Raw genomic sequence first — 72,089 nt, forward strand, 5'->3', positions numbered from 1 at the left:
AATCACAAAAAGACCTCATTTTCAAGTTGAAAGAAAAACTGATTTATTAGAATTAGTTCTTACTGATATTTGTGAACGTGGAGAAATTTTAACTCGTGGAGGAAATAGATATTTTATCACTTTCATTGATGATTTTTTTAAGTTTTCATATGTTTACTTAATGAAAAATAAAAGTGATGCTTTTGAGAACTTTAAAACTTTTCTCCATGAAGTTGAAAATCAATTTGGTAGAAAAATAAAAAGAATTAGAAGTGATAGAGGCCATGAACATGAGCCACATGAATTCAATTCTTTTGTTAGATCATTGGGTATTGATACGCTCAAATTACACTTCTCTTATGAGAGAGTAAGCGCTCGTCATCAAATATATAACCCAACTAGGTTGGGGTCGAATTCCACAGGAAATATGGTGTTAATCAAGCCTATTTGTGATTCAACCGACTAATAGCTAACAGCTTCCTATAAATGGGGGGTTTTTAGAGTTTAAACAAATATCACTGTTCACTTCGTTTTAGTAACTCACAACCAAGATTTTAAAGTTTCAAATTAATGATATGGAAAATCAGAGTTGTGTTCACTATGAGTATTGACACTTGATGTACATTAGTTGTTACCTAAGATTCTCATGACATGTAGGATCTACCGATTATCATTATCAATGGTCTATCTATATGTCTTTCGACCTATTTAGATATTAGATTACCTAATTTACTCAAACTTAGGAAATCTTTATACTTAACCTGATCTTATCTCGAGTTAATTAACCTTGTTAAAACATTAATCATTAGATGAAAATTTAATATTTCCAAATACCCGTTGATATTCACTTCCTACTAAATTGATTTCTTAATGCAAGAAAACCAATCGTAAAGTTTAATCTATTGTTTGCAACCAATAGATAATATACATAACAGAAGAATTATCAAGAAGTTTCTACTGTCCTTCGAATCTTAATCAACTAACGACTTCACAAGGTCAAACTCATAGATCCCACCACTCGGGTTATGGGAATTAGTTCCTCATGATATAAAAAGAAACAATATATATTGGATTCATAATTCAGAAATATTTAACTTACAAACGGTGAAGATATAAGATTGTTCTTCCTTCCAAATCACCAAAGAATTCCCAAAACCAAGATAATAATTCCAAAAACTTAATTCAAAAATTCGGAGAAAAAGTATGACAAAACGGCTGCTTAGAATAAGTTCAAGATGCTAGTAGAAACCTAAGATGTTTCTTTAAATACTCAAGATAATTTCGGATTTGAATTTCAAATTCCAATCTTTCTGCTCCATAGCCGACAACCAAATCTAACGGCTTATCAAAGAGTTGACGACTTATCAGATCAATTCATCAACTGCTTTTCCAAATCTTTGTTCACTGCTCATAGGTGATGACCTGGGTTGACGGCTTATCAAAGAATTTACGACTCATCAGATCAAGTCGTCAACATTTTATTCCGGTTCTTTGCACACTGTCTTCAGCTGACAACTCCATCTGACGACCTATCACTAAGTTGACAACTTATCGGACAAGTCGTTAACTTCACTTGTTTAGCATCTACTTTATATCCATGAGTTATGGCCTCCTGTGATGACCCTTCAGATGGTTGACGACTTATCAGACAAGTCGTCAACTAAAATCTTCCTATCTACTTTATCAAAATTTATCCTTCTTGATATAGTTATCATAGGTTTCCAATGCATCTCGACTTCTCTACAATATCACATAAAATATAATAAAAAACGACAATAGTTACTTATGAACTTACAATTATTCCGAGTTAAAAGCCTTAAATGTGATAACACAAAGCTAGCACATCAACACCCTCAACTTAAAATACTTGCTTGTCCTCAAGCAACTAATACAATCTTATGCACACAATCAAAACAACAACGTAACTAGTAGCATTTTTTCCCTTTGTTTTCTGCCCATAAGAAAAAAATGTGATCTTTTCCTGCCAAGCAACATCAAGATTCCATAAGATCTTCAAAGTTCAAACAACAAACTACTACTTTAAACTTAGAGTATCCAATTAAGTGGTTAGCAAGTTCCACAACAATTCATATGCCCTCACACAGAAGAAGAGAAGTTCACGACTTGACATATTTCTTTATACTTACAGAAACCATGCATTACAACTCTCACACTCAGAATAAAGGTTCAACTTGTGCATCTACAATACCATAAGCTTGCCTTTACTGTTTTGCTCAATTCATCTAATAGTCAGGTTGAAATCACTATAGGAATTTCTCAGCTTTAAACATAGGTCCAAGTGTTAGGAAAGTCGATATAGGATTAGTGACTAAGCCTCTCTCGGATCACTTACGCACTGGGCTATAATCACTTACATCTTCAAATTCACCCGCACTAACTTTTCACATTATTCTCAGAAATCCCACTTGGCATCATTTATTCACTATATAAGTATACATATCTATATAATATAATTTTTTTTAACTAATTTCACACTTTCCTATCAATTTTCACAACGTCTTTTGCATCTTATTAGCTCTTCTAGTGCAACCACCCTCAACTTAGGTGATTTGCTTGAGTTGATATATAATATGTCCAAAGAGAGAACTGGCTAAAACAAGGCTTAAAGGTTGTCAAGTTGTTGAAACAAAGAAAGTATTTTATTGACTCAAAAAGGGATCAAAAAGGGATCAAAATGGAATATACTCCTACAGGTTGATTAATTTGGCTAGTTGGTTCACTATTCAACAATGGCTTGTGATCACTTCTCAGTTGACTATTGTGAGACCCTCACAGAATTCTTTAGGTAAGTTCTAGATGTACACACATAATAAGAACATATTCATGGCGAAATCTCACTCTCTCATGGCATGGAATTGTGTGGAAATTACTAAATACTCAATCAACACCCAGGCTCAAACAGGGAATGTCATTATTGCATACTTTCATAGACAGAAATGGTTTCTCGTGCACTTAACAATCAATCTCACAGTAAAAATTTTGGTGGGCACACCATTTTCATAATCATTAACTCAAAATCAAACACTTTACTTTCCACTCAGTTACTCGTTACTCTTCATGCATGCACAATACGTAGACACAACAAACAAACACAAGCAGCCAATCCTAAACATGTTGGTTCACTAAGTAGTATTCAAGGGTATAGAACCCAGACAATATACCCTTGAGGTTTCAAGTACCCCCACCCCCACAATAAAAAAAATTGCCTTGTCCTCAATGCAGAATAACAATGTAAAATAATATGAGAGATGAGAAACCTACTGCGCTTCAAGCGCGTAAATCATGAACCGCTGACTATGCTGCTGCATCATCAGCTGGTGTAGTCTTATCAGTATCATTTGACTGAGCCGATGCATATACAACAGTCATTGGTGGAGTGAAGAACTCCCCAACAGCCTCACCAACAGTCAACGAAGGCCCACTAGCTGAAGTTCCCACAACTCTAGCTCTCAGCACTTTCTCAAGTGGTTCACCCTCTGCCTTCAATTCTCTTAAAGCTTCTTTTAGCTTATTTTTTTCTACCTTTCTCTTTACTCTTCTCTCAGCTCTTCTTTCTTCATCACTGTCACTTCTTTTCTGCTTGCCTTTGTCTTTTTTATCTACCTTTTCTTTTTCTTTATCTACTGGTTTCCAGTTATGTCAATCAATGGAGGTTCATCCTCAGATTCTTCAACTACAGGATCTAAAAATGTCACAATTTGATGGCTCTGTAATGCCACAATGTCAGCTTTAGCCTTGTCCAAGGCTGCCTGGAATAATGCAAGATCAGGGACTGACATCTCTCTTAACCTTCCATTAACATGGTTCTGTATCTTATCAATGCATCCGTGCAGAGTTTAGAAAGGTTCAATGGAAACTTGGATTTTCTTATCAACAGCTAACTCAAACTGATTAGCAAATAACTTCAACTGAGCTTTAAACCTCTTTCCATGATTTACCATATTCCTAAAATTATGCGGTGTCAATGCATACTCTGGCATTGGTGCAACAACTACAGGATTTTCTTCACCTTCAGGAACTGAAGCAACCCCTTAGGAGAGGTTGCTTGTACAGACTCAAGAATTGATAGCGATATATTTTATGTGGAGCCAATTGCAGTAACAGCTGTTTAAACTCCATCAGACATGATCATATCACTCTCTACCTTTACTACTTTGCCTATAACTAGCATAGGCTGATTCTCATCAAACTTGATAGGGTTGTGAGTTTTCCTGGCGAAGACCTCCTTATCTAAGCCTGTAATTTCTAGTACATGAGCTTCTTCACACAACCTCATAACTAGACAAGGAAATGGGTATGCAGTATCGGGTCGTGTTGCCCGAATCTTCATTTCATCAGTAATAATTTCCCCAAAGTTCAAAGGGAAGTTGGACATTAAGCTTGCTACCAGAACTGCTCTATCTTCACCTATGATATTGTCTCCTGCTGTTGGCACAAGTCTAGACTGTACCACGCCCTACCAAAATCTTGGCTCTTGAGTCATTAAAGGCTTAAAGATTCATGCATTTCTGTTATTCAAGGCTCTCTCTCAGCTATCACGTATGCTAACCAAGGGCGTTGGTTTGCCTGATCCGTCATTCTGTGATAGAACTCCTGTTAGGTGAATGGAGGGGTGAAGTTTGGGCCATGCAAAAATCAGTTGATAGTTATGTCAGATAGATTTACCATCACACCCCTCATTGGTATTTGATTCATATTTAGCATATCTGCATACAGAAATCAATTGATAGTTATGTCAAATAGATTCACCATCATACCCCTAACTAGTATTTGATTCATATTTGGCATGTCTGTAGCTTTCTCTCCCTTTTTACACATGTTTTCCAATGTCACTTCGTAGTTAGCATAAAACTCCCTCACCAAGGTTGGGCATAATAAGTCACCTCCCTTTGTAGTCTATGCTAAGTCATATTCTTTGAATGCCCTCTTTATCTGTGGGTACCTGTTCAGTCCAAAAATGATGATCTTTATTTCTTCACATATAGGCCTCTTGAGACTCCTTCTTTTTGTTGATATCAACCCATCATAATAGATTCTTTTTGCTCTAGCAACTTGCCATGTCACACTATCTCGGATGCCTGGATTCTTGTATTTTATTACATCCCCTCTTATCTGTGTGTCTTCCTCCGTTCATTTCTTGGAAGATGGTTATTCTGAAGAAGGTTGCTCAGGAATAGGTTGCTCTAAAGAGGGTTGTTCAGATGAAGAGAAGTCTTCTTCTCTAGGGCTCACTTCCTCAATCACCTTCTCTTCAGGTTGAACAAGAGGTTCAGCTATCTTCAAACTTTGCCTTGTATTACGTCTCTGAAGTTATGGCTCTTTTTATTTAATTTCAAACTCATTGAAGAGTCTTCGGGTCAAGTTCTCTTTAGTTACCTTCTTGGTTTCTTTCTTTGACTTCCCTTTAGGTGGAAAGATTGATTCTACATTAAGGGAAAAGAATTATTTGATACACAAGAATGAATAAGCACACAAGAGTAAATCATTTTCAGTAACACCTTTTAAAGGTTTTATCCAAATAGTTGAGCACGTGTGTGACAACTTGGTCTGATAAGTCATCACTTAAGTGATGGCTCGTTAGCCAAATTGATAGCCACAGACAAAATGAATCATTTCAAAGCAATAAGTGACAACTTGGTTTGATAAGTCGTCACTTAAGTGTCGGCTCATCAGCCATATCATCAGCACTAGATAGAATGTAATGGCTTTTCAACTCAGCTGACAACTTGGGCTGATAAGTCATCACTTAAATGATGGCTTATCAGCCTTATCGTCAGCCTAAAACAGAATGCAGTACTTTTTTTAGCTTATGTGACGACTTGTTCTGATAAGTCATCACTTATGTGATGGCTTATCAGTCTGGTCCTCAAATTACAACAGAATTCTCAGCCCCTTTTCACTTTGCTTGATGACTTATCAACTTCATTGACATCATAATTCATTTTCACAAAGTCATTCTTTTCAATTCTTAGGCTGGAATTTTAAATTTTGTTGTTCAATTCCTTACTTACTAACCCTAATTTTCAATTTCAATAAGATAATGCACCCATTTTGATGTAATCAAGCTTGAACACATGGGTGCAATTTTATTTTCATTCAATTGAGGTTTCAATCTATTACCCCAAAACATAAATTTCAAAACTTAGTGAGAAGTGTGTTCATGGACACTTTGAATCAATGCAAAATTTGATTGATTTGGGTAACCTATTGTAACACCCCAAAAATATATCCCGAGACGTCACACGGTACTCATGACTACGAGTAGCCCCAAGCTAACCCTTTGAGCCTTTTAAAAATTCTAAAACTCATAATAAAGGTAATATAGGCCTGTGAATCAATTGAAATACTGAAATACTACATTTACTGTCATAACTGATTTGAGTTTTGATGAATATAAAGTCTGAAAGTGCTCAACTTAACAGTCTGGACAACCCATACTGGCAATCTAAAATATTACTAACAGTCTAACAAGCCTCTACTTCTAATAACTAGAGAGTCGCTGGGATAGACCCCTAGCAGACTCGAACTGAACTGAAAACAACTAATCAAATACTACGAAAGCTGAAAATCTAAATAAATGGGTCCTCAAACCATGAGGACTCACCAACTGTCGGGATGTAGATAGAGTACCCACGGTCAATTAAGCTGTTGGAAATAAGCACCTGAACTTACATTATTAAACAATGTAGCACATAGATGTATAAGTGGGTCAGTACTTTTGGAATGTACTAAGCACGTGGGGGTTAATGTATAAGTAAAACAATAGATGCAATGATTCAGATAAACTTTCAAAATAGCATGCTAAATGTGAGTGACTCACCTTGGCTTGAATTAAAATAAAAACTTACAAATCATAAATCGAGAGTAATGAAGCGTAAAAGAAACTCTTGTGAGACACCACACTTAGTTCTAATAAACTGTACTCTTATTCTATCCTTCAAATCATGCAGGCTAAGTGAAAAGAGCTTACTTTTATCAATCTTAAAACTTAAAGCTGAAATCTAATAACTAAAGTAAAATATTATTTGATGTACATTTGTGACCCCTTACACTTAGTTTTCTAAATACTATTATGACATTTGGATTTAAGACTTAGGGACTTTGGGAGGTTCTTCTAACCTACATAAATCATGTGAGCCGTCATGGAGTCCAACATCTCGTTCCTCTAAGGGAAAAACCTCACGTTGGGGAGAGGTGTCATACTCTTTGAAATGAGTGTAACCTTCTCTTAGTGATAACTATCCTAGCCCACTATGGGCTCTCAATCTTATTCCTACGATGGCACGTAGTTTTGGGGCATGAGACCTTGGAAACATACCCAACTTGGTGCTAAATACTACTTCTATTGTTTTGCTCAGAACTTTAGGAAATCCACATTAAAATAGCATAAGTGTTTGTAATGAAAATCAATTATTCTTCTCTTTACTTTAAATCATAAGCAGTTTGATTATTGTGGATTTCATAATCTTAGCTTGGGATCAAAAGATCCATTTTTTCTTTTAAAGCACTTTTCAAAACTTGTCAATAGACTTGAGATCATAATCTCCACATAAACTCATCTTTTGCAATTGGGACTCAAAATATAAAGCTTTAATGCATCAATAATCATATTTAAATTTCGTGCTCAACGATTATCTTAAAAGCTTTCAACAATCTGAATCAAGATAGTGCAATATAACTCATAATATAGATCTCATGATTTCAAACATGGATATATATAAATCTTTTGCAATTGAAGCCATAATTAACATGATAATTTCGTACTAAAAATACTAAGAATTGGGTATCAACCCTATCTTCAATTTATACAAAATTTAGCTTAAAATCAAGATTTGGGCACAAGGGTGGAAGAAAACCCTCGCTCATACCCCACATACCTTATTTGGCTTGATTCGATGGAACAAGTTGACTTTTGAAGCCTTGAGAACGTTCTTAGAGGCTTTTCTTGAATTTATTGGCTTAGGAATCTCAAGTTCTTGATTGTCTTGAAGAGAACGTAATGGAATCTTGAAGCTTTTGGGAGATGATTTCAAGGAGAAACCCTAATCTTGTTCTTAAGGATGAAGAGGATTAAGGGTTTTTAAAACTGATTTATGAAGGCCATATACGTATTTTTGATGATTTAAGTCATGGAAGGTGAGGGAAAAAAACAAAATACCCCTCCAAAACTTTTTAAGGGTCATGGATGATGACTTGGGTTGATAATTTATCACTTAGGTGATGGCCTGTCACCCCCGGTCATCACTTTGAGGCTGAAATTGTCACTTAAAGCTTAGGGGTGACGACTTGGTGAGATAAGTCATCACTTAGGTGCTGGCCCGTCTCTCCAGGTTGTCACTAGGAAGTTGTAATTGGTGTTTTTCTACCTAAGGCTGACAACTTGGGCTGATAAGTCATCACTAGGGTGATGGCCCGTTAGCTCAGGTCGTCACTTTGTTGACAGTGCTAATATGCTGGAATAAAATGAGCATAACTTTTCGTTCCGCTATCAAATTAAGGTGAAACCAAATGCGTTGGAAAGAAGATTCAAATATATTTCATTTGATATAAGGTAGGGCACGCAAATCATTATTTATGAGGAGTAATGATCATTTAACTTTGACCCAAACTAAAATGTTCTCTTAAAACTTAATCAATAGAAGCGTCCACAACTCGTCTTTGAGTTGGGAGATCTTTATGACCTCCACTGATATCAAAGGACATTTTCACAATATATAACTGATCATTACCCATATATAGACATAGAATCATTGGGTTACGGTCTGTATACTTAATAGCAATGGTTTGAAATCTAATCTAAAAATGGGGGGTGTTACATTATCTCCCCCTTGGGAACATTTGTCCTCGAATGAGGGTAGTTAGCTGAGAAAACTAGGAGATTTGAGAGTATATACAGAACATGACTACATAACTAAAATTGAGAACTGAAGAGAATTAATTTGAGGAGAATTGTTACCTTAGGCTGAAGCTGAACTTGCAGAGAAAACATGGGGGTACCTGGATCGCATATCTGTTTTTTCTTCTACTTCCCAAATGGTACTCTCAATGGACTGATTCCGCCAAAGGACTTTGACCAAGGGAACTTCTTTGTTCCTTAGCCTACGAATTCTCTGATCAAATATCTCGACCGGGACTTCTTCATAAGTGAGACTATCCTGAATTTCAATGTTTTCTAAAGGAACTACTACGGCTGGGTCACCAATACACTTCTTTAACACAGAGATATGAAATACTGGGTGAACGGCTGATAATTCTGCACGCAACTCAAGTTCATATGCTACCTTTCCAGCCCGACTCAATATTCTATAAGGGCCGACATATCGGGGGATAAGCTTCCTTTTTTGCCAAATCTTTTCACCCCTTTCATGGGTGAAACCTTTAAATAAACTAAGTCATTAACTTCAAACTCAAGATCTCTTCTCCTCACATCTGCATAAGATTTCTGATAACTCTGAGCTATTTTTAACCTTTCTCGAATTAATTGGACCTTCTCCGTAGCTTCTAACACCACCTATGGCCCTATCAACGCGGCCTCACCTACTTCAAACCAACCAATGGGTGACCTATATCTCCTCCCATAAAGAGCCTCAAACAGGGCCATCTGAATGCCAGAATGATAACTTTTATTGTAGACAAACTCTATCAACGGTAAGTGCTCATCCCAACTACCCTTGAAGTCAAGAACATATGCCCTCAACATATCTTCTAGATCCTGAATGGTCCTCTTTGCCTGACCATCTGTCTGAGGATGAAAGCTGAACTAAGAAGAACTTAGGTACCAAGACCCTTCTGAAAGGCTTTCCAAAATTGAGAGGTAAACTGAGTACCCCTATCTAAAATGATAGACACAGGAATTCCATGCAATTTAACCAACTCTTTAATTACATCTTAGCATAATCTTCAGCTGAGTAGGACGTATGAGCTGGCAGGAAATGGGCTGATTTAGTCAACCTGTCTACAATAATCCAAATCAAATCATGCTGACGACGCAGATAGGGTAACCCTGTTATAAAATATATGTTTACCTCTTCCCACTTGCAGGTGGGAATACTAAACTCCTGCAAGGTGCCACCAGGCCTTTGGTGCTCCACCTTAACCTGTTGACAAATAGCACACCTAGCCACAAACTCCATAATATCTTTCTTCATACCATTCCACCAATAGATTTCCTGCAGATCTCGGTACATCTTAGTGGCACCAGGGTGAATGAAGTAATGTGTACCATGTACTTTATCCATAATCCATTGTCTCAAACCATCAATACACGACACACATAAGCTACTCTGTATCTCAACATACCATCTCCCCTTTGGAAGAAAATCTCTACCTTCTAATCTCTGACTGACTTCTTCAACTTAATTACAATGGGGTCCTTATTTTCTTTCTCCTGTACCTCGGAAACTAAAGAAGATTCTTCACTACTCTGGACCCAAACATTACCCTCAGCTAAATCAACTAAACAAAAACCCAATCTAGCCAACTGATGAACTTCTCAAACTAGGTGCTTCTTATCATCCTCTACATGAGCAACACTACCCATAGACAGTCTACTAAGGGCGTCTGCCACTACATTGGCCTTGCCCGAATGATACAAAACACTCATGTTGTAATCTTTCAACAATTCTAACCACCTTCTATGACAGAGATTTAATCCTCTCTGCATAAATACAGACTGTAAGCTTTTGTAATCCGTAAACACATCAACATGCACCCCATAAAGATAGTGCCTCTAGATTTTCAAAGCAAACACAACAACAGCTAATTCAAGGTCATGAGTAGGATAGTTCTCTTTGTGAGGCTTAAGCTATCTAGAGGCATAGGCTATGACCTTACCTTTCTGACCAACTCTAGAAGCATCACAATAAATAACAAATCCATTTATACCATCAGGTAATATCAAATCTGAGGCTGAAGTGAGTCGAGCCTTCAACTCCTGAAAACTCTTCTCATAAGAATCTGACTGCTGAAACTTAACTTTTTTGGTTCAATCTAGTTATGGGGGATGCAATAGATGAAACCCCTCAATAAATCATCGTTAATAGCCAGCTAAGCCCAAGAAACTCCTGATGTATGATAGAGAAATGGGTCTAGGCTAGTTTCTTACTACTTCGTTCTTTTGAGGATCAACTCTAATACCATCACCAGAAAAAATATGACTGAGGAAAGCTACTGACCCTAGCTAAAATTCACACTTGCTAAATTTAGCAAACAACCGATGATCTCTAAGAGTTTGCACCACAATTCTAAGATGGTACTGCTTGAACACTCTGTTCATCAAGTCCATGAAGGCTGCTGGACATTTGTTAGCCCGAAGGACATAACTAGAAACTCAAAGTGACCGTAATGTGTCCTGAAAGTTGTTTTTAGAACATCACATTCCCTTACTTTAAGCTGGTGATAGCCAGATCTAAGGTCTATCTTAGAGAAGTAACTTGCACCTTGGAGTTGGTCAAATAGGTCATCAATCCTAGGAAGAGGATATTTGTTTCTAATTGTGACTTTATTCAACTAACGGTAGTCGATGCACATTCGGAGAGTGCCATTTTTCTTATGCATGAATAGGATGGGAGCACCCCATGGAGAAACACTGGGCCTTATGAAGCCTTTATCTAAGAGGTCCTTAAGCTGCTCTTTCAACTCTTTAAGCTCACCTGGAGCCATACGATAAGGAGGAATAGAGATGAGCGGAGTATTAGAAAGAAGGTCAATACCAAATTCTCTTTCTCTATCAGGTGGTACCCCTGGAAGATCTTCGGGAAAGACTTCAGGAAACTCATTGACTACACGAACTGACTGAATAGTTGGAGTCTCGGACTTAGTGTCTTTGACTCAAACTAAATGATAAACACACCCTTTTGATATCAACTTTCTGGCCTTAAGATTGGAAATGAAATGACTCTTGGGAGATACTGAATTACCTTCCCACTCAAAAACTGGCTCATCGAGAAACTGAAACTTTACCACTCGGGTACGACAATCTATAGACGTATAACAGAAATGAAGCCAATCCATATCCAGAAAAGGTCAAATTAGACCATATCTAATTTAATTAAATCTGCTAACATAATCCTATGAAGGATAGTGATAGGACACTTTCTATAGATCTTTTTGGCAATAACTGACTCACCTATTGGGGTAGAAACTGAGAAGGGCTTAGAAAGCTTTTTAGGATCTATTCCAAAGTTTACTGTAAATAATGGAGTCACATAAAAGAAATTTAACCTTGGTTTTAACAACACAAAACATAAAAATGACAGACACAAAGCATACCAGTAACTACATCTGATGAAATCTCCTGCTCTTTGAGGGATGGTAAAGCATAGAACAAATTTTGGTGCAAACCGCCAGCGGTACTGGATGATGCTCCTTAAGAAGGGACTGGGTGACCTAGTAAAGCTGGTGCACTAGCTGCCTGAGTCTAGGGATGAACATCCCTATTTACTTGCTTAGCATATGGGTACTCTTTGATTTTATGGCCCAACTTACCACATCCATAACATCCTTTTTGCCCACACAAACACTCACCAGGATGACTTTTACCATACTTAGCACATGTTGCATAATTAGGCCTTCCACCGCTAGACATAGAAGTTCTATCCCACTGCTCTTGCCTGGTTCTAGGGGAAGGAGCACTAGCTAAAGATCGTGTTGGCATAGATGAGCGACCTTGAAACTGTGAACACTTTCCCCCTCTAAACTTTGATTGACCGCAGTCAAACTACATGGTCCTAGCCTTCTTACTTACCTCTCTCTCCCCTTCAACTTCTCCTCTTTAATCTGTTGAGCATGAATCATCAGCCTAGCAAGATCCATGTCCCTAATAAGCATGGCAGTCCTACATTCCTTGATGACCAATCCAGATACTCCAGTAACAAACTTACTCATAAATCTACGATCAACTATCAAATCTGGAGCATACTTAGACAACTGGTTGAACTTAAGGTAGTACTCCTTCATTGTCATCGAGCCCTGCCTTAGGTTCATGAGCTCCTCTATCTTAGCTTCCCTCATCTCACGTGAAAAGAACCTATCTACGAACGTGTCTTAAAATACCTGCCAACTTACAATGGCTATATCCTCACCTCTACCATTCTTCCACATCACCACCTAATCATAAGCAACATCCTTAAGCCTGTAGGATGCCAATTATACACTCTCCTCCTCTGTGACATACATAGTTTGAGTGATCTTCTTTACCTCATCAAGATAGAACTGTGGGTCCTTATGTACTTTTGACCCAAAGAGTTTAGGTGGATTTATTCTCATGAAATCACGAACCCTGGATGTAGCTAAATCACTATTCTACTGAAGTGGGACTGCAACTTGATGGTTACCCTAAATATTAACAGTCACAGCTTGGGCTAATGCCTAAAAAGCTGCTCAAAATTTAGCATGGGATACAGTCTCATTCAGAGGGTCGGCAGGTTGGGGTGGCTGGTTATCATTTTTATGTGTATTCGCTCGACGAGGAGGATATTCTGTCACTAAAAGCATGAGTTAAAAGTAAATAGAAACAACTAAAAACATGATAGAGAATGATGGAAAAAGATGTTTTCCTAAAATGTCCCGTAGCCTCTAGCTAATAAATGTGGCGCGCTTCACATCCATGATTAAGACTCTACAAAACGCGGCTTGTCTAACTCTCTAGGACTCTTTAAACCTTAGGCTCTGATACCAAGTTTGTAATACCCCAAAAACGTATCCCCAGATGTCACACGGTGTTCAGGACTACGAGTAGCCCCAAGCTAACCCTTTAGCCTTCTACAAATTCTGAAACCCATAATAAAGGTAATGTAGGCATGTGAATCTATTGAAATACTGCATTTATTATCATAACTAATCTGAGTTTTGATGAATATAAAGTCTGAAAGTGCTCAACTTAAAAGTCTGGACAATCCATACTGAAATATGAAATATTACTAACAGTCTGATGAACCTCTACTTCTAATAACTAGAGAGTCGCTGGGACAGATCCTCAGCTGACTCGAACTGAACTGAAAAAAACTAATCAAATACTACGAAAGCTAAAAATTTTAATAAATGAGTCCTCGAACCATGAGGACTCACCAACTGTCGGGATATACATAGAGATACCCACGGTCAATTATGTTGCTGGAACTGAGCACCTGAACCTACATTATTAAACAATATAGCACATAGACGTATATATGGGTCAGTACTTTTGCAATGTACTGAGCATGTGGGGGTGAATGCATAAGTAAAACAATAGATGCAATGATTCAGATAAACTTTCAAAACAACATGCTAAATGTGAGTGAATCACCTTGGCTTGAATAAAAATAAAAACTGACAAATCATAAATCGAGAGTAATGAAGCGTAAAATAAAATCTTGTGAGACACCACACTTAGTTCTAATAAACTGTACTCTTATTCTATCCTTCTAATCATGCAGGCTAAGTGAAAAGGGCTCACTTTTATCAATCTTAAAACTTAAAGCTAAAATATAATAACTAAAATCTTAAGTAAAATAATGTCTGATGTACATTTGTAACCCTTTACACTTAGTTTTCTCAAAACTATTCTGACATTAGGATTTAAGACTTAGGGACTTTGGAAGATTTTTCTAACCGACATAAACCATGTGAGCAGTCATGGAGTCCCCTGTCTCGTTCCCCTAAGGAAAACACCTCACGTTGGGGAGAGGTGTCATACTCTTGCCAAGGAGTATAACCTTCTCTTAGTAACCACTATCTTAGCTCACTATGGGCTCTCAATCTTATTCCTACGGTGGCACATAGTTTTGGGGCATGAGACCTTGAAAACATACCCAATTTGGTGCTAAATACTACTCCCATTGTTTTGCTCAGAACTTGAGGAAATCCACATTGAAAAAGCATAAGTGTTTGTAATGAAAATCAATTATGCTTCTCTTTACTTTAAATCATAAGCAGTCTGATTAATGTAGATTTCATAATCTTAGCTTGGGATCAAAAGATCCATCTTTGCTTTTAAAGTACTTTTCAAAACTTGTCAATAGACTTGAGATCATAATCTCCACATAAACTCATCTTTTGCAATTGGGACTCAAAATATAAAGCTTTAATGTATCAATAATCATATTTAAATTTCATGCTCAACGATTATCTTAAAAGCTTTCAACAATCTGAATCAAGAAGTGGAATATAACTCATAATATGGATCTCATGATTTCAAACACGGATATATGTAAATCTTTTGCAATTGAAGCCTTAATTAACATGATAATTTCGTAAACTAAAAGTAATAAGAATTGGGTATCAACCCTATCTTCAATTTATGCAAAATTTCAAGATTTGGGCACAAGGGTGGAAGAAAACCCTCGTTCATACCCTACATACCTTATTTGGCTTGATTCGATGGAACAAGTTGATTTTTGAAGCCTTGAGAACGTTCTTGGAGGCTTTTCTTGAAGTTCTTGGCTTACAAATCTCAAGTTCTTGATTATCTTGAAGAGAACGTAATGGAATCTTGAAGCTTTTGGGAGATGATTTCAAGGAGAAACCCTATCTTGTTCTTAAGGATGAAGAGTATTAAGGGTTTTTGAAACTGAATTATGAAGGCCATGTACGTGTTTTTGATAATTTAAGTCATGAGAGGTGAGGGAAAATACCAAAATACCCCTTCAAAACTATTTAAGGGTGATATAGATCGAGTGAGGTCATGGGTGATGACTTGGATTGATAAGTCATCAGTTTGGTGACGGCCCGTCACCCCCAGCCATCCCGTTAAGGCTGAAATTGTCACTTACGGCTTAGGGGTGACGACTTGGTGTGATAAGTCGTTACTTCGATGAAGGGCCATCACTCTAGGTCATCACTTGGAAGTTTGAATTGGTGTTTTTCTACCTATGGCTGACGACTTGGGTTGATAAATCGTCACATAGGTGATGGCCCGTTAGCTCAGGTCGTTACTTTGTTGACAGTGCTGATATGCTGGAGTAAAATTAGCATAGCTTTTAGCTCCAATATCGGATTAAGGTGAAACTAAATGCGTTGGAAAGAATATTCAAAGATATTTCATTTGCTATAAGGTAGTGAACGTAACTCATTATGTATGAGGATTAATGGTCGTTTAACTTTGACCCAAACTGAAATGTTCGCTTAAAACTTAATCAATGGAAGCGTCTACAACTCATCATTGAGTTGGGAGATCTTTATGACCTCGATTGATATCAAAGGACATTTTCACACTATATAAATGATCATTACCCATATATAGACATAGAATCATTTGGTTTTGGTCTGTACACTTGATAACAATGGTTTGAATTCTAATCTGAGAATGGGGGGTGTTACACCTATTCAACTTCGTATTGCTCAAATTAGTTCATGAACACTTGTACCCTTTTTATGCACTAAGTTGTACTTGATTTCCAATACCTTTGATAAACAAAAAGAAGAGCTTTTAGATCATACCTTTAGGACTACGTTGATACAAGAAAGACCACGGAAGGCACAAAAACTATACAAAAATAGTCCACAAATTTAGAGCAACCCGAGGACCCCTTTGAGTGCTAGTTTCGGCCAACAACAACAACACAAGTATCACGAGTTTACAAGGTGTTTTAATGCCAAAACAACAGAAATACAACAAGAACAATATGAACACAATGAACATAAGATTTGGATTCAACAAGAACAAACGATTACAAGATACAAACACTAGCATAATTACAAGAAAGGTAAAGATAGATAATGAGACATAGATTATTACAAAGATTAGGAACTGAAGAGTATATTTAACTCAAAAATCCCTAATGAATGTAAAAACAACACCACACTCTTACGGTGACCACCAAGGGAATCAACTCACCTCAAGATCCACCGTTTCCAAGCAAAGAACAATATTTGCTTTTCCAAGCCCTAAACTACAATGGCTAGTCTAAGCCCTAACTAAGAACTAAACTAAGGTGGTCTATTCTCAAGATAGAAGATTTTAAATGTCTCATATTTTCGTCATCAAACAACTACCAAGAGAAGACCTAAAATGTCCCATTTTAGTATATTACAAAAGGAGACAAAATGACTACACTACCCTTAATGATAAGGGCGGCTATGGAGTGCATTTTGGGCAAAGTAAAGTGAACAAAATGTCCTCAATGAAGATGACCCAAAATCTGGAGCCATTAAGTGTCCAAAACCGTGAGTCCTTAAGTCTTCAATGCTCCAAGAAATCTTTCACTCACGGCCTTGATGTATGGTATGCTCAATGGTAGGCTCAAAATGGGTCCTCCATGCATGTTCTCGTATCATCGAGGTGACCAAGTTTTGAGCCTCTATGTGTTGGCCTCCAAAGATGTCATCAAAATATAAGATGGCCATTTGTCCTATATCATCCTCCCTTTCTTGAAAAGGATTCAACCTCGAATCCAAACCTTGCAAAATTGAAGAGAGTACAAATAAATACAAACTCCTCATGGCATGAGGGTTAGGGTTAGAGCAATAAATTATCTCAACATGCCAAGGTTGCACATATTTTCAGTATAACCAAGGATCCTTTGAATGAAATATTAAAAACTCAATGAATGATATATGGAGGATTTGGTTATAGGATTCACCAAGAGTGACACTTCGCTTGTCATGTAGACCAAGCAACAAGTTGGGTGCACCAACATCACCATTTCTACATCTGGCATCAGGGTTAAACGGGAAGAGTGGCCATAGACACGGGTCTAGACAACACTCCCCTTTCTTGTGGTCTCCACCCAAACTAAATGGAATACTCTCTACAATAGCATACATATCATCCAAAACAAAGAGAGAGTAGAGAAAGGTATCACTCAAGTCGACTTTTACTAAGGTGTCCTCATGTTTGTAATCATTACTAGTTTCCCAATCATCACCATGAGTACTCTCAACAATAAAGTCACACAAAGTAGAAGGATAAGTAGTTTCCAAGACCACACATTCCTTGCCCTCAAGAGTACTCTCATCTTCCAAGAGGAGATTTCCATCTTTAGGAAGAATGTTGTCACACCATAGTGGGTTTGCATATAGGTTGTAGCTTCCAAGGCAAGCTATATCATCATTTTCACCACTAGGTCTATTAGGAGTGTTTATATCATCTTTAAAAAAGACATTATACCTAAAGAGAGCATGATCTATTTCACAAGTAGATTCAAAACAAACACATTCATCACTCTCTAAAAGATCAATATCAAGTTTTAAATAGATTTCAAGCACAAGATTATCCCAAGAATATCTCTAGGGTTCACTCCTATTTTGTTGACCAATATTTTCAAATACTTCACTCACTTGAGTTCCATTAAGCATGTCACACATAACCTCAAGTGGAGAGAAAGTTTCACACATAAATTGATCAACACCAATTACACAAGATGATGTACTTTCGTTTAACATATTGGCTTCAACACTAGGTGGACATAAATTGCCCTTACAAGAAGAGTCAATTTTGTCATCAATAGGATCAACTAGTGTATCCATACTCACAACATGTACATCATCAACAAGAAGCAAAGAATCATTAGACTCACAAGTAAATAAGATACAACTCATACTTAATAGGATACTAGCCATACAATTATCATTCACATGCGCCAAAGTGCAAGAGTTAGCTATTTTACCTTAAAGATCTTGAGTAGATTCCTCTTTTCCATGGTGTGAAGGTCCTCCACAAGCTTGGGCAGAAACTTCTCTTCGTTCTTGCTCTCTTTCGCTTGCCATGTTGGTACCTACACAAATGTCCTTAGAAATAGAAGAAAAAACATCGTTAGAATGATTTGGTGGCAATTCCCACACTTCGCTCCACACAACCTCTTCTTTTTTCACTCTGGGATTACTACCTTGCACACCCTTAATCCTCTCAATCTTTTGTCTCTCATAATCATTCGGATTGGAGTAGGTGAAAACTTCTCTTTGCAGCCAGGGAGGAATGTACGTCATGAGGCAATTTCCCCATTGGTCTCTTACAATATTAGGCCAATTTTGCATATTTGGAACTTTATGTTGTGCAAACCAATAGGCACCCAAGATCACATGACCATAGGTTAAGGTAAAAACATCGTACCACACCTCCTCATGGTAATCAAATTGGGAGAAGACAACCCTCACCCTCTTAGTAACCTTAAACTCATCCAAGAAGTATGGAACAAGTAAAGGATCTTGAAACAACCCAAGTAGTCAACCATGGATGGAAGAATTTAGTTTCTATATTACCTATCATTTAACACAATGAGGTAGCCCGATATCCCACAAATGGTCCCCTTTCCGGAGTGTACACTTTTTCTCGGATCAACATTGTAAGGCACATGATTACCCATCGATTTTGGAGATGCATATCCTCTTTTTCTCATGGGAAAACCTCTACTATAGCTAGGATAACCATTCTCACCATGTCAATCTTGATAAGAAGTACTACAAGGTAAAGAAAATAAATTTTCACACTCCTCACGTGTACTCTCATCATAGCTCTCATAAGCTTTGCGAATGAAAGGGTTATACCTAACAACAAATCTAGGTTCAGAGTGGGAAGTGTAAGACTCCTCATATGCCGCGATGTCATCATAATAACCATCACGAGGTCCTACATCATCTCCAAATTCACCATAAGCACTATGTACTTTATTCCCCTCATTTTCTCCCCTAAAACCATGTCCCTCAAATCTGCCCAAGTTTTGATCATGGCTATGTTCATAGCCTCTGCAATCTCCCTCAACTTCGTGGCCACAAAACCCCTCACTACAATCATAGTCTCCCATGTTGTAGTCACAATAATCCCTGGCTATCGAAGACATGTTCCCCTTATATCACCTTTGTACCTACACAATGAACAAATAATATTAGTAGTAAAATCTCCTCACCAACACTCATATACACTCACCTTTGTGATTCTCACAATTGGAACGGTGAATATCGAAAGTTGCTTATACTTCGGTAGTCAATAGGATGTCAATTCTACTTTGCGACTGGAATGGGTTTTTGTTTGATTAACTCAAGACACAAAAACAAAATTTACTTATGAACTTGAAACAAGAAGTTAATATGAGTTAAAAACGATAAAAATACACAAAAATAACTCTAACACAAAGAAGGTACTCAAAAACTAATTTACAACTTAGTAGGTACTCACTAGTTGCCAATTAGTATAAGAATCAACAAAGTTGAAACCAATGGAGACAAAGAAGAGAAACTAGAATTCCAATTCTTGAGCTTATGATGATGTGGCACTTGTCTATTGGTCATTGGAATGTTGTTGAAGTTGAAAATTTTTTTGTTTCAAGAATTTAATTGTTCAATTTCATATTCGGATGAAGAAGTTTCGGCTATGTCATAGGCAAACAAGGTATTAGACTCACTTTCAAGATTCAAAAAGGTCTTAACCTACTTTCACTATATTTGCAAGACAACCTTTTTGGTAGTCTTGTCTCCTTTCCTCTTTGGGACAATTTTGAAAAGTGGTCTTACTTCTTTTTGGTAGCTACACTTTTTGGAAGTCTTTTGTTTCATTACTTTTTTGGTATTTGTCTTGAAAATATTTCCAACACAAACACAAGGCTCACTCTTCTTTTTCTTTTTCAAGATCAAATAACCCTTTGAAATTACTTCTTCAACACAACAAGATGAACTCCAAGAATAACAACAACAAGCCGTCCAACAATTACTACTACACAACTTGAAACTTAGCTCAATAACTTGGATTAAGACTCAAGGAGTGTTAGAGAGAAAGAAAAAAAACACAAGAAACAACTAAGACAATGAAGGCACACCTAGATCTAGACACAAATCTCATCCAAAACAACAATAACAACACAATTTTGGCCAAGACACAAAAATGGACAAATTTGCTTCTTTTTTATTTTTCAGTTTTCAAACACCTTTTTTATTTTTTATTTTTAAGTTTACGAGTCCAAGATTGATCTTGTGGGAACAATATCAAGTCATGCTCTGATGTCAAATGATACAAGAAATACCACGAAAGGTACAAAAACTACACAAAAATAGTCCACAAATTGAGAGCTAACCCGAGGACCCCTTTGAGTGCTAGTTTCGGCCAACAACAACAACACAAGTATCATGAGTTTACAAGGTGTTTTAACACAAAAAAACAATAATACAACAAGAAAAATATGAACACAAGATTTGGATTCAACAAGAACAAATGATTACAAGATATAAACACTAACACAATTACAAGAAAGGTAAAGATAGATAATGAGACATAGATTATTACAAAGATTAGGAACTAAAAGGTATATTAAACTTAAAAATCCCTAATGAATGTAAAAACAACACTACACTCTTATGGTGACCTCCAAGGGAATCAACTCACCTCAAGATCCACCGTTTCCAAGCAAAGAACAATATTCACTTTTCCAAGCCCTAAACAACAATGGCTAGTCCAAGCCCTAACTAAGAACTAAACTAAGGTGGTCTACTCTCAAGATAGAGGATTTTAAATGTATCACATTTTCATCATCAAAAAACTACCAAGAGAAGACCTAAAATGTCCCATTTATAATATATTACAAAAGGAGACAAAATGACTACACTACCCTTAATGATAGGGGCGGCTATGGAGTGCATTTTGGGCAAAGTAAAGTGAACAAAATATTCTCAATGAAGATGATCCAAAATCTGGAGCCATTAAGTGTCCAAAGACGTGAGTCCTTAAGTCTTCAATGCTCCAAGAAATCTTCCACTCACGGCCTTGATGTATGGTATGCTCAATGGTAGGCTCAAAACGGGTCCTCCATGCATGTTCTTGTATCCTCGAGGTGACCAAGTTTTGAGCCTCTATGTGTTGGCCTCCAAAGATGTCATCAAAAGATAAGATGACTATTTGTCCCGTATCAGACGTACCCTCACTTCTTTGAACTTTCATATTTTTAACTTGCTAGGGACACGCAGGATTCAGAGCACTTCAAAGGGTTTTCTCAAAAGGAGTAGAAAAAATTCTTGCACTTGTCAATTTTCTTTTGAGAAGATGATGAGAGAAAAATGGGTGCTTGAGTTTGAAAAGAGAGAAGATGAGAAGTATGAACGGTTGCACTAATGGAGTCATTATATTTTTGTTTTCTAATTTTATCTAAAAAGAAAAGAAATCTCTAATAAAAACTAATAAAGACTAATTAATGTTAATAAAGACTAATAATGAGGAAAATATCCCAAAAATAGAAGTGGGAAAAAATAATTATCTGGAATTTGAAAAGCCAAGGGTTAATGGGTTTGGATCGGGTCATGGCTTTGGATTGGGTTAAAATCACTCACCTGGGCCCAAAATTAAGTGATGGCTTATCAATTGGTTGATATCCCGTCACACATCTTGGAATCCTAAGGTAGAGTGTTGCTGAATTTTTGGTTCAGCTGACGATAAGGCTTGACGGCTCATCACTTTGGTGACGGCTTATCATCCTTGTCGTCACACTAGTCCAGTGTTTTGTTTTATTGTGCTTCAACTGATAACAAGGTGTGACGGCCCATCACATGAGTGACCGGTTGCCAACCTTGTCTTCACCCTTATCTAGAATTAGTCCACATTTTGCTTCATCTAATAATGAGGCATGGTGATACATCATTAGAGTGATAGCTTATCAGCCTTGGTCGTCACCATTATACAGAATATGCCTAGTTTTTGATTGACTTCACAACATTGATTTTCCCTTTGTTCCTGCACATCTAAACCACTCATTACGTACACAAAGCTTTAAAACAAATAAAATACTTACAACACAACAAGTTGGGTGCCTCCCAATAGTGCTTGATTTACTGTCGCGACATGACTTGGTTATCTCGACTACTCAGACTTCATCGAGATACATAGTAGACAACAACTTCACATCATTTGTTGGACCAACATAATTCTTGATCCTTTGCCTATTAACTTTAAACAGACTTTCATCTTTACTTTCAAGTTCCACCATACCTGATGGCAAAACTTGACTTACTTTGAAAGGTCCCGACCATCTTGATTTCAATTTCTCCAGAAAGAGATTCAGTCTAGAGTTAAATAATAAGACCCAATCACCAGCATAAAAGTCTCACTTCTCTATTCTTAGATCATTGTAATTCTTCATCCTCTCTTTATACAGGTCAGCTCTTTCGTAAGCTCCGAGACAGGATTCATCCATCTCATTTAATTGTCCCAACCTTAACTCGACTGTTTTTTCCATTTCATGTTCAGTCATTTAAGAGCCCACAAAGCCTTGTGCTCCAGTTCAACCGGAAGGTGACATGCTTTTCCATATACTAACTAACATGGTGACATCCCAATAGGTGCCTTGAAAGTAGTCCGATATGCCCACAATGCATCATTGAGCTTTCGAGACCAGTCCTTTCTACTCGCATTCACTGTCTTAGCCAAGATTGATTTTATCTCCCAATTTGAGATTTCTACTTGCCCACTGGTTTGTGGGTGATATGGAGTGGCTACTTTATGCTGGTTAACACTGTATTTCAACAAGGCAGCCCAAAATATTTTGTTGCAGAAGTGGGATCCCCCATCGCTTATGATAGTCATTGTCACTACAAATCAGGAAATGTTCTTCTTCAGAAAGGTAACCACTCTCTTTCCTTCATTATCAACCAAAGCAACCGCTTCAACCCATTTAGACACATAGTCCATAACTACCAAGATATATTTCAGCCCATAAGATCTCATAAACGGCCCCATGAAATCAATACCCCAGACGTCAAATAGTTCAACTTCCTACATCTTTGCCCTAGGCATCTCATGATGCTTAAAGATCGAACCTTATCTTTGGCACTAATCATATCTTTTTACAAACTCATAAGCATTTTTAAATAGGGTTGGCCAAAGATAGCCACTTTGCAACACCTTTCTTGCCATGCAATCATTTGCATGATGTTCCCCAATTGGGATGCATGGAAAGCCTCTAAAATATTTGGCATATCAACTTTCGGGATGCACCTTCTGATAATATTATCAGCACACTGCCTGAATAAATATGGACCATCCCTGAAATATCTCTTAGAATCATGGAGAAATTTCATCTTCTGATGAAAAGAAAGATTCTCCTAGATAATATCACTCACCACAAAGTTGGAAAAGTCCGCATACCAAGGTACCATTTTGAGTGCAGCAGCTAGAATCTATTCATCAGGAAAAGCATCATAATCTCAAGCTTTTCTATAGTGAGCTGATTTCCCTCTAGCCTAGATAGGTGATCTGTAACTTGGTTTTGATACTCTTTTCTATCTTTGACCTTAAAGTCAAAATCTTGCAGAAGCAATTTGGCATTCTTATTTTCCATTAAGTATCTCAGAGCAACATGGTCTATATGAACTACCACTTTGGTTCCCAACAAATATGACCGGAACTTCTCGAAAGCATAGACACAGCCAGAAGTACCTCCTCAGTGATAGTGTAATTTTTCTATGCTCCATTCAATGCCTTGCTTGCGTAATATATGGGGTGAAATAGTTTTTCCTTCTTCTGACCAAAGACTACTCCAAGTGCCACTCCACTTGTATTACACATTATTCTAATGGTCTGGACCAATCTGGGGCAATAATAATTGGAGCAGCCACCAACTTCTCCTTAAGGCATTGAAATTCCTTCATACAATCATCATCGAACTCGAACTTGGCCTCTTTCTCCCAGAGCTTGCATAGTGGATTTGCAATCTTAGAGAAATCTTTAATAAACCTGCGATAGAATCTAGCATGACCCAGAAAACTATGGACTCTCTTCATTGAGATTAGAGGGGGTAGTATATCAATCATATATACCTTAGCATGATCAACTTCAATTTTTTTGGTTGAAATTTGATGCCCAAGCACTATACCCTCCTTCATCATTAAGTGACACTTTTCCCAATTCAGCACGAGATTGAATTCTTCATATCTTTGTAGTGCTCTACTCAAATTCACCAAACACAACTCAAATAAATCACCCACCATAGAGAAATCATCCATGAACACTTTTAAAGTGTCCTCCACCATGTTGGAGAAAATTAACCTCATGTACCTTTGGAATATAGCCGGTGCATTACATAAATCGAATGGCATTCACTTGAATGTAAAGGTTCCATATGGGTATGTAAATGTTATTTTATCCTGATCTTTCAGGGCAATCGAAATCTGGTTGTATCCCAAATATCCATCCAAAAAGAAATACCAACCCCTTCTTTCCAAGCGATCAAGCATTTGATCCATGAAGGGAATTGAGAAATGATCTTTCAATGTCCACGAATTCAACTTTTGGTAGTCCATGCAAACTCGCCACCCAGTCACTGGCTTAAGTGAAATCAACTCGTTCTTCTCATTAGCAACCACAGTCATACCCTCTTTCTTGGGCATACACTGTACTGGACTTACCTACCTACTGTCAGAGGTACACTACCCCCAGCATCGAGCCACTTTATAATATCTTTTTTTACCACTTCTTGCATAGGTGGGTTTAATCTACGTTGATGCTCAATGGTCGATCTGTATTCTTCTTCTAGCTGGATATTGTGAGTGCATATGCCCGGAGGAATACCAATAATATCTGCAATCATTTATCAGATAGCCCTTTTATACCTTATCAGTATAGAGATAAGGGCCTCAACCTACTATTCTCCTAAGTTTGCTACAATAATGACCGGTAAGGTGTTATCACTACAAAGAAATGCATACCGTAAATGGCCTAGCAACTCCTTCAGTTCCAACACCGGTGGCTCTTCAATAGAAGGTTTGGCCCCTATTCTAGTCAGTGTGCATACAGTTTCATCATATTCTTCGATTTCCTCACTTTCAAAGTTCATTAATACCGCGACCAAAGTTTCCACACCAAATCTCTCCTCAACTGGCATGATTTGCTCATCTTCATAATACACATCAATAATTGAGAAGACGCTCATTTCCTTTTGTTGTTTCATTAACTGACAAACATCAAAACTAACCACTTTATCATTGAGCCTAAATTTTAGCTCATTAGTTTGCAAGTCAATCAACACACTCCCGGTTGTGAGGAAAGGTCTACCAAATATTATGGGTACCTCAAAATCCACCTCGTAATCTAAAATTACAAAGTCTGTCGGGAAGATAAAATTAGCCACTTTCACGAGCACATCATAAAGAATCCCGACTGGCCTCTTCACAGATCTATCCACCATCAAAAGCCACATGTTGGCAGGTGTAGGATCCCCTAACCCAAGCTTTTTGAATACTGCCAATGGCATTAAATTAATACTTGCGCCTAGATCACAAAGGGCCTTTGCAAACTTAAGCGACCCAATAGTACATGGGACAGTGAATGCTTCCTAATTAGCTTTCTTTTGCACCAAAGATCTTGTAGAAATAGCACGACAATGGTGAAGATTGTCCACCGGTTCATAGCTCACAGTTTACTTCTTAGTCACAAGATCCTTCATGAACTTCGCATAGCCTGGCATTTGTTCTAGTACTTCAGCCAAAGGCATATTTATAGTCAATTGCTTTAGCATTGCTATGAACTTTCTAAATCCCGTGTCATCTTATTTCTTATACAATCTGTGCGGAAATGGAGGAGATATTTTTGGCATTCTGGTGACTACTTTCTCTCCATCCTTCCCCTTTTCTTTCTCTAACTCATCAACCTGCTTCTGATTAGGTTGAAATTTATTATTTTTTAGCTTCTCACACTCCACTGGATGTTCTTCTTCAGCTTCCACCTCCAACTCAACTATATCATTTACAACAGGTAACACTTTACGACTTCTAGTGGTAATAGCCATACAAGAATTTTTATTCTGCGAATTTTGTACCATATCACTTGGCAATGTTCCACTCTTTCTCTGGTTGAAAGTTGTGGACAACTAATTCATCTGCTGCTCCAGTTGTTTAATAAAAGTTGAATATGAGTCAACTAACTGACTCATGGATAATAAGTCACTCTTCAAGTTTGTCACTCCAGTGTTATTTGTCTCCACTCCTTTTCAATAGCTTGGCCATCATATTTTCCATTGACATCTTTCCAGAACTAGTAGCAGTATTGTCCCATTTCTAGGAGGTACATATAATCCACTCCTGTCATTCTTGTTTTTCCAACCATATTGCTCGTGATCTCTATAACCTGCTTTATCATAATAAGTCCGACATTGATTCCCTTGGCTGTTGTCTCAGAAACCCCTCTGATTATTCAAGTAGTTCACCTATTTTTCAAAATCTGACTCAACTTCTCTACATTGAGATCCCACAGCTTTCACCTTTTCTGTCTTTCGGGATAATAAGTGCTTGGTGAGCAAATCCATCTGGGTCTTCATAAGTGTTATATCCTGGTCATGTTCCTCTTCTCTCCTACGTTATTTAATTATCATACCACTAGACACAGTATTGCGTGCTACCACAGAATCCATGGTATACCAAGCTCTATTTGTCTTAGTCAATCTTTCCAACATCTCCGTAGCCTCAGTAAAAGTAAGGTCCATGAATGCTCCCCCTATAACATTATCCATAGTTGGCTTTGTGATAGAGTTGAAAGCATTGTAGAATATTTCCATCAAGTGCTCGTCAGACATCTTATGATTCGAGCACTGTGTCAACTTCTTATTGAATCTCACCTATGTCTCATGAAGGGATTCATTTTGTAACTACCTGAAGTTACTAATCTCGTCCCTCAACTGTAACATCCTGGAAGGTGGAAAGAACCTTTTTAGGAAAGATTCTTTCAATTGCCTCCAGTTTGATATAGAATCGGGAACTAACTCATTCAACCATAATGTTGCCTCCCCAGATAGAGATAATAGAAATAATCGCAGATGGATTGCATTCTACCCAACTCCAGGATTGTCAAAATATTTGTAGATGTAGATAAAATTAACCAAGTGCATATTCAGGTCATTCCCTGGAAATCCACCAAACAACCCTTTGAGGTTTAATAGTTGTATCATAGTTCTTGTAATGTTTAACTTCACACCCGGTGCCAATGGTGGTGGAATAATTGCTTCTGTGGCACCAGCTTTGTCCAAAAATAGATTCGTCCTCGTTATCAAATGCAAACTGAACAGCAGGTTGGTAGTTTGCTCTCCCTCTAATTAGCCGATTCTAATTCACTGGTGCAGCTATATTCTTAGCACGTCTCATCTTTGCTGGGTCAATCAGATCATCGTCCCCCAGGTCATCATCATTTATATTAGCCACCCGACTTGGGTTATCAGTATTTTGCTAATTGAGTTGGGCATTAGCCAAAACGGCTAGTCGATCAGCTTCTTGTTGGTCAACCATTCTTCTGATCAGCTGAGGTTCCAGATTGAAAGGTAATAATGGTTCTACTGACCTTCTGGTTCATGGCATATACAACAAAGATCCTGTAAAAATTAAAAACAATAAATAAACATAAAATTTAGGAAACTTAACTAAGAGTTAATTATCACAGGTATACTCAATTGACAACCATATTCCCTAGTAACAACGCCAGAATTTGATATTCCCAAATTACACTTCTCTTATGAGAGAGTAACCGCTCGTTGTCAAATATATAACCCAACTAGGTTGGGATCGAATCCCACAGGAAATATGGTGTTAATCAAGCCTATTTGTGATTCAATCGACTAATAGCTAATAGTTTCTTGTAAATGGGGTTTTTAGAGTTTAAACAAATGTCACTGTTCACTTCGTTTTAGTAACACACAATCAAGATTCAATATTTCAAATTAATGATATGGAAAAACCAGAGTTGTGTTCACTATGAGTATTGACACTTGATGTACATTAGTTGTTACCTAAGATTCTCATGACATGTAGGATCAACCGATTATTATTATCAATGATCTATCTAAATGTCTTTCGATTCATTTAGATATTAGATTACCTAATTTTCTCAAACGTAAGAAATCCTTATACTTAACTTGATCTTATCTCGAGTTAATTAACCTTGTTACAGCATAAATCATTAGATGAAAATTTAATATTTCCAAATACCCGTTGATAATTCACTTCCTATAAATTGATTTCTTAATTCAAGTAAACCAATCATAAGTTTTAATCTATTGTTTGCAACCAATAGATAATATACATAACAGAAGAATTATCAAGAAACTCTTATATGTCCTTTGAATCTTAATCAACTAACGAATTCACAAGGCCAAACTCATAGATCCCACCACTCGGGTTATGGGGATTAGTTCGTCATGGCATAAAAAGAAACAATATATATTGGATTCATAATTCAAAAATAGTTAACTTACAAAAAATGAAGATATAAGATTGTTCTTCCTTCCAAATCACCAGAGAATTCCCAAAACCAAGATAATAATTCCAAAAACTTAATTAAAAAATTTGGAGTAAAAGTATGACAAAACAACTGCTTAGAATAAGTTCAAGATGCTTCTATAAACCTAAGATATTTCTTTAAATACTCAAGATAACTCTGGATTTGAATTTCAAATTCCATTCTTTCTACTCCATAGCTGACGACCAAATCTGATGGCTTATCAAGGAGTTGACGACTTATCAGATCAAGTCGTCAACTGCTCTTCCAAATATTTGTTCACTTCTCATAGGTAATGACCTGTACTTCAACTCATCAAATCAAGTCGTCAATATTTCATTCTGGTTCTTTGCACACTGTCTTCTGCTGAAGACTCCATCTGACGACCTATCACTAAGTTGACGACTTATCACTAAGTTGACGACTTATCATACAAGTCGTCAACTTCACTTGTTTAGCATCTACTTTCTATCCATGGGTGATGGCCTCCTGTGAGGACCCGTCAGATGGCTGACGACTTATCAGACAAGTCGTCAACTAAAATCTTCCTATCAACTTTATCAAAATTCGTCCTTCTTGATGTAGTTATCATAGGTTTCCAATGCATTTCGACTTCCCTGCAATATCACAGAAAATATAACAAAAAATGACAATAGTTACTTAAGAACTTACAATTATTCTGAGTTAAAAGTCTTAAATGTGCATACACAAAGCTAGCACATCAGGTATAATTCATGAAACTACTCCTCCTTATTCTCCTGCATCTAACGGTGTAGCGGAAAGGAAGAATAGAACTTTGGTTGAGTTGACTAATGCCATGATAATTGAGTCTTGTGCACCTTTAAGTTTTTAGGGTGAAGCTCTTTTGACTGCTTGTTATGTGTTGAATCGTGTACCTCATAAAAAGACCAAACTAACATCTTTTTAGTTGTGGAAAGGTCATAAGCCAAATTTGGGATATCTAAGAGTTTGTGGTTGGTTAGCCTATGTAAGGTTAATGGATCCTAAAATCTCTAAGTTGGGTAAAAAAGTTACTGCTTGTGCTTTTCTTGGTTATGCTTCAAATAGTACGGCCTATGAAATTTTTAATCTTGAAGATAGTGTGATAATAGAATCAGGTGATGCTATTTTTCATGAAAATAAATTCCCTTTTGATTCCAAAAATAGTGGGGCTCAAATGAATAAAGAAAATATTTTGTCACTACCTAGTTCTTCCACTTCTGCTTTAAAAAATAAATAAAATGATGATTTTGAGTTAAGAAGAAGTAAACGAGCTAGAGCAGAAAAAGATTGTGGTCCTGACTATTATGTTTTTAATATTGGAGATGACCCTTTCACTTTAAAAGAAGCTTTGCCTTCATATGATGCTATTGTCTGGAAACAGGCTGTAAATGATGAAATGAAATCACTAATTCCCAATAAAACTTGGAAGCTAGTTGATTTACCACCGGGCTGTAAAAAAATTGGATGTAAATGGTCTTACGTAAAAAAATAAATCGGATGAATCTGTTGATAAATATAAGGCTAGGCTAGTGGCTAAAGGTTTTAAGCAACCAGAAGGCATAGAATTTTTTGATATTTTTTCACCGGCAAGTAGAATTACATCCATTTAGAATTTTAGTTGCTATTGCGGTAATTTTTTATTTACAAACTCATCAAATGGATGTAAAAACTGCTTTTTTAAACGGAGAGCTAAATGAGGAGATTTACATGGAACAACCCGAGTGTTTTGTTGAGGCTGGCCAAGAAAGCAAAGTGTATAAACTTAATAAATTCATGTATGGCTTAAAACAGGCACCAAAGCAATGACATGAAAGTTTGATTTCTGTATGATTGATAATGGGTTTAAAACAAATGAGTGTGATAAGTGAATCTATCATAAGTTTTGAAATAATTCGCATGTTATTATTTGCCTATACGTTGATGATTTATTGATCTTTGGCTCTAACATGAATGTTATTAGTGAAACTAAAAATATTCTTAGAAGCCATTTTGATGTGAAAGATCTTGGTGATGCAAATTTTATTCTAGGAATAAAAATTACTAGAATATGTAATGGAATTTTCATTAACCAGACACATTATGTTGAGAAAATATTGAAAAATTATAATTTCCTTGATTACAAGCATATTGTAACTCCATTTGACTCTAGTTTTCACTTGTTTCCTGTTGAAAGTGAAAATGATGTTACAAATCAAAAGGAATATGCTAGCATAATTGAAAGTTTGAGATATGTGACTGATTGCACTAGGCCTGATATTGCATATGCAGAAGGAGTACTTACCAGGTTTACTAGCAAACCAGGTAATGAACATTGACATGCTATAACAAGAGTAATGAGATATTTAATTGGAATGAAAAATTGTGATTTGTTATATAAAAAATAACCTGTTGTACTTGAAGGCTTTTGTGATGCGCATTGGAACACTTTATCAGGTGATTCCTTATCCACTACTAGTTATGTTTTTTACTTTGAGTGGTGGTACTATTTGTTGGAAGTCTAAAAAGTAAACAATTATTGCTAACTCTACCATGAAGGTTGAACTAATTGTTTTAGCTTCAGCTAGTGAGGAAGCAAATTGGTTGAGAGATTTGTTATTTCAAATACCTTATTTTGAAAAACCAATTCCTCATATATTAATTCATCGTGATAGAACCGATGCAATTGTTAGAGTTCAAAATCGTTATTACAACGGTAAATCCAGACCCATAAGAAGAAAACACAGTAATGTGAGATCATATTTGACAAATAGTACCATTAATGTTAATTATGTCAAATCTTGAGATAATCTTGCAGATCCATTGGCTAAGGCCTTAGCAAGAGAAAAGGTCTAGAGCACATCGAGAGGGATGGAATTGAAACCTATTGAATCTTGAGTCATATGTGAAGAAACCCAACCTAGGGACTATAGATCCTATAACCAGGTTCAATAGGAAAAAGAATCACATGATGACTTATTGTGAAATAATGCACAATTTTTTATCTCTTCCTATGGTGTGAGTGCATTAACTTATAATGATGGTGAGGTTGAGTTTAAAAAACTCTTAATGAAAATCTGTAGCTCGTATGAGTGGGGTGCTAAAATTACAAGATCACTCTCAATGGATTTCACCTATGTGAGTGTGGAGGTAGACTGCTTCCTATGAGAATTAGGTTGTAACACCCCATATTTCCCTAGAATAATCTAAGTCCCAGTGCATGAGTATTCGTAAATAAAAAAAATTCAAAACACTCATTATTTTTCAGTTTAGAGCCTGCCATTGCATAGGAAATTCAATTAGCTTTCCAACGATATAAAATTCACCAAAATTTGATACTCGAGTAAGAAGTTATGGTGATTTTAAATTTCAGTCGTTAAACATCATTATTTTATCCCTTAGCACATCGTGGAGATAGTTCAAATGACGATTGTCAATTTTCAGTATGACTCCGCGATGTTTTGCACGTCGCAGAGTAGGCCAATTTCTAGTATGGCAATTTCCAGTGGGCCTCCGCGATGGTGGCGCATCACAGTGGTGGACAAATTAGCATTCCAAAGGCTTACCACAATAGCTCTGCATTGCAGTGTTATCCAGGTCCCAATTGTCTATTTCCAGTGGCTTGGCGCGAAAAATTAGGATGGTAAGTTTTCAGCTTACGTTATAAATCCGTTTAAGGGTATTTGAGTCTTTTTCCACGGCCCTAGTTGACCTAAAATACGAAATTTAACCTCTAAATACCCTAAGTAGTCATCATTATTTCAATTTCTTATACCAATCAAAGATCTCCTTTTCAAGAACAAGAACCCTAGCCATCAAATTCAAGACCAATCCTCAAGAACTCACCAAGAACCTCAGAAAATTCATTATCCCAGGTGTGTTAGTTGTTCATCCATGGATTCATTTCATCCATAGAATCCAAGTAACCCATTTAATTACCAAGTTATAATCTTTTCAAGTTTTTTGATTTTAAATTATGATTTCATCCATGAATCTCCATGTACTATTGATTTTATACCATGTTACCATGAAATTTTTGTTATTATTCAATCCTCCATGTTTTTATAATATTATTTATTAAATTAAACCATGATTTAGTACTATTATGTCAAATTCATGCTATTTCTATAAGTTCTATGACATTCCTATTATTGTTTTAAATCATGAACTATAAGTGTTTAATAAAATGCCTACAAGAGTGATTGATTTAACAAAAGCCTTCATGCTTTGTTCTCCAAGCTTTGGTGTCATTTTACTATTGTTGTTTTTGAGTCCTAGGGGTATTGAATACCCAAAAACTATAGATGTTTATGTAGTCTAGTCTTAGTACATTACAGAATAGTCTTCAGAACATACTATGAGTATTATCAGAATAGTCAGATATCAGTCAGTTAAACTCAGAATAGTCTAGTGTTTTAGTGTCTTTCAGTTGGGAGTAGGATTTAGCACCGAGAGAGTGTAGGGATGGCGGTTTCCCCATCAGATAGGCAAAGTCATTAGTAGCAGTTCCTATACTCTAGAACTACGTAGCCAGCGTAGGATATGAGAAGTCACCCGTCAGATTATGCTTGACTATCTCGCAGGAGTCACCCGTCAGTTCAAGATTGACACCCTTAGTCCTTTGGACTTTATATCAGTTTAGTGGATCCCCACAGCTAGCATTAGTACCTTTGGCACGGTATTAATAGCCTTCCCAACTGGGGTTACAGGTTGGACCCCGATTAGCTCAAACTGGGGAATGTCGGTTAGATGATACCTCCCGCAGTCTCAGACACACTCTCAGTTACAGTTACAGTTCAGTTATTCAGTCTTAGTGTTGTTTGACCAAACCATATGGATTTCAGTTATTTCAGTATTTTAGTTTACAGATTTTACTCAGTTCATGTTATATGCTTGATCATGCATCCTCAGTATCTATAGATTTTCATGGATACTCAGTATTTACAAATTTCCACATATTCCCAGTACCTATAGATTTCATGCTCTTTATTTAGTACTTCATGCTTTACATATATATTCAGTTAATTATTAATTTTTGTTCATGAAACCATGCATATCATCCTACCTCATTTAGCATATCAGTATATTCAAAGTACTGATCCGTACCTTTCTTTTGTGCTATGATGTATTATATCATAGGTGTTGACGCTCAGTTCTTGAACCGCATTTAGTCTTCACTTCTTAGGCTATCAGCAGTACAGTAGCAATGGTGAGTCCTCATCATTCGAGGACAAATTATTTTACTTCATATCTCTATTTCAGTAGTTAGCAGAGTTAGTTGGGGGCCTATCCCATCAACTCATATTTAGTCAGTTGATTTTAGAGGCTGTTCAAATATTAGAGTCTTCAGTATTTAGATTTTTAGTTGACATATTAGTTTATCAGTATTTAATTAGATTCTGTCAGTTTTTCTATAGATTCATATTTCAATATTGATTTAGTGATAAAATCTTATGGCAATATCAGATGTTTTTCGTAATCATGATATTATTATTCAGTGCTCACAATAGATACCAGCTCTGGGTTAGCTTGTGGTCCATTAGGACTGTAAGTACCGTGTGATGCCCAGGGTGTACTCTCGGGGTGTTACAAACTTGGTATCAGAGCCTAAGGTTTTAAAGTATCCTAGGAAGTCTAAAATTTACGTCAAGTAGAGTCTTATGCATGGGTGTGTAGTGTGCCACACTTATGGATGGGAGGCTACAAGGCGTTTAGGAAAAGTTTCCCATATTTCAGTATTCATGTCGTGTGAGTGAGCATAAGATGAATTTAAACTCCTTGTGTAATCTATTTCTTCCTTCTATTTATAGAACATACCTCCCAAGAAGAACGGAAGAAGAATAGGAAACTAGATAGGCCCTCAGCCCATCCAAGCAGATCCTCTGGATGAGCATGTCTCTTATGTAGAATTTAGAGCTGCATTCACCACTCTAGCGAACTCCATAGCAGTACAGAATAAATGGCCAGCTGCTATTCTGGCCAATCTAGTGGCCAATACCACTGCAACCAGAATTCGAGATTTTACCCGAATGAATCCTCATTCTTTCACGGGATCCAAGTTTGAAAAGGATCCACATGAATTCTTAGATATGGTTTAGAAGGTCATAGATACCATGGGGGTGGCTTTTAGTTAGAGTGCTGAGTTGGTTGCATACCAATTGCAGGATGTAGCCCATACTTGGTTTAAGCAGTGGAAGGTAGATAGGGGTGTAAATTCAGGGCCTATAGAATAGAAAGAGTTTGCCATAACTTTTTTAGACAAATTCTTCCTATTGGAGTTAAGGGAGGCCAAAGTGTTAGAGTTTATTAACTTGAGGCAGGGTAGCATGAACGTGAGGGAGTATTCCCTTAAGTTTACTCAGTTAGCTAGGTATACTCCTCATGTGGTAGCTGATAACAGGTCCAAGATGAGCAAATTTGTGTATAGAGTTTTGATAGTATGGTCAAGGAGTGTAGGACCACAATCCTAATTAGTGAGATAGATTTGCCTAGGATGATGCTCCATGCTCAACAGATAGAGGAGCAGAAGATTAAGGAAAGGGAGAGAGGAAACAATAGAGCTAGAATGGGTAGTTTTAATTTCAATCAGCTAAAGCCAGAAGGTGGTAACCATCCTCAATTTCACCAAAGGTCTCCAGTCCCAGCACCATCTTTGGCTAGTGCTCCAGTACCCAAATTTAGAAATGACAATAGGGATAAATCACCAGGCTCTAAGTACCAGGTCAGTATTAGTAGTGCTCGTACAAATCCTCTATGTCAGAAATGTGGCAGACAACATCAAGGTGAGTGTAGAGTGGGTAGTGATGTATGCTTCAGGTGTGGAAAGCTAGACCATCAAATTCGGAAGTGTTGGATAGTTGCTCAGAAAGGTAGGGATGTGCATCAACAGGGCCAGTCCCATCAGTCATCAGTTCCATCCAGTTGCCCAACTCAGTAAGGTGTTGCTTCCAATGCTACCAGTGGTCAGCGTCTGAACAGATTATATGCTCTTCAGTCCCGCCAAGATCAGGAAATTCTCCTGACGTAGTTACTAGTATGTTACAGGTCTTTCACTTATATGTTTATGCTTTACTAGACCCTGGAGCTTCTCTTTCTTTTGTAACTCCATATATAGCCGTCAACTTCGGAGTCAGTCCCAAAACTTTAGCAGAGTCCTTTTTAGTATCTACCATAGTAGGCCTTTCCATTGTAGATAGACAGGTATACAGGGACTGTTCGGTCATAATATCTCAAAAAGTTACCTTAGTTTATCACGTGGAGTTAGAGATGATAGATATTGACGTCATTCTAGCCATGGATTAGCTCCACTCATGCTATGCCTCAGTTGATTATAGAAATAGAATAGTTCATTTTCAATTCCCAAATGAACCAGTCCTTGAATAGAGGGGTAGTACTACAGCTCTTAGGGGTCAGTTGATCTCGTGCCTTAGAGCCAGAAAGATGATAGCAAAGGGGTGTATTTACCATCTTGTGCAAGTCAAAGACTCTAACTCAAAAACTTCAACCCTTGAGTCAGTTTCAGTAGTCAGGGAATTTCCAGATGTGTTCCCTGAAGATCTCCCTAGAGTTCCTCCCGAAAGGGAAATCGACTTCGGAATAGACATTTTTCCAGATACTCAGCCTATATCCATTACGCCATACAAAATGGCTCTAGCTGAACTCAAAGAATTGAAAAAATAGATGAAGGATCTCTTAGATAAGGGATACATCAGATCCAGCATCTCTCCGTGGAGCGCACCAATTTTATTCGTGCGAAAGAAAGACGGTTCTCTTAGAATGTGTATTGACTACCGTCAGTTAAACAAGGTCATAGTCAAGAATAAATACCCACTTCCTAGAATCGACGACTTGTTTGACCAACTTTAGGGTGCTGGCTACTTTTCCAAGATAGACCTCAGATTAGGCTATCATCAGCTCAGGGTCAGAGAATGTGACATTCTGAAAATAGCTTTTCGAACCTGGTATGGTCACTTCAAATTTTTGGTCAGGTCCTTTGGTCTTACAATTTCCCCAGCAGCCTTCATGGACTTGATGAACCAAATGTTCAAGCAGTACTTGGATATGTTCGTCATAGTCTTCATTAATGACATTCTTGTTTACTCCCGTAGCTAAAACGATTATGCAGACCACCTCAGAATAATACTTTAGACTCGTAGAGCTCACCAGTTATTCACTAAATTTAGTAACTGTGAATTTTAGCTAAGATCAGTAGCTTTCCTTGGCCATATTATTTCTTCTGATGGCATTAGAGTTGATTCTCAAAAGACCGAGGCAGTGAGAAACTAGCCTAGACCCATCTCTCCATCAGATATCAGGAGTTTCTTGGATTTAGCTGGCTATTACCATTGGTTTTTTGAAGGGTTTTCTTCTATTGCATCCCCCATGTCCAGATTGACTCAAAAGAAAGTTAAGTTTCAGTGGTCAGATTCATGCGAGAAGAGTTTTCAGGAGTTGAAGACTCGACTCACCTCATCCCTAGTCTTGACTCTGCTAGATGGTTCAGCTGGTTTTATTGTATACTGTGATGCATCCATAGTAGGTTTGGATTGTGTCCTCATGCATATAGGTAAGGTCATAGCCTATGCCTCCAGACAGCTTAAACCCTATGAAAAGAATTACCCTACTCATGATCTTAAGTTAGCAGCTGTAGTGTTTTCCTTAAAGATTTGGAGGCATTACTTGTATGGGGTGCATGTAGATGTGTTCACAAATCACAAAAGCCTTCAGTATGTGTTCTCTCAGAAAGATTTGAATTTGCGTTAGAAAAGGTGGTTAGAATTATTAAAGGATTATGACATGAGTATTTTGTATCATCCGAGCAAGGACAATGTAGTGGCTGATTCTCTCAGTAGATTGTCCATGGGTAGTATAGCTCATGTTGAGGATGGTAAAAGAGAAGTTAGTCAGGAAGTCCATCAGCTTGCTCGACTAGGTGTCCGCTTAGTCAACTCAGTAGAGGGTAGTGTGTGGATGCAGAGTAGCTCTGAATCATCTCTAGTTTCTGAGGTGAAGGAAAAGCAGAATAGAGATCCCAGTCTAGTTAATTTGAAAGAATCACTCAGAGATCAGAAAGTGAAGGTTTTCTCCCAAGGGGGAGATGGTGTGCTGCATTGTCAGGGTAGATTGTGTGTACCTGTTGTAGATGACTTGAGGCAATAAATTCTTGCGGAAGCACATGGTGCGCATTACTCCATTCATCCAACGGCCACTAAGATGTACCAGGATTTGCGAGAGATCTATTGGTGGAGTGGGATGAAGAGTGATATTGTAGAGTTTGTGGCTAAGTACTCTATATGTCAGCAAGTTAAGATTAAGCACCAGAAACCTAGTGGGTCCATGCAGGAGTTCAGTATTCCCACTTGGAAGTGGAAGGAAGTGAACATGGATTTTGTGACAGGTTTGCCTCGTACCCGTCATCAGCATGATTCTATTTGGGTTATCGTAGATAGGATAACCAAATCAGCTCATTTCTTGTCAGTCCATACCTCTTATTCGGCCGAGGACTATGCCAAACTCTATCTCAGAGAGTTGGTTAGGTTGCACGGTGTTCCCTTATCTATCATCTCAGATAGAGGTACCCAGTTTACCTCTTATTTCTAGAAAGCATTCTAAAAGGGTCTTGGTACCCAAGTCCATCTCAGTACAGCCTTTCACCCTCAGACAGACGGTTAAGTGGAAAGGACCATTTAGACTCTTGAGGATATTCTGAGAGCATGCGCATTTGATTTTGAAGGTATTTGGGATGACCACTTGCCTTTGATTGAGTTCTCATACAATAACAACTATCATTCCAGTATCTGTATGGATCCATTTGAGGCTCTCTATGGTAGGAAATGTAGATCTCCAATTGGTTGGTTTAAAGTAGGTGAGACCATAGTAGTAGGTCCTAACTCGGTGTTTGATGCATTAGAGAAGGTTCAGTTGATTAGAGAATGGCTTAAGGCAGCCCAGAGCCAACAGAAATCGTATGCAAATATGAGGAGAAAGGATCTCGAGTTTGAGGTTGGTGATTTTGTGTACTTAAAAACCTCTCCCATGAAGGGAGTGAAGAGATTTGACAAGAAAGGAAAACTCAGTCCCCGATATGTAGGTCCCTTCAAAGTTCTCGGTCATTCCGGAAAGGTAGCTTACGAGCTTGAGTTGCCTTCAGATCTAGCCTCAGTAAACCCAGTGTTCCATGTTTCATTGTTTAAAAAGTGTATTGGTGATCTAGTTGTAGTTGTTCCCTTAGAGAGTGTAGATATTCAGAACAATCTTTCCTTCAAGGAAGTTCCAGTCAAAATTCTTGATCATCAAGTTCGTAGACTAAGGAACAAAGAAGTTCTATTGGTCAAAGTTCTTTAGCGGAATCAGTCCGTTGAGGAAGCCACTAGGGAAACAGAAAAAGATATGCGAACCAAGTACCCTCATTTTTTCTCTACAAATTCAGATTCAATAAAAGGTACCAATCTTTTTAAGATTTCTCTCTATCATACTCAGTTTCAGTTGCACATCATGTTCATGTCAATCGCGTATTTACAAATCAAATCAGTCATACATTCCATGCATCAAATATGCATGTTCAGTGTGTAAGGTCAGCCCAGCAGCTTTTCTCAACTTAACCAGTTTCATTCGAGGACGAATGATCCCAAGGGGGAGATATTATAACACCCCATATTTTCCTAAAATAATCTAAGTCCTAGTTCATGAGTATTTGTAAATAGAAAAAAATCAAAACACTCATTATTTTTCAGTTTAGATCTTTCCATTACATAGGAAAATCAATTAACTTTCCAACAATATAAAATTCACCGAAATCCGATAACCGGATAAAAAGTTATGGTAATTTTAAGTTTCAGTCATTAAAGATCGTCATTTTAACCCTTAGCGCATCGCGGAGATAGTCCAAATGACGATTGTCAATTTTCAGTGTGACTCCATGATGTTGGCGCATCGCGGAGCAGGCCAATTACCAATTTGGCAATTTTCAGTGGGCATCCACGATGGTGGCGCGTCACGGTGGTGGCCAAATTGGAATTCCAAAGGCTTACCGCGATAGCTCCGTATCGCGGTGTTTGTTCAGGTCCCAATTGTCCATTTTCAATGGCTTGGCGAGATAATGGCACGTCGCGCCAAGGCCAAAAATCGGGATGGTCAGTTTTCAGCTTACTTTTTAAATCCGTTTAAGGGTATTTGGGTCTTTTTTCACTATCCTAATTAACCTAAAACACGAAATTTGACCCCTAAACACCCTAAGTTGTCATCATTATTTTAATTTTTTCTCACAAACAAAGATCCCCTTTTCAAGAACAAGAACCCTAGCCATCAAATTCAAGACCAATCCTCAAGAACTCACCAAGAACCTCAGGAAATTCATTATCCCATGTATGTTAGATGTTCATCCATGGATTTCTTTCATCTATAGAGCCCAAGTAACCCATTTAATTACCAAGTTATAATCTTTTCAAGTTATTTGATTTTAAATTATGATGTCATCCATGAATCTCCATGTACTATTGATTTTATACCATGTTACCATGAAATTATTGTTATTATTCAATCCCCCATATTTTTATATTATTATTTATTAAATTAAACCATGATTTAGTACTATTATGTCAAATTCATGCTATTTCTATAAGTTCCATGACATTCCTATGATTGTTTTAAATCATGAACTACGAGTGTTTGATAAAATGCCTATAAGAGTGATTGATTTAACAAAAGCATTCATGCTTTGTTTTCCAAGCTTTGGTGTCATTTTACTATTGTTGATTTTGAGTCCTGGGGGTATTGAATACCCAAAAACTATAGTTGTTTATGTAGTCTAGTCTCAGTACATTACAGAATAGTCTTCAGAACATACTGTGAGCATTATCAGAATAGTCAGATATCAATCAGTTAAACTTAGAACATTCTAGTGTTTTAGTGTCTTTCAGTTAGGAGTAGGATTTAGCACCGAGCGAGTGTAGGGAGGGCAGCTTCCTCGCCAGATAGGCAGAGCCATTAGTAGCAGTCCCTATACTCCAGAACTACGTAGCCAGCGTAGGATATGAGAAGTCACCCATCAGATTAGGATTGACTATCTCGCAGGGATCACCCATCAGTTCAAGCTTGACACCCTTAGTCCTTTGGACTTTATATCAGTTTAGTGGATCCACAAAGCCAGCGTTAGTACCCGTGGCACGGTATTAACACCCTTCCCAACTGGGGTTACAGGTTGGACCCCGATTCGCTCAAATTAGGGAATTTCGGTTAGATGATACCTCCCACAGTCTCAGACGCAGTCTCAATTACAGTCTCATTTTAGTTATTTAGTCTTAGTGTTATTTAACCAAAGCATACAGATTTTAGTTATTTTAGTATTTCAGTTTACAGATTTTACTTAGTTCATGTTATATGTTTGGCCATGCGTCCTCAGTATCTACAGATTTTCATACATACTCAGTATTTACAAATTTCTACATATTTCTAGTACCTACAGATTTCATCCACTCTATTCAGTATTTCATGCTTTATATGTATATTCGGTTAATTATTAATTTTGTTCATGAAACCATGCATATCAGCCTACCTCATTTAGTATACCAGTACATTCAAAGTACTGATTGCATACCTTTCTTTTGCGCTATAATGTATTATATCATAGGTGTTGACGCTCAGTTCCCGACCGCGTTTAGACTTCACTTCTCAGGCTATCAGCAGTACAATAGTAGTGGTGAGTCCTCATCATTCGAGGACAGATTATTTTACTTTATATCTCTATTTCAGTAGTTAGCAAAGTTAGTTAGGGGCCTGTCCCATCAACTCATATTCAGTCAGTCAGTTTTAGAGGCTTTTCAGACATTAGAGTCAGTTATTCAGTATTCAAATTTTCAGTTGACATGTCAGTTTATCAATATTTAATCAGATTTAATCAGTTTTTCTATAGATTCATATTTCAGTATTGATTTAGTGATAAAACCTTATGGCAATATCAGATGTTTTTCGCAATCATGACATTATTATTCAGTGCTCACAACAGGTACCAGCTCATGGGTTAGCTTGTGGTCCCTTAGGACTGTAAGCACCGTGTGATGCCCAGGGTGTACTCTCGGGTCGTTACATAGGCTCATTTTCAAAAGGCACTCATTAAAATCGGGATAGCACAAGGTCGTAATGTGCTGGCTATAAAGCTCATGTCAACACCTTGACTATTATGTGTAAGCAATAACTTTTTATTTTCCCTACACAGTCATAGTTCAAGTCTGAGACCACTACGACTCTGGAGTAGAAATTATTGTTTTACTAAGTGAAGCTTCAATGCAGAGCACACCTTCATTATACATGGTAGTCTTCCTTCAACTAGTGAACTCTCTTATTAATATTAAAATGAGTGGGGTATTGATGTTGTTTTTAGCATTTTAATATTATTATGCATGACTTTTTGGACGTTATGGTGCATAACTTTTTCTGTTACATTGTGTTAAGTAGCTATCCATTTACTACCACTACATGCAGCAGTTTATTTTTGACAAACTAATGGCATGAAATGCCGTTTACTCCTTTCATTTTCTACCCTTCTAAGGGCATAAGGCTACTGCACGTATTGGTGCATAAATGCACAATATTATTGTAATTCATTTGGCCATTATGTGGCACGTTGCATGGCTGATTTTTTCAGCTTCCATTTCCCATTTATTTGTGTCTTTAACACATCATTAGTGGTGGTAAAATATGTATATAAGTTTCATGTAACTTCCATTCGTTATTCCACCATTATCCTTCACTTTATGGGTTGTAACTCTTGTAACCATCGTAACCTCTATTCATTAATCTTCCCATTTATTCTTCTTATTCATTGCATGGAAGATTTCATACCTATAAATAGAGGTGATCTTGCATGATTTTATTAGACACACAAGATAATAGAGAGTTAACAAAAGTTAGTAAAAAAAAAAGAGTTTAATAGTTGAAAGAGGTGTTCTCAGTGGCGGACCCAGGATTTCAAGGTTATGGGTGCTCAAAAAATTTTATAAAAAACAGTATGTTGCTGTAAGGATTCGAACCCAGAAAGCTGGATACAGGAGTCACATCCTCAAGACACTGGTTATATCATTTATTCTATATTTTTTATATAATTATACCTAATCTATGTCGAGTTTAGTGGGTGCTGGAGCACCCCAAAATTACACGTGGGTCCGTCCCTGGGTGTTCTTTTTGTGGAGCTTTGAACTCAACTCTTGTTTAGAGTTTTTGAGTTGTTCTTTATGAGAAAGGTTGTTGTATCCTAGAGGGGACAAGTCAAGAAGATTACTGCTGGACCGGTGAAATATTTTGCTGCAGTGGGCTTGAATCTCCTTAAAGAGAGCGAGATATCCGCGCCTCAGCAAAAGAAGAAGACATTCTTTTCATTTTTCTACACTTGTAATTTTCAGTTGTAAATTTATTGTAATTTCACCAACATATACGAAATCATTGACGGATGGAGAAGGACAGGCAAATCTAATCCAAAGTGTTGTTGGATTCGAAATCATCAAGAGGGCGTCATGCGGAAGCTATTAGTTGCAAATTATGGTGTACTTTTGACTTTTTCTTCAAGAAAAGTGAAGCTCAAGTTTGGTAAGAAAATCAGAACAAAAAATCCTAACAAGTGTTAGGAAGTAAGAAAAACATACCACTTCCTAGAGATGTAAAGGTCCATGTTTTGTCCCTTATCGTTCTGTATCTTGACAATGTTGTACATGAATATACTCCCTCCGTTCCATAATAAGTTAATTGTTGGATTTTGGCACTCATGTTAAGAAAAAAAAGCAAAGACATAAATTTATCAATGTTTTTCCATTTTTACCCTCTTCAAAAAGTAAAGACACATGATACATCACTCCCAATGCACATTTAATGGAGGGTAAATTTGAAAAAAAAATTCAACATTTACCTTGAATTGTAAACCATTCACTTATTTTGAAACGCTAAAATTGCTTCAACAATTCACTTATTGTGAAACGGAGGGAGTACTATGGAAAGCTCTTGGAACCTGGATTTAATAGTAAAGCTAGTTAATGTACAAGTCATAAACAAACCAGTGTCCCTTTTCTAATGTGTAGCAACCCTACATTATGCCACTACTCATTCTTCTCGATTTGAATGTAATCCAGAAGTACTTCGACAATTCAAAGGCAACGAAAAAAGTATAAGTAATTACACATGATTCAAGTTTGAATCAAATGAAATATCAAAAGTTTAGACTTGCTTGGAGATTGAAATACCAAGTACTCAAAATGCAAACAGCATGCTTGCTACTTTTTAACACAATAAAGAAGTTGAAGGATACAAATAGTCACACATCTTTTATGGTGCTAAATCAGTTAAAGCCATACAGGAAATACAAATTTCAATTGCAGCAAATTGATACCAAAAAAAAAGTCATGAAGTGGAGAAGTAATTGTATCTGGAAATTGGAAGGCAGAGAGAGGGCACCAAAGAATGTGTTAGAAGTCGGTCAGAAATAAAGCAAGCCACAAGCAAAAAGAAAACAAGAACACACACAGATTTACGTGAAAATTCTTGCGGGAAAAACCACGGGCAGAGGCAGAGGAGGTTTCACTATGAAAGGAGAGGAGTACAATGTGGAGCGATGTACTTTCTGAATAATTCAAAACTGATCCACTAATTGCACTTATATAGTATGTGCGTACAAATAAGTCCTAGGCCCAAAACATAAAGGTCCCGATCCCTATGCTACCACTACAGACTCCATTGAAAATTACAAACATGCGTCGCACCGCGAAACTTTCAGGGTCATACCAACAAAATTCGAGTCACAACCCTAACAGCATATGAGCAGGGCCAGGGGCGGATCTGTGGTATTCGGTGGCGGTTCCCGGGAATCCCCACCCGCTACCGTAAGGCTTATAATTATATTAGAAAAATTTTCAATGGGTTTAAATATTAATAGATAGGAACATATAACAAAATAATGGGATAGCTTAGTGCTAAGAGGGGCATTCTTGAGATGCATGCCATGTTTCTTTTGGTCATGAGTTCGAACCTTTGTGGAGTTTTTTTTTTTTATTTAATTTTTTTCAGCCTTATTTATTTTTTTGAAAACTCACAAATTTGAAATCTTGAATCCACCTCTGAGTAGGGCTGCTGGTTAAAAGTTAGTTAAAACCACAAATCAGCACGGATTGACTTAAAAGTACTTTTAAGCTGAAAATCTGATGCTGTTATTTATACATTTTTAAAAATAAAACAAAAATCTCAAACAAATGAACGCTTATCTCAAAAATAAAAAAGGTAAAGTTAAAATATTTAAATCTGCACACTAGACTGCATATATTGAAAGGCAAGAGTTTTTATCTGCCTGTAAACTATTTGAAATAGCCTAGATTTACCTTCTGTTACAAATTTAGGGTCACCTCTATACAATGTCATAAAAAATATACTAGAGCAAAATCCTTTCGTCTTTGAGGGTGGTATACAAGATTTCTTCTCATCTCATCAGCCTAAGATGAACCCGGACACGGTCATATGCTGGTGGGATGAAATAGTCGAGGTACACGAGAAGCCAGTACCAAGAAACACAAGTTTAGTGCCAAGCAAAGTTTTTTTTTTTTAAAAAAAGAACTAAAAGAAATGGCTCATGAAAGCAGGCGAAATGAGTAAAAAACAGCTCATATTGTTTTGCCATCTTCAAAACTTTTCGTAACAGTAGAAATCAAGTTACTGCACTAAAATAAACAAGCATGTTCTATTTGTCTGATAATGAGCTTTAAACATAAAACAGAACAGTCACAAACACCAACAAAGAACCGCTGGTAAGTGATACAGAAGTAAATAGAAAGCTCTCATTTTTTGAGAATGGTAACAACAAATATAACTCTCTCATTGTTGTCCAATTTCAGCTTTTTTCTTCTGCCAGAGTCTATCAAGAGCACTATCGGCATCTCCCTGCAAAAAGTGCTTTCAAGTTATTTGAACTAGAAGACAATGATGAATGTCGAATGCAAACTAGATAAACCACCACAAAAGATCCCAAGTTAATCCAGCAAAGAAAAACCATATAATCATATGACCAAATCATAGCGCTAAGAACACAAGTGAAAGAAGCATTTCTTTCTGTAAAAAGTTTTTGTCAAGGGTTAACAATAAGCTCGCTGAATGCCAGCCACCAATATAAGCAAAGAGCTAATACTGCTTTAGAAAATGCCAAAGCTAGTTATCACTGCTAATTTTTTCAGTTTCTCAGAAAGAAGAATCGGACCAAAAAACAGCTAAAGACGTACTGCCAGTATATTGTGCAAGATGTATTAGCCTCATAGGTACTCACACCTCAGGCCAATGAGCCATGTAAACAGAAAACATTTCACCCCCACGAGAGATGATATGTCGTGCATTTTAAAAATTGACTAGGCATAATCAATAGGTCAATCTTAAAAAAATCCAAGAAATTCAATATCTAAAAGCCACAGAAAACAAACTGTTTGGATGACTCAGAACAATCCGAAGGTAAAGTTCCTTTAACATGATATTCAGAAGTAACAAAGAATATTACCTGGGCACGAATAAATCCACAAAGAGCAAAAGTGGTGAACTGGCCAGAGTATCGACCAAACTCATCCAAATGCCCAACATTGAGCTGGACAGATGCATGGTCCTTGGAAGTGATCAGCCTGTTCGTGGCAGAGCTGCGTCCAAATATAGTACACGTTAATTATCTAGGACAACCTAATATGCATTAAATAGATAAAGAGTGCCAACTGAATCTAATCCGATTAAGATGTAAGAAATACATACCACTTCCTAGGGATGTAAAGGTCCATGTTTTGTCCCTCCTCGTTTTGCATCTTGACAGAGCTTTACACGAATAGACTTTAGAAGTGGAAAGCTTCTGGATTTAAGAGGGAAAACAAATTAAAAATCATGTCTCTCACAGAACAACGTCTCTTTATCATGAGTAGTGAGCCTACATTAAACCACTCACACTTCCATAATAGGTTGCAATCCAAAAGTATTTCAAGGGGCAGAGCCACATTAGCTAAAGCTGCTTCATCGGATAATTTTGTTATATGTGTGGGGAAAAATATCAGAAAAACGAAAAAAAAGCCTTTCTTGCAATGCAAGTCCAGCTCTCACGGTCAAGCTCTTAAAATGTTTGAAAATATCATGGGTTCGATTCTCAGTAGCTACATGTGTATGTGTGTGTCTCTTTAGAAAGTTCCGAGTGTGACAAGGCTTCGAGCATCAGTAGTTGCTTTAATAGTTTTGTGCCTCACATACTATAAAAAAGCAAGGAGACAATCAGGATTGACCTGTTGACTTCTTAGATGTGGAGACAAATAAAACAAGAGGCCAAATATCGGTTTGGTTTATTTAAAAAGAAATATATAATGTCAGCACTTCTGGAACGTAATTATTTCATCAACCTTCAGACCCTAACTCTGAAAAAAAAAAAATAGTTATTCTCTGCAGTTTGCAACTTTGGAGCTTTGGTGTGCTGCTTGCTATTCTTCCTATTGTAATCTTGATTAAAACTGATTTCCGAAATCTAATGAATGATTAGTTTTGATTGGTTATTTTTGTTTTTTACAAGTATTAACGTATTTTGTTGAGAAGAGTTACGATAACGTGCTTTATTATGTCGTTTTGTATATAATGATGTCATAGTGAATTCTTTGTGTATTTATTTCTTTATATGTGGACACTGCCTGCAACACCCCCAAAGTATTTCGACAATTTCAAAGGCATCCAAAAAAGTAAAACTAATTAAACCTCGACCACCCAACTCCTCACTGATACAATTCTGAATCAAATGAAATATACAAAGTTGTCTTAATAACGAAAAGATAACCTCCTCATTTTCAAATTTGAACAATGTAACATGATCATATATTGGGATGGAAGCAGGAGTTTTGCCATTTATCTTCACAAACAAAATTCCAAACTAGTCACTTATTTTGTTTTTCAGGGGAGGTAGGGGTAGACCGACAAAATATTGGAGGGAGGTCATTAAACATGACATGGAGCAGCTTCAGCTTACCGAGGACATAAAATTAGGTAGCAAGGTGTGGAGGAAATGGATTATGGTAGAAAGATAGTAGGAACGAGTGCGTCAGTGCTAGTAGGTACGAGGACTTTGTTATCCGTGTTAGTAGCTATAGTACTAGTACTATTTCAGAATGTTATATCATTTGTTGTATTACTTAATGAATCGTGTCTAAGGTATTATTGGGTGTAGTAATTTCAATTGTATCTTGTCCTTTACTATTCCTTTCTAGGTTTAAATCTCAGCAGAAACAAAATCACTACGTGATTTCTTCCTAATCAGTCCCAGCCTTAGTCGAGGAGTGCGCAAACTGGGTCGGACACCACGATTATCAAACAAATACTATTTCCAATTCCAGCAAAAAGTTTAATTACACAAACATAAAATTACCTATCTAAAAGATTAAAGAGACAACAAGGAATTCGATATACGCTACAACATTGACATGATGCATGATGATATAAAGCAAGGAAATTAGGAGAGAAGGAGATTGTACCTGCAAGACAAACAGAGAAGGAGCCAAAGAAAATGCTTACTGGAGAACAACGCCGCTGCTACTAAAAAGGTTTATAGCAGAAACCCTAAATAAGTATGGATTGACTTAAATAACCCTACTTGTTTTGCGTTATTACCAAACTACTTTGACCCATCCGACCCGCATCAATTAGGAAAGACCCGTGAGGAATTTCCTGTTTTGGCTTCGTTACTTTTTACCACTTGTTTTGGCACGAATTTTGATTAAAATTTTAGTAATATATTTTTTTTTTGTTATATTAAAATGTAAAATATTACAAATTATAGAATTTTTCATATAATTTTAAGTATTTAAATTTCAATATATAAGCAATATTTGTACTAATCTTAGCAGTCCCCCTAACACTTTGTTTGGATGGTGGTTTGTCATGGTTTCATAATGTACCGTCCAGTATGGTATGTACTGTATAGTACAATATAATGTTTGGGTGGACTGTATTGTTCACGGTTGTTTAATAACAGTTTTATCGTTTGATTTGATGGTATGGTACTGTATCATAATGAGTAGTGTACTAAAATGCCCCTAATTATTATAAATTTTAAACTCATCAATAATTGTTAATAAAATAATTTTCTTTCTACAAATTTATCACAAATCATGCCTTGTAAATATATTAAATTGTTAAATTCATGAAAATTTTAATAAAATTAAAACTTAACATTTATGAAATAAACATGTAAACTACGACATAAAAGTAGAGAGTGAAAGAAAAAGAATGTTAAAATAGTCGATATGGCTTAGTCCTGGACCACTTGATTTAAGATATGACTCGATTTCTTTTCTTAAAACTAGACAATCAGACTTGTCCAAAAATTCCGAACAAAAGCACAGAAAATAGTCGATATGGCTTGATACCATGCAAATAGAAACAAAAGGGGGCCAGATGCTCTTTCCTAGTGAGTAAAGAAGAGGAAGAAAATAAGCCATGCTGAAAAGATTTTGACATTTTCAGTAATTGGCACAAGACGCTTGAGCAGAAAAAACTTAAAAATAAAAATATATATTGAGTTGGAAGTAATACAGGGTAAAGCGTAAAATATGATTAGATAATATTAAGTAAGAGTATAATTGGAAAAAGAAACAAGAAAATCATAGGATACCACCAAATTGGTGGTTGTAAATTGAGGGATTTCATAGTTATCAAACCATAAAAAGAAACCATATCATACCATGCCTTTTTAAAAAATAGAAAATACATAAAGACCCCCCTGATGTTGGCCGACTTTTTCAAACAGACACCTAAACTGTACTTTCGTCCTATTAGCCCACGAATCTTACTTAAATCATTGCAAATACATCATTTTGATCTTCTGCGTGTATACACGCGCTTGTTTTGCGTGAAAGTCTCAAAATTGACTTTTATTGACCAATTAAAAGTTGTCATGTGTAAATAATTTGATATATAATTTATCTTCTTTTTTAAAAAAATTAATATTTATTTACTTTTTAAAATTATCCCATACTCCCTCCCCCCCCCCCACCCCCCACCCACTATTGTCTTCTTCCCTATTGACACTTTCTTCTCCATCATCATAACTCAACAACAACAACATCAATTAGAGCAACAACATCATCATCATCACCATAACTCTCTTTCTCCTCAATCCTCTCAATCATCGCCATAACTCTACCATCACCATGTTTACTTTCTTCAATTTCAAATTCTTATTTTTTTTTTTTACATTTTGAACATTTTTATAAAACCCAATAAATATCCTCTTAGAAGAACTATAAAGCTTCATTTTAATGAAGTTTTGAACTCATCATTACACAATCAACAAACACATATATCAATACAAAATTAGGAAGCAATACAAAATTAACATAAACACGAAATTAGAATCAAAGAAAAATGGAGAAATCACCAACTGGATGGGGGATGGGGGTGGAGAAAAGCTGCTGGACGGGAATGGGAAAGGAGATGTTGGACGGGGTGGGGGTGGGGTGATAATTAAAATAAAAAGGAAAATTTTATTGAAAAATATAAATAAAATATAAAATTAAATTATTTAACACGTGACAGCATCTGATTGGTGCGTGCATTCACTTTCTTTTCCGTGACTGGAATTCAGTGAAAAATGGTGCATTTACAATGAATTAAGGAAGAATCGTGGGGTAATAGGTCGAAAGTAAAGTTTAAGTGTCTTTTGAAAAACTCAGACAAGATCAGGGGGTCTTTATGTACTTTCTCTTTAAAAAATAATCAAAACAAATATGGTTCTCTGGCTAACCATATCATACCATACCATGACAAACCACCATCCAAACAGGCACTAAGGGACAATCAGCGCAGCCTGGTGTTTTGTATGATGTATAACGCTAAGCACTATTATTATTATTAATGAATCATCTTGTAACAAAAAAAAAAGTATTTAAATTTCAATTCTAAAATATTGAATTATTCTAATTCAATTTAGCTCTGAAGATCAAGTTGACTCTCGAAAACGAATTGCGACAAATAAAAAGAAACGATGAGAATAAGTTATAATTCATAACACAATGAATCCTGATACTTTGTTCAGAGATATTACGTATTGTTCCATAATGTATAGTATTTGTATTGTGTTGTATTACATTGTAGTGTATTATTTTTTAAAAACACAATATTTAGATAGATTATATTATTTTTCATCATTATATATGTCACACATCAATAATTTAAAAAAGCAAAACTAAAGCAAGACAAGATGTCATGTGTCAAGCTATTAAAATAGCCACGTGGCAAATTTTAAGACAATATTTGGTAATGTGGTAATAAAAAATTTAAATTAAAAAGCATTAGCAAGTTTTAAACTTTCAGCAAATAGTAACTTTCAACAAATTTAAAAATTAATCTTAAGTCTAAAAATCAATAACTTTAAAAAAAATGCATTAAATTTAAAAAAGAAACGTGTCTCATTATCTTTCAACAAGGTTAAATACAATAAATTTAAAATAGAAGCGTGCCTCACTATCTTTCAGCAAGTTTTTAAATAATTTTTTAACTCATATAATCCTCAACTAAAAAGATATTTTAAATAGATAACAATTTAAATTTTTACTGATTATAACTATCTCAATAATTTTAAAATTTTAATTTTATCTCAACTTTCTTAGTGAATATCATAACTTAATTTGAATTTGAATTTAAATTTAAAATAATCTTATCCCAACTTCTTATCATTATCTCTCTGTAATTCAAAAACTATCCTATTACTATAAAATCTCATATCTATGAATTTCAAATTCAGAAACCAAAAAAGAAAACACTATCTAATATCTATCAAAAATATGTCTGCTAAAATTGACTCTATACATGAGATATCAAATACTAAGATGCAATGAAATTTGAAGGTTCGTATAGTCTGTTTGTGCAGATATCAGAACATGAAAATCCCAACAAGATACTACCATTAGAAATGCTTTTATCGGATAACAAGGTATACATACTTCACTGTCTATTTTTTCTTAATGATGTGAGTAATTTCGAGCATGAATTCATACTTAAAAAGTAAAAAAGTCGTGAATTAGACATGTTTGTGTTTAGCTGGTTAAAGTACATGAGAGAAAAAGGTATAGTATAACTCTTGAGTAAAAATTTCACAAGTACGCTATTTGGATATCAATAACTAACGTTTACATATTTCTGATTGAAGTTTAAATAAAAATGGCTGAATCAACCATATGAAAAAAATAATTAATTGAATTTCAGTATTATGTGCATAAATTTTATCCATTAATCCTAACTTTAGATACGGCGAAATTTAAATTGAATTCAAAATAAATAAACTTCATTATTTTTATTCTACTGCTTTTAATATAATTTCAATTGTGGATAATTTGGTTATAGGGTGATTGAATTCAGGCATCTATTAGAGCCTCCGTTATTCCTAAGTTCAAATTAGAAATAAAAGAATTGGAGTTATATTCTATGAAAAATTTCATTGTTGTATCAAACAAGTCAAAAAGTCAAGATCAATGATCACAAAATGAAGTTGATGTTCACTCATAGAGCAAATATACAAAAAAAAAAAACAGTTAATCCATGCTTTGATCTGACTTTATTTAAGTTTTGTCCATTTGAACATTTGATAAATCAAGTTGATATCGATGAGACCAATAATTATCCTTTACACAAACTTTTTAATTTAAATGTTTTGCCACTTATATGTCATACTAAATATTTTTTTTTCAATTTTGATAGATATCATAGGAGAAATTGTTGCTTATGGACCTGCTTAAGAATACAAACAAGATGATAAGTTCAGTGTTTTTATGAATGTGGAACTTCGGATTTATGAGTAAGATTGCATGAATGATTATAATCATTGATATATTTTAAGTTGCCTCCTTTTTTATTTGATTAAATTATGTATTTTTATGTAGGAACAACATGATTAAAGCTACTTTCTGGCGAAATTCGTTGAACAAATTCGTCCGCACTTGAACGAATCTACCGATAAGTCTGTCATACTCATTGTGGTTATGCAACTCATAAAGGCTCACAAGTTTAAAGGTTTTCAACTAATGATGTACATTTGAAAATTTTATTTAAAGTCTATATCTATCTGAATTTGATTATATATATACGCAAATGTAGAAAAATTCTCTGTACATAATTTTTGGACTGCTTCAAAATTATCAATTAATCCTGAACTGCCTGAAGTTGCTGATTTTATTTTTAGGTTTATATATACTCCTACATCCTTCATTTATAATTTTTTAATAACCTAGAGAATTTGTTGTATGATAGATATTTTAACAAACTTCAATACATGTAGAATGAAAGATGTGAGAGGAGATAAATCTGAGAGAATTAGTCAACTGTTCTCTTAACATAGCTATTTTGTTTCGGATGAGTTGACTTCTGGAGCGATTGAAGTTAAAACTATAAAGCAGTTAATTGAGTGCATGGACGTGAGTAACACTATTTCATTTATTTAAATATTAAATTATAGTGTGACAAGTGAATACTTTTTTTTAACTATGCTACTTTAATAAATATAGGAAAGGAGCTTCTACGTTGCTACAACCATATTGCATATAGATCTTGATAAAAAATGGTCATACCTGAACTACAAGAATTGCAGTAGGAAGATTGATGATATTGGTAGTAAATTTTACTGCAAAACATGTGAAAGCTTTGAGCGTTCTGCGATTCAAAGGATCTATAAAAATCATGATTAAATCAAATTGTAATTATAAAAAATAAAAAAAAATTCTCAAACATGCCTTGTAGGTATAAATTATTCTTGAAAGTAACAAATTTTACGGAGACTGGCTTTATTACTTTTTTTCTTTGGGATTAACATGTGATAAAACTCATTGGAAGACTGTCACTGAATTAGTGAAAGAATTACTTGAGGTAAAAGATAATAAAATCATATTTGAATCTATTTGTTTTACCTCTTCTAATAATACCACTATTTATTTTAGAATGTTGGTGTATCTTCATATCCATTGAAGTTGGATAACATTTTGGATAGAGAAGTCATGTTTAAAGTGGCCGTCAAGAAAGACAACATAAACCAACATGATAAGGTTTACACAGTTCTTAAATTTAGTGATGATAAGAATCTCATCAAGCAGTATCGTCTCTCTCCGAGTGAAGAAACATGCACCGCATGTATACATTACTTTCAAACAAATTGAATTTGTCGGTTTATGTTAAAATAGATTAACTTAGAATATAGATTGTTGTTGATATTATTATTTTTATTTCATAGTATCCAGAATTCAATCATGAACAACTCACACCTAGAGACAATGATTTAACAGTGATTTCGACATACACTTATATGTATGAATGTGTGTGTGTGTGTATATATATATATATATATATATATATATATATATATATATATATAATTTGTTAAAGTTCATAAAGATACCTGATTTTGATGATCTTTTTTTAACTGAAATTTTAGGATTCTGTAGCTTAAAATAAAGTGAACTCTACTTCAAATACCCTTGCAAAGAGAAGTGGACCCGAGAGTCAATTGTCTGTGGTAGACGTTGATGAAGATCCCAGTGTACAACTCTCCAGTAGTAAGAAAAAAAAGGTCATAAAAAGGAGAAAATAACATTAGTCGGATCATTTAGGAGAATTGAATAAGCTACATTTAGTGGGATGCCACCTTTTCTATTTTCAACATTTATCTTTATCATGAACAAGATGTTTTGATAAATTTTCAACAATTTATTAGTAATTTTAAGAGTCTTTAATCGTATTTTAATTTGTTTTGACCTCTCAGTGTCTGTGAAGTACAACTTTATTCTTTAACATTTGACAAAATATTTAGTTGATAAAGTGGATCGCACTCTATCCGAGGCTAAAGTGTTTTACTACGTATAGAGATATTTTCTAGATCGTAAAATATACCTGAATATTATTATACAACAGATATTACTCGGGCACGACAAAGTTCAAGAGGCCATTTGTCTTGAACTTCAAATTCATCACACAACATGTAAATTTGTTGAAGTGTATCTTTAAATATGCATAGTTGTTGAAAATTACATAATGACAGTATGTGTGAGCACCTTTTTATGAAATGGCAAACAGAATGCTTCTTTTACAGATAACAGACACAAATATTACTCTAACTTTAGGTTAAGAAACTCAATTTACACATCATTTTTTGAACATGTTATCTATCTTCCTTCAAATAAAAGCCTTCTAAAAAATTACAAAATTAATCTTATTCAATTTTTATAATATGTTACACAAATATAAACAGAAGTTTCAAAAATCAAGATTTTACCTGTACCAAATATACAAATATCTCCAGCGTCAGTTTCAGCCTTACTCAGGCATTGTGTAGGGATTGGAGATCATATTTCATGACAATCCATAAAATCTGCAAAAACTATTAAATATTTTTAACATTATCCTTAATGAAAGATCGTGATACAATTTTTTTGTTGTAAATTGTGACAGATAAATAAGAATTCGAGATTAACTTAATTCAGAGATGAAAAGGAATAGCAGGGAAATATAACTATATGCACTAGTACACATGCTACATGAATGTTGATGTGCCATAATTAAAAAAAATAAAGGCAGGAGAACTGTGTAATAACTAATAAAGAAACATTATTGAACACTTAAAGAACAACTTACAGTTGCAAATTCTTTAGCATGAATAGATCAGCAAGAATGAACAGTCTCTAGCTCCTCATACTCGCTAGATGTGAACTAACTATTGTACTGTCCCTGATCAAATAACAATTTAGGAAAAGGGAATGTGTGATCAACATCAATATAAAGGTAAATTAACCCTATCCTCAGAATGATTCAAGGGACAAAAATAAGAAGCAAAATCATAGTGAAGCGAATTTTTCTCACTTGATCAATTGCAATAAGAACAGGCATGTCCTTCACAAAGGATAATTCTTTCCTCAGACGAAGTAGCACACCAACAACAACGTGAGTGGAATTAAGGCTGACCTGAACCAGGTCAAGCAATGTATAATCTTCTGATATTTGTACCATATCACCACCCTTCATCCATCCAACACCGGCTCTTTCTCCCAGTAGAATAGGCTTTATAAATATAGTATGGTCACTAAATTTTACAGCAGTTATTAGTGATTTAAGCATCTAAGAGAATACCTCTACTTTCAGGAAAGAATTCGATTTTGCATCAGCTATTATAACATTCATGAGAAACAGATAGCATAAAAGAAAAAGATATATTAACAATCATGTACAAACACTAACAGTATGAACAAATGCATGGTTCTTTTTCATTTTGTGGGAGTAATAAATGAACATGCTAGAGGTCTAGAGAGTTACAGTAGAGTGTACCTTGTGAACGAGCTTTGAAACTTCTTTATGTTGAGCTCAGGCATCGCGTCATCCTTGCTATAACAACTGCATTGTGTAGTGGCAATATTGATTGCAATCCTCCCAGCTCTGATGGAATTCTACTAAAAATAATAACGTAAATATATTAAAAATAATAATAATAAATTAAATTGACAAAGAAAAGAGTGAAAGCACAAATGCCTAATTAAACAAACATGTCTCAATTTCATAGCAGTCCATTCAAATATAAGAAATTGAAACAAAATATAACAAATACAATATATAAATATAGTAAAAATAAAGTGAAATATACAATATATAATATAAAAATATCTATCATAATAATTTGGATTATCAATATTTAATTGAATTGAGATGTGTGCGATATATTTATTTCAACATCTTCCTAATTGAATTTTTTTAATTTCAACATTACAAATTAGAGTAAATAGTTTGAAACTAAAAGAGAGTTCAGAGGTAGTAAACTTTAGATTGTTATCTTGAATAAATATCTTGGTTAAAGATGGATATTGTCAGTGAAAAATATAGGAATAATATAAAGACTGAAAAATAATTTCTAATAAAACTAAAAGATAATTTATTTTACATGTATAATGTATAACAAAAAATAAGAGCGACTGTCTCAACTTTCTCTCAGCCTTTTTCTCTCTCTTCTCTCAACAAACTAACTTTAGTAAATGCTCATATGAAATTCAAATTTTGAAGCACATACAGATGGAAAATCAGACAACACAATTAGCGAGACTAAATAGAAGAATCCTACGAAATAAAAAAGGGCTAAATACTCATCGAAACAAATAGTTATTTATATTGATTAGAATCGCATTAATTAAAATTTTCAAGTTATTCCTTCTTTTTTTATCTTATTTTTGAAACAATGTTATTTTCTCTATAGAGAATATTGACCCCATATATGACAAAGTAAATGTAATCGAACAACAAGAAAGACTTTCCCTGCCTCTATGTGATATTTCAAATGGTTAGTTTTAATATATATAATATTTTTATATTTTTTATATCATTATACCCATATAATATACTTACCATAATTTAACACGTCCAGGAACAGTACCCTAATTGAGAAATAAGAGGTGTTTCCTAAGCGATAATGTTAATGAACTGAGAAAACAAAAGAATGTATGTAATACCCCATATTTGTCTTAGCTCAATTCAGCCCATAGTGCATGTACAAGGGGCTTAGAACCTGAAAATTCAACTAAGTGTTGAAGACTTAATTTTATTTTTGACCTCTTAACTTTGTTGATTTTTAAAGTGACCTTCCCGATTCTGATACGTAAGTATTTGAGTTGATTCACATTCAGGGGTGTAAGTAGCATGTCTCAGATAAGTTATGGATTTTTTAGATGAGGTTTGGACCATGTTTGGATTTCCAAAACAGCAAGTCACCGCGATTGTGGCGCTGTAACACCCTGTATTTTGGGCTAGAACGAAAACCATCATTTCTACGTGTAGATGTTCCAAAAGTCATAAATCCTATGTATATTTGGTATGTTAATCAATATGCAGTGTGGGAACCTATTTGAGCATGAATTAAGATCATAGAGATCCCCTAACTCAAGGTCAAGTTGAAAGCTTTTCTATCGTTCGAGTTTTAGTGAGCTTCGAAACTTGAGTCAAATTCAATCGAACATAACTCCTTGTATATGATGAACTGGGTGGCCTACTATATATCAAATGAAAGCTATTCCACTTATCTTTCCAACGATACTAATTTTTCCTAAATGCGATATCAAAGCAAAAGGTTATGCCTATTTTACTCCAGCATGTCAGCCTGGAAAACTGAGTGACGATATTTCTGATAACTTATCACGTCTGTGATGACTTATCAGCAAATGTCGTCAGCCTTAGGTAGAAATCTATAAATTACATCCCCAAGTGATGACATTTGTGACGACTTATCACAAGTCTGACGGCTTATCACAAAATATCGTCAGGCTTCAGAAACCCATAAAATCCAACTCCCAAGTGAAGACATTTGTGATGACTTATCACAAGTCTGACGGCTTATCACAAATATCGTAGTCGAGATTTTCAGCAATAGGGAAGCGGTTTAGTAAGGATGTTTTGGACCTTCACCTCCCATGACCTAAATAATCAAAATCACGTACTTAATCATCATAAATCAATTTAAACAACCCTTAATCCTCTCTATTCACAAGAACAATATTAGGGTTTCTTCTTAAGATCATCTCCTAAGAAATTCAAAACTCCATTACTCCTTCTTCAAGATAAGCAAGAATCTAAGATTTGTAATCCAAGAAGTTCAAGAAAGTTCCCAAGAACATCAAATTAAGGTCATCCTCTTCAAGAAAGAAACCAAAAGTTTAGCATCACAATCCAAGAATCTCAAGAAAGCTTTCAAGATCATCTCCTAGGGTTTCAAGGTCAAGTTCTCTACATCAAATCAAGTCTATTAAGGTATGTGGGTTTTGAATAAGAACACCCTTTCATTCTTGTGCCCAAAAGTTTTAGTTTTTCTTAAAGAATTTCATATTTTCAAGATGAATTCATATTATTTTGCTATATTTTAAGTTTATGAGATTATGAAATTGGTCAAGTCTTGAATTGCATAATTATCTTGTTTAATTATGATATAAATTGAGAGTTCATGATATAAATTGCCTATTCCTATATTGATTTCATAGTTTCAAGTATTCCCAAGACTTGTTGTTATGAGTTGAGCCTTATTGTTGAATTATAAGTTTTGAGAATGAGTTGTTGATGACTTTTAAAGAATTGCAAGAAGTATGTTCATATTTCCATTATTATGAGATCTTTAAATCTTTAATGATAAGTCTATCAATATTTCAAGAAAGAAGTGAGTTTTTATCCTAAGTTAAGAAAGAAATCCACATCCTTGATTTTGAGATAAGAGGGATGCATTTTGGCTCCCATCACATATTGTTGAAATGTTTTTAAGGTGGATTTTCTTAAGTTCTGAGCTAAGTAAGGGAGTAGTATTTAGCACCGAGTTGGGCTTGATTCTGAGGTCTCATGCCTCAGAACTACGTGCCTCCGTAGGTTTCTGATTTACCCCAAGTGGGTTAAGACAGTGATCACTAAAGTTAAGGTTCTATTCGATGGTAAGGATAGAACATCTCTCCCCAACGTGGGTAAGATGTTGGACTCCATGTAGCTCACATTGTTTATGTCGGTTAGCAGAAACTCTCAAAGATGTCCTCCACTCTTGATATAGTTTTATTGATTTAAAATATTGAGATAAAGAGTTTACTATACATAATGAGTTTCAGATTTCATTTGGCTTACAAGTTTTGAGAATAAGTGGAGAATACAGATTTTAGAAGCAAGTTAAATGACTCACAAGATTTATACATATTTCATTATTCATGAGCTACGAGATTTATATTTCAGATATTATTCAAGCTATGCGAGTCATTTATGTCAGCATGCATAATTTTATAAGCTATGGTGATATTGAGATATTATTTACTTATTGCATTGCATCCCCATATACTCAGTACATTCCCAAAGTGCTGATCCACATATATGTCTATGTGCTACATTGTCTCATAATGTAGGTACAATACTTAGTATGCACATTCAGATTCAGTCAGCTCGTAGCTTCCAGTCAGCAGGTGATAAATCCTTTTAATTCAAGGGTTTAAGCCAGATAGACAGTTTGAGTAGTTCTTTATTTTCCTATTTCATTCGTATTGAGTTGGGATAGTTAGGAGTCATGACCCGGCTATCTAAAGTCAGTACTATTAGAGGCTTTATAGGCAGTCAGTAGAAGTTGATGTATTCATTTTTAGTTTTGATTTGTAAAGCAGAGTTGTAATATTGTAAATTCAGTTTTGTATTGATTAGATTCAGAAAAGAGTTATTTTCCACTTACTTGTACGGATTTATACTTTTTATTCAGTTACTTATGAGTTATACTAGTAGAAGGGTTCGCTTGGGGTCACTTATGACCCTAAGCACCGTGTGACGTCTCGGGATCCATTTTTGAGGCGTTACAAACTTGGTATCATAGCACAGAGTTCAAGTGTCCTAGGGTGTCTATGAAGCCGTGTCTAGTAGAGTCTTGCAGAAGGGTATGGAGACGTCTGTACTTTTCTTCGAGAGGCTAAAAGGCATTTAGGAAATATCTTCATTCTTTCAAGTCTCAGATCGTGCTATAGAAATGTTCTTTATGAAACTTATACAGATTCTCATCTTACTCTATCCGAGCCATCTCTGTCTTATTTTCAAAGTATCAAAAACAGTCAAGCTTAAATTATTACAGATAGTGCTTTCTCAGTCAGTCTCCACAGATAGTTATCAGATTGTAAGCGAGCTAGAAAGTATCCCATCAGTGCTTTTGAGTTCCGATGATAGAAGTGTTTTATTCATGATTCATAAAAGTCGTGCACTAAGCCCAAGTCAGATGTACTTCCAGATTCCCCAGATTCCTCCTCAGAATCTATAATGTAAAGCTATAATTCCCTATCCATGTATTATTCTTAAGATAACATGATTAGTAAGTTCCAGTTCCTCCCTAGATAACACTCTCAGATTGGCTAGCAAGAAGCTTTAGAAATCACACAAAGCGGCTTAAGAGTAGCATTCTAGTGTGTTATAAGTCTCTCAAGATCAGAGTTATATCCTCACTCTTATGAGTCATGCAAGGAAGACAAAATAAGATGTTTATTCTTGGGTCATTGATTATTGTGTGTCAATTTTATATCTCTTGTAACCTTGTTATCATTGTTTTGTTGAAAAATCAAAGTCTAGGGAAGCCATGTGAGGCCTACTTTGATTCACTAGCAACTTATTGTACATCTTGTTGTTTTTGTGTTGGTTGAAACTGGGGGTTTAGAGTTGTAGTGACAAGAAAAATGGTAAGGGCAATTCACTAACTATATGTATAGCTGAATCTTGTGCATATGATTGAGTTAGTAATAAAGTAATATGTCCTTGTGTGTTAGTTTAGTAGAAGGTAAAGAAAGAGTTATTAGTAAGGGTGAATTGTTGTTTGCTTAAAGTATGAAAGAGTTGTTGATGATATTTGTTATGTTAGGAAAGTATAGGTTATTGATGAGAGTACTTGGAGGATGAGCGTTGTTAATTTAGACTTTCCTGAGATTTGCAAGAGGAAGTTTAGTTGAAACTTATAGAGCTGTGAAAGACGTTTAGGTGTATAGATAGGTGGATAGTAATGATATGTAGAAGGAGGATGTGGTAATGGATTGTAAATAAGATAGGCCATATGATTATGATCGATTATCGTTATTATGAGGTTCAAGTGGGCTAGTTATTCTTGATGTTTTATTCTATAGCTTCCAAGTGAGAACAACACTATGTATTAAGTTTGAATGATTGGTGGTCATGAATGTGTGTGATGATTTCTTGGCTAATAATACTAGTTATAGGGAAGTGATCTAATAGGCTTGAACAGTGTATGCAAGAGCATAAGTTTATTTGATTCGTAATCAAGTTCGACGTGGTATGTATGATGCAGAAGTACACCCAAGGTGCTATGGAGCTGCATTATCTTTTTTGAGGATTATTGCATGTTGTGTGGTCAGTAGTACCGTTGAGATGTTAGGTGGAGAAAGACTAGTTAGATAATGAGTAATGTTCTTGATAGCTAAGTTAAGGAGTTTGATTGAAGATGTTGAGCCTTTTTAAGTATGAATATTATTCTCATGGTTTAGAAACATAAGTTTACAAACGTGATATTGGTAGGCTATGACAGAAGTTATATGGTCTGTCAAAGGTTTAGAGATACCCATGTCAAGCCTTAGAATCTAAGTTTGAAATTTTGAAGATTTAGCTAATAGGAATAAGAGTTGTAGTACTAGATGGTGTGCACTCCAACTATGGGGATGCTCATGCAGATTCAAAGTTAGTAAGTGTTCAAGTGGTATATGATGATTATTGGAGATATAGAAAGATAGGGTGTAGCTCAGAAGTGAGTATTAGAAGTTGGTTTTACGCTTTCAAGTGTAGTCATTCAGGTTAAGTTCTTTTGTTCATGTGCGTTGCTATATCCCAGACTCTAGAGTAAAGTGATTATAGTTAGACTAGAGTTTATATAATGGTTCACAGCCTTAGAGTGATGGCTTACATCTAAGGGGGAGATGATTGAACAAGCAACCAAGTCAAGCCTTCAGATTCTAGTAGATGTACCAGTAAGTTGTAGAATAGCTGTGAGAAAGATTAATGCTTGACCCAATATTATTTCAGTATTTTCAGTTGTCCCAATACCTACTCATGACTTACGTTCAGTTCCATGATCTTAATTCATGTTCATGCATATGATGGAGAATTATGTACTCTCTTAGTTCCCAAAAATGAGGAGTTCCAATTCTTTCAGCAGTTGGAATCACATTCCATAAGTTATGAACTCCAAATTCAGGTCATGCAGCTCATGACTCATGTACTTAAGCTTTACAGTATGTTCAGTCCAAGTACTCAAGCAATACTTTTAATGATCAACAAAATTCGGATTTATATCTTGCATGTCCTCATATCATACTTCTTAGATAAGTCCATGATGCTATATATTTTATTCTTCAAGCCTCAGTTGAATGTCAAGTTATTCATAGTATCCCCTTATATTTCGGGCCCTCATGTTCTAACCTTCTATTACTTTTCCTTCGGTCAAGATAGTGATGATAATCAGGTGTCTGGATGGGAGAGAGTAAATATTTCTTGTTACTGGAAAATAGTTGTATGCTTATTTTAGCTAAGGCAGTAAAGTGTGAAGTAAGATTGAAGCCAAGTCTTTAATACCCGTCATGGTTAGTCGAAGTTTTATATGAGATGTTTGGGTAGTTAAAATCTTATATATGTCTTCTTAGGAGTAGTGCATGGAAGTTGTTCTTGATAGAGGTTTGTAAGTTGTGACCAAGGTATTTTAGGGGAGTGTGTTTAGAAGTGCATATGTGGTTGTAGAAGTGAGTCTTGAACATCATGTTTGTATACTTAGATGAATGCCAGGACATTAGTAAAATGTCTAGTACGAGCTTGAATATGGTTGTTGGAGTAGTAATGAGGATTTTCATGAGATGAGAAGTTGTGAAGTGCAGGGTATGTTGAATTAAGGTTCAGACTAGTAGTACAGTGTTATGTGGTGTACCCTGGAATTGTGGGTTAGGCTTGAAGATGGTAAGGGAATTTAGTTCAGTTTAGACATGAGTAGAAGGAAATATCAACGACCTGGTTAGAATTAGAAGATGAATCAATAAGTATGGTTTTTAGGGTAAAGGAATAGTTGATAGAATATTTTAGAAGTATGTCTAAGTTTTAAGTAAGGTGTTGCATTGCCTAAATCCTAGTAAATTCTACCCCAGTCTATGATTCAAAGGTCTATGATTCCAAGCTATGGAATTGTAGCAATATTGTAATACCTTATTCAGATGTCTTGTTCATATCTTGAACAAAAATTCTTGGCTCCTTCAAATCGTTAGAACTCTTTATAGGGGTGTTGAAGAAACCCTCCACTTAAGTATGAGTATCTAGTATGATTCATTTTCGATAGATGGCAGTTCAGTTTAACAATCAGACACATAGATTTCTATGGATTTTCTTTTTTTCGAACTAGCCTAGTTTTACTACTTGAAGTTTCGTAAGTACGGTCATTCCGAAATAGTTTCGCAATTGCGAATTCATCTTAGTATATGTATCAGGCTTCAATTTCAGAATTCGGATATCTAGTCATGATTCAGTTCATAAGTATTCACCAAACAATCTTTGTTTTCCAAGTATTCCAGCTCAGATACTGTGATACCCATTATGTGATCTTAGCTTTGTTTTCTCATGATTTGTGCCTGCATAAACTATCACCTCACAGTCTATAAGTACGATCGCACTATGAGCACATCAAGCAAATTCTAAACTCTCAACATGAGTTACTCTTCATAAATAAGTAAAAAGGGCAAGTTAGCTCAGATTCTAACGATTGTAACGACCTTTCGTCATTCAGCTCCTCTCTAATCAAAGATTCAGTTAGATAGTTATTCTTATCATGAGTATATGTATTCATCGAAGGATTCCAAAGTTTAGAAAGATATAGATTCATTTTAATAAGCTATTTCAACTGTGTATCCTTAGTTTTCTCTGTATTCTTAACCTAAAGAGCAACATTCGGGGACGAATGATCCCAAGGGGGAGATAATGTAACACCCTACATTTTGGGCTAGAATAAAAATCGTCATTTCTACGTATAGGTGTTCCAAAAGCCATAAATACTATGAAAATTTGGTATATTAATCAATTATTTAGTGTAGGAACCTATTTGAGCATGAATTTAGATTATAGAGATCCCCTAACTCAAGGTCAAGTTGAAAGTTTTTCTATCGTTCGAGTTTTAGTGAGTGTCGAAACTTAAGTTAACTTCAATCAATCATAACTCCTTTTATATGATGAACTAGGTAGCCTACTATATATCAAATGAAATCTATTCGAATTATCTATCCAACGATACCAATTTTGCCTAAATCCGATATCGGAGCAAAAAGTTATGCCCATTTTACTCCAGTATGTCAGCCTGGAAAACTAAGTGACGATATTTCTGATAACTTATCACGTCTGTGACGACTTATCAACAAATGTCGTCAGCCTTAGGCAGAAATCCATAAATTCCAGCCCTAAGTGACGACATTTGTGATGACTTATCACAAGTTTGGCGGCTTATCATAAAATGTAGTCAGGTTTAGGCAGAAACCCATAAAATCCAACTCTCAAGTGACGACATTTGTGACGACTTATCACAAGTCTGACAGCTTATCACAAATATCATCAGCCGAGATTTTGAGCAATTGGGAAGCGGTTTAGTAAGGGTATTTTGGACTTTTCCTTCATCTCCCACGACCTAAATAATCAAAATCACGTACTTAATCATCATAAATCAGTTTAAACAACCCTTAATCCTCTTTATTCACAAGAACAATATTAGGGTTTCCTCTTAAGATCATCTCCTAAGAAATTCAAAACTCCATTACTCCTTCTTCAAGATAAGCAAGAATCTAAGATTTCTAATTCAAGAAGTTCAAGAAAGTTCCCAAGAACATCAAATTAAGGTCATCCTATTCAAGAAAGAAACCAATAGTTTAGCATCACAATTCAAGAATCTCTTAGGGTTTCAAGGTCAAGTTCTCTACATCAAATCAAGTCTATTAAGGTATGTGGGTTTTGAACAAGAACACCCTTTCGTTCTTGTGCCAAAAAGTTTTAGTTTTTTTTAAAGAATTTTGCATTTCCAAGATGAATTCATATTATTTTGCTATATTTCAAGTTTATGAGATTACGAAATTGGTCAAGTCTTGAATTGCATGATTATCTTGTTTAATTATGATATAAATTGAGAGTTCATGATATAAATTGCACATTCCTATATTGATTTCATAGTTTCAGGTATTCCCAAGACTTGTTGTTATGAGTTGAGCCTTATTGTTGAATTATGAGTTTTGAGAATGAGTTGTTGATGACTTTTAAAGAATCGCAAGAAGTATGTTCGTATTTCCATTATTATGACATCTTTAAATCTTTAATGATAAGTCTATCAAGATTTCAAGAAAGAAGTGAGTTCTGATCCTAAGTTAAGAAAGAAATCCACATCCTTGATTTTGAGATAAAAGGGATGCATTTTGGCTCCCATCACATATTGTTGAAATGTTTTTAAGGTGGATTTTCTTAAGTTCTAAGCTAAGTAAGGGAGTAGTATTTAGCATCGAGTTGGGCTTGATTTCGAGGTCTCAAGCCCCAGAACTATGTGCCCCCGTAGGTTTCTGATATACCCCAAGTGGGTTAAGACAGTGATCACTAAAGTTAAGGTTCTATTCGATGGCAAGGATAGAACAGCTATCCCCAATGTGGGTAAGGCGTTGGACTCCATGTAGCTCACATTATTTATGTTGGTTAGAAGAAACTCCCAAAGATGTCCCCCACTCTTGAAATAGTTTTATTGATTTAAAGTATTAAGATAAAGAGTTTACTATACACAATGATTTTCAGATTTTATTTGGCTTACAAGTTTTGAGAATAAGTGGAGAATACAGATTTTAGAAGCAAGTTAAATGACTCACGAGATTTATACATGTTTCATTATTCATGAGCTACGAGATTTATATTTCAGATATTATTCAAGCTATGCGAGTCATTTATGTCAGCATGCATAATTTTATAAGCTATGGTGATATTGAGATATTGTTTACTTATTGCATTGCACCCCCATATACTCAGTACATTCCCAAAGTGCTGATCCACATATATGTCTATGTGCTACATTGTCTCATAATGTAGGTACAATACTTAGTATGCACATTCAGATTCAGTCAGCTCGCAGCTTCCAGTCTGCAGGTGATGAATCTTTTTAATTCAAGGGTTTGAGCCAGATAGACAGTTTGAGTAGTTCTTTATTTTTCTATTTCAGTCGTATTGAGTTGGGATTGCTGGGAGTCATGACCCAGCTATCTAAAGTCTGTACTAATAGTGGCTTCATAGGCAGTCAGTAGAAGTTGATGTATTCAGTTTCAGTTTTGATTTATAAAGCAGTGTTGTAATCTTGTAAATTCAGTTTTGTATTGATCAGATTCAGAAAAGAGTTGTTTTATGCTAATTTTTGCTGATTTATACTTTTGGTTAGTTGCTTATGAGCTATAACAGTAGAAGGGTTAGCTTGGGGTCACTTATGACCCTAAGCACCGTGTGACATCTCGGGACCCATTTCCAGGGCGTTACAGGTGCGTCACGATGGAATAGCAATAAAAGGCTTAGTGCATCACAGTGAGGGCTCAATCGGCATTTCAGTTTTGAATTTCAATTTTAGAGATGCAGTCAGGTCTTTTTCCGTGGCCCCAATCCTTAAAAACACGAGATTTATCATCAGTTAAGGCATTATATGCTCTATTTCCACAATTTCTTTTTAAAATAAACCCTAGCCATCTCCCAAATTCATCAAGTTCAACCATTATTCTTCAATAAAAAATAAGAATTCAAGCTTCACCGCCCAAGAACAATCAAGAATGTCAATTCTCTTGCAAGATTAAAGCCTTAAGGCATGTTAAATGTTTATCCATGGGCCATTTTCAACCATGGAGTCCAATTACCTACGTTTGTATTCTAAATCATGAATTCACATGTTTACGATGAGTTAATTTCATGAAGCTTTTGGGAATTTTGATTATGCATGATGTTTACAAGTAATTTTAGTTGAAAAGTAGTCTTTACACGTTTAAAGCCTGAAGTTCCATGTTAAATCCCCCAATGTATGATTTTAGTGTTATGATTATGTTATTTCCACATGTTTCAATTATTCCCATGCCTAAGTTCATGAATTTCAAGTGTTTGATGAAATGCATAAGAGATGAATTTTGAGTAATGACTACTTATTATGCTTTCGAAGCTTTGGTATGCTTTTACTTTTAGCGGTATCGAGTCCTGGGGGGTATGAATACCCAAAATTTAGTTGTTTACTTAGTCTTAGTACTTTCAGAATGGTTTTCAGGCATATATAAGTATTATTAGTTCAGTCAGTTATCCTATCAGTCAAGTTTAGATCAATTCATTATTTCGAATCAGTTCTGTTGGGAGTAGAATTTAGCACCGAGTGAACCCAGGGATTGGGGCTCACCTGCCAGTTGAGGGAGTGACCTTTAGTAGCAGTCCTTGCATTCCATAACTATGTAGCTAGTGTAGGTTAGAGATGTTAACCTGCAAGTTAAGGGTTGACATATATCTCACTAGAGCACCTGCCAGTAAAGGGTGACTCTTTAGTTCTTCGAAACTTCATTTTAGTGGATCCACGCATCCAGTGTTAGTACCCATGGTACGGTACTGACACCCTTCCAACTGGGGTCACAGGTTGGACTCCAATTAGCTTTTATTGGGGCATGTCGGTTAGATGATAACTCTCATAGTCTCAGTTCAGTATTCAGGCCTTTTTGACCATGGAATACAGTTATTAGTTGTTCAGTATCAGTATTTCAGTATTTCAATTTCTAGACTATCCCAGTATCATGTCATATGCTTGGTCAAGCATTCTCAAATTTTACAGCTTCCTCCCATATTATACATCAGTTATCTCATGCTATTTATTCAGTCAGTTATTATCCATGCATATGAGCCATGCATATTAGCCTAACCTAATTTAGCATACCATTACATTCAAAGTACTGACCGCATACTCATTTCTTATGATGCATCATATCATAGGTTCGGACATTTCGATTTTCGACCGCACCTAGACATCCCAGTGCACCAACAGCAGCAGCAGTAGTGGTGATTCCTCATATTTCGAGGATTGTTTATGCTTATTTTAGTATTTTAGTTCAGTAGTCAGCCAGAGTTAGTTGGGGACTTATCCCGTAAACTCCACAGTCAGTCAGTTAGAGGCTTTCAGATAGTTAGTCAGTTATCAGTTATTATTGACAGTCTCTACAGTATTATTTTCAGACATTTGTTTTTTTATGCATATTAGTTCAGAGATATTTTTACATATTTTGACCTTATGGCGTATCCAGCTTTGTTTTCCGCACATGTGTATCCTTTATTATCAGTTTGTTCAGTTCTCACAGCAGGTACCAGCTCATGGGTTAGCTGGTGGTCACTTGTGACTGTAAGCACCGTGTGGCATCTAGGAAGTACTCCCAGGGTGTTACAAACTTGGTATCAGAGCCTAAGGTTTTAAAATATCCTAGGGAGTCTGAAAGTTGCGTTGAGTAGATTCTTGTGCATAGGTGTGAAGCACGCCATACTTATGGACAGGAGGCTACAAGATATTTTATGAATTTCCATTCTTTCAGTATTCATGTCGTGCGAGTGAGCATGAGCTAAATTTAAACCCTTTTTCTAATTCAATCTTCTTTCCATTGACAGAACATGCCTCCTAAAAAGAATAACGGAAGGAAAAATGGGAATCAGCCCGTATCTCTGCCTGTTCAGAAAGATCCCCTGAATGAGCATGTCTCACATGCCGAATTCAGAGCTACATTCACTACTTTAGCTCACTCAGTAGCAGCCCAGAATAATTAGCCGGCTGCCGTCTCGACCGTTCCGATGGCTAATACTGCCACAGCTAAGATTTAGGACTTCACCCGAATGAACCCTCATCTATTTTCGAGATCTAAGTCTGATGAGGATCCGCAGGAGTTCCTGACATAGTTTAGAAGGTAACTTACATTATGGGTGTGACTTCTAGTAAGAGTGCAGAGTTGGATGCTTACCAGTTCCAAGATGTTGCTCACACCTGGTATAAGTAGTGGAAGGGAGATAAAAGGGCAGATGCAGGGCCTGTTGAATGGGAAGAGTTTGTAATGGCCTTTTTAAATAGGTTCTTTCACTTGGAGTTATGGGAAGCTAAGGTACAAGAGTTTATTAATTTGAGGCAGGTAAACATGAGTGTGAAAGAGTATTCTCTTAAGTTTACTCGGCTAGCCAGATATGCTCCTTATGTGGTTGTTTGATGATAGGTCTAGGATGAATAAGTTCGTCTCTGGTGTAGTTGATAGCTATTTTTGCGGAAATTTATGACTTTTTTAAGAGTCGCCACTTAATTTTGAAAAGGAATTAAGAAACCTTTATAAATACTTTAAACGATCCAAAACAGAAATTTTTTTAAAATTTAAAGATTCTAAGTAAGCGGTTCCTATTAACATTTTAGGAAGGTCTTAAGCACCTAAAACGTCTGCTAACTTGTAATTATCCGGACTATTTGAAAACATCTTTTGATTAACTTTAAAAAGATTAATTTGTTAAAAAGTGATTGATTTTTTAGAAAAGACGTGTAAAATAAATTTAGGCGACTTAGTAGGGATTTTAACTAAGTCTAAACAAAATGACTAAGCAAATAAACACATAAAAAGGGAAGGGGAGGAGAAAGTAAAAGATTTAGGCCATTGGCCCAAATCAACAAGACCTATCCTTGTCTAATTGGGCTTTCAACCCATTTCACCTGTCCTAATCTAGTTTTCGAGCCTTTGGCTTGAGTATCGCTCCACCTGTATTAAATTTACAACTTTGACTTTGAGGCCCAAAATGAATAAATAATGTAATAAATAAATAAATATGACAACAATAGATAAATAACGAAAACAAATAAATAATCAGAAATGAGGCTCGGTTTCGTAGTTGCTTCAAGAATGGGACTTTAACCCATTTTCCTTCTTTTGACTCTTTGTATCCATGCACTATGTGACCTTAGGTTCTCTTTCGGGATTGACTCAATGGATGGGCCTTATTTGTCCATTAGAGAATGCAAAGAGTCCATTTGGACTCCAACGAGTTCACATGCAAAAGAAAGGGAAAGTAATTCATACGCATCTAAAATATGAAATACCGCATGGATAAATAATACAACAAGTCAATAAATGATCAGACAACTGTGGTAATCCAAAATAAATAGGAGATAGTAAATCCGAATATAGTAAATCCGAATATAGAAATGCCAAGAAAATGGGCATGTTCAACATGATAAGCCATACAGTTGGAAAGAGAATTCTAGCTAAATTAAACTGGCAAAGTCACAAAGCTATGATCTTTTTCTTTTTTTTAATCGAACAGACTAACAATCAACTCACAAATTAAATCAATTAATAAAAGAAATATTAAATTTATACAAAATTCTAGAAAACTACTAATCTAACAGAACGAGGCAACAAAATGAATCAAAACAGGAAGATTTACCCAACTAATTCAGAATGTGATATAGTCATTGATTGGGTAAGAAGAAAGTGATTATAACATATTCCATTTGAAGAAGGTTTAATAAAGCTTTAGTGCATGCATATGTATTATTTTTTTTACTAAGAATGTATAAAAGTTCAACTGATCACATTTTTTTAAAGATAAATTTTTGCCTAATTTTACTTAATTACTAACAACCTTTTTATACGCGTAATTAATCGAAAGCTTTATCCCGTGCTTTGAGGAAGAAAAGTTCAAGTCTTAACTATAGTAAGTAGCAGCGAGAACTATAATGGATCTAAACTACCGCAAGTAGGGAATCAAAGAACTACAATAAACGCCATTTTAGCTAATATAGTAAACTACGCGTCGAGGTGAAACATACTACAATGGACCCAAGCTACCACAAGCAATACCAGACTCAAAATCGGGAATCGAAAATCACAGCAGTAAATAAGATTCTTCGAAAAAATTAGAATTTAGTGATAAAAGTAATCAAAAAATAAAATTGAATCTTTAAGGTTAAACTGCAAGTAATAGGCAAGGGGACTAAGACTAAGACTAAGGTAAGAAGAAATATCTTACCACGAAAAACAATCGAACTATATGAATAACATTGAAGGGCAAAGATTAATGCTGAAACAACAAATTAAATTCAAACCCGCACCGAAACCAGAACCACAGTTTAATATATCAGCCAACCTCTATCACAAAGTCCTATTAACTTTTCGAAGCCTATATAACAATACAATTTCTAGCAAAACAAGATTACGACAACGACTACAGTCTACAAGAAGTTATTCTCAGCAAAACAAAATTGTGATGACGACTATAGTAGCTACTCCCAGCATACAAGATTTTTGGAATAACACTTATGACTATAGAATAAAGAGGTGAAGCAGAATATAATTGAAACTAAATGAAAATAGAATGTTACCTGTTCGGGAGCAGCAAAACAGGA

At 35.7% G+C, this 72,089-nt stretch overlaps 1 protein-coding gene across 2 annotated transcripts; it reads right to left on the bottom strand.

Moving 5' to 3' along the window:
• Window positions 1–45,747: 45,747 nt before the first annotated feature.
• Window positions 45,748–48,783, bottom strand: LOC107867418 (40S ribosomal protein S21). Of its 2 annotated transcripts, none has more exons than XM_016713647.2 (4): window positions 48,631–48,783; window positions 46,886–46,979; window positions 46,644–46,776; window positions 45,748–46,039 (listed from the first exon to the last, which is right to left on the bottom strand). In XM_016713647.2, exons 2-4 carry the CDS (start codon window positions 46,933–46,935, stop codon window positions 45,974–45,976), a joined length of 249 nt encoding a protein of 82 aa, XP_016569133.1. In that variant the 5' UTR covers window positions 46,936–46,979; window positions 48,631–48,783; the 3' UTR covers window positions 45,748–45,973. The 2 variants fall into 2 exon arrangements, with proteins under 2 accessions (XP_016569133.1, XP_016569134.1); XM_016713648.2 differs by having other exon boundaries at window positions 46,886–46,976; window positions 48,631–48,727.
• Window positions 48,784–72,089: the final 23,306 nt, after the last annotated feature.

This window comes from Capsicum annuum, chromosome 4 (genome assembly GCF_002878395.1).
Source record: "Capsicum annuum cultivar UCD-10X-F1 chromosome 4, UCD10Xv1.1, whole genome shotgun sequence".
In the NCBI taxonomy this organism is placed as follows: Eukaryota; Viridiplantae; Streptophyta; class Magnoliopsida; order Solanales; family Solanaceae; genus Capsicum; species Capsicum annuum.

Coding starts and splice junctions, on each gene's coding strand:
- LOC107867418 (XM_016713647.2), bottom strand. CDS start 46,935: ATGCAAAACGAGGAGGGACAAAACATGGACCTTTACATCCCTAGGAAG. Junction 46,777..46,885: donor CTTTACATCCCTAGGAAGTG/GTATGTATTTCT, acceptor ATTTGGACGCAG/CTCTGCCACGAACAGGCTGA. Junction 46,040..46,643: donor GTGGATTTATTCGTGCCCAG/GTAATATTCTTT, acceptor CACTTTTTGCAG/GGAGATGCCGATAGTGCTCT.